General features: G+C 42.3%; 4 protein-coding genes across 18 annotated transcripts; 3 read left to right on the forward strand and 1 right to left on the reverse strand.

Moving 5' to 3' along the window:
- Positions 1–22,885: 22,885 nt before the first annotated feature.
- Positions 22,886–34,153, forward strand: gramd1c (GRAM domain containing 1c). 7 transcript variants are annotated; one of them, XM_081720704.1, is made up of 18 exons: positions 22,886–23,041; positions 23,471–23,697; positions 24,126–24,246; positions 24,654–24,754; positions 24,892–24,987; positions 25,167–25,247; positions 27,295–27,419; positions 27,766–27,922; positions 28,318–28,477; positions 28,633–28,776; positions 29,017–29,135; positions 29,245–29,387; positions 29,487–29,590; positions 30,320–30,373; positions 31,192–31,258; positions 32,159–32,278; positions 32,648–32,753; positions 33,031–34,153. In XM_081720704.1, the coding sequence occupies exons 2-18, from the start codon at positions 23,482–23,484 to the stop codon at positions 33,097–33,099; spliced, it is 1,983 nt and encodes a 660-aa protein (XP_081576830.1). In that variant the 5' UTR covers positions 22,886–23,041; positions 23,471–23,481; the 3' UTR covers positions 33,100–34,153. The 7 variants fall into 7 exon arrangements, 6 of the variants coding, with proteins under 6 accessions (XP_081576830.1, XP_081576833.1, XP_081576835.1 ...); XM_027016239.3 differs by having other exon boundaries at positions 22,887–23,041; positions 30,320–30,487; XM_081720700.1 differs by having other exon boundaries at positions 22,887–23,041; positions 23,471–23,676; positions 30,320–30,487.
- A 359-nt stretch (positions 34,154–34,512) lies between these two features.
- Positions 34,513–41,841, forward strand: zdhhc23b (zDHHC palmitoyltransferase 23b). The gene is made up of 5 exons (XM_027016180.3): positions 34,513–35,303; positions 36,889–37,076; positions 37,509–38,216; positions 40,214–40,381; positions 40,593–41,841. Exons 1-5 carry the CDS (start codon positions 35,274–35,276, stop codon positions 40,861–40,863), a joined length of 1,365 nt encoding a protein of 454 aa, XP_026871981.2. The 5' UTR covers positions 34,513–35,273; the 3' UTR covers positions 40,864–41,841.
- Positions 41,842–41,974: 133 nt separating this feature from the next.
- On the reverse strand, positions 41,975–51,246 carry ccdc191 (coiled-coil domain containing 191). Its single transcript, XM_027016179.3, has 16 exons — positions 50,818–51,246; positions 50,473–50,511; positions 50,249–50,384; positions 49,887–50,042; positions 49,388–49,790; positions 49,158–49,290; positions 48,863–49,053; positions 48,334–48,583; positions 47,399–47,832; positions 47,020–47,111; positions 44,993–45,075; positions 44,785–44,886; positions 43,706–43,849; positions 42,702–42,854; positions 42,364–42,518; positions 41,975–42,153 (listed from the first exon to the last, which is right to left on the reverse strand). The coding sequence occupies exons 1-16, from the start codon at positions 50,893–50,895 to the stop codon at positions 41,982–41,984; spliced, it is 2,721 nt and encodes a 906-aa protein (XP_026871980.3). The 5' UTR covers positions 50,896–51,246; the 3' UTR covers positions 41,975–41,981.
- On the forward strand, positions 47,576–60,739 carry qtrt2 (queuine tRNA-ribosyltransferase accessory subunit 2). Of its 9 annotated transcripts, none has more exons than XM_081720754.1 (12): positions 47,576–47,714; positions 48,365–48,441; positions 49,675–49,776; positions 51,439–51,535; positions 51,953–52,161; positions 52,258–52,313; positions 54,797–54,873; positions 55,019–55,228; positions 56,045–56,244; positions 58,165–58,334; positions 59,163–59,268; positions 60,032–60,739. In XM_081720754.1, the coding sequence occupies exons 5-12, from the start codon at positions 51,962–51,964 to the stop codon at positions 60,282–60,284; spliced, it is 1,272 nt and encodes a 423-aa protein (XP_081576880.1). In that variant the 5' UTR covers positions 47,576–47,714; positions 48,365–48,441; positions 49,675–49,776; positions 51,439–51,535; positions 51,953–51,961; the 3' UTR covers positions 60,285–60,739. The 9 variants fall into 9 exon arrangements, 7 of the variants coding, with proteins under 7 accessions (XP_081576880.1, XP_026871982.2, XP_081576875.1 ...); XR_014125288.1 differs by lacking the exons at positions 47,576–47,714; positions 48,365–48,441 and adding exons at positions 48,872–49,038; positions 59,643–59,764 and having other exon boundaries at positions 51,439–51,503; positions 60,032–60,170; XM_027016181.3 differs by lacking the exon at positions 47,576–47,714 and having other exon boundaries at positions 47,920–48,441.
- The last annotated feature ends 1,209 nt before the right edge of the window (positions 60,740–61,948 follow it).

Genomic DNA, 61,948 nt, shown 5'->3' on the forward strand with positions numbered 1-61,948 from the left:
ACCTCTGTGGGCAAAGCTACTGATCTGAGCACAAACACACACACCGTTAACTGATCATTGATCACCATAGATATACCGATAAAATAGAAAATTCATGGCTTAAATATGAATACATCACCAGCGATAAAAGGAATGATAGACAGCAGGGGGGATGTGTTGCAGCAGCACAGGTCAGACCGGCATGTGCATCTCTGTGTACTCATCTTGTCCCTCCTTCTCATCAAAGGTGGGCTCTGTGTCATCGGCATCCAGCTGCGGCACAGTAAACAACGTGAGGCCAAACATGCAACAACAGTACCCTGCTCACAAACGAACAAACAAAACACACCTTTTCAGTGAAAGTTAGCTTGGACGTGGATGACCACCAGTTCCTGTTGGTATTTTTGTATGACTGATTACACGGATTATAAGTACCAAATAAGTCTTGCTTCAACCTGCAGTTTTCCAGTGACACCCACATTACCCACACTACAGAAAACAATGGATATTAAGATGATGGAAGTTTGTCATGTAAGTAACCTGATTCCTGGCTGGTTTGGAAGTGAATGGAAACAAAAAGACTGACATTAAAAGTATCTGTGAAGTATGTAAACGCGTTTGATTGTTCTTTGGTGGTAAGAACTTCAGCATGCTTACACACTGCATCTCGCGTGTGGTAAAGATGCGCGGGAGGAGGAACATCTTCAGCGGCACAGTAAGGATGAGGACGAAGGGAAAGGCTAGTGAGGCTGCTGTGGACATGACAGCCCACAGGGTGGCCAGACACACCACCTGCACGGCCGTGAACAGGTGCATGCGCAGGGTCCGCACCTGGGCCACACACAAGAGATCAAAGGTCAATTCAAGGGGCACTTTGGACTTTGGCATAAAAAAAGAATAAAACATGAATAGGCTTCTCATGGAAAAGGTACTGCATTTAAATATGATTTTAATGCAGCGATTCAACTTCACTTTTGGAATGTAAGAATAAATAATTATTGCATTGGCTTGCATTGTGTTTACATTTGATATTACATGATGCATCGAATTGTTTCCTAAAGAGCAACAGAATCAAATTGTTACACTCCTACAAGAAGTTTACTCACTAAAGACAAAACTCACAAGACACCAGGAACCAAACCCAGTGTCTACAGAACCAAACCCAATGTCTGTAGATGTCCATAGATTGCAGACAGGCACTGATTGCCTGATCAAAGGACTGAATGCTTGCAACCAAGTACAAAGCAATTTTTTAGCTATTTAATTAAACTTTTACATTTTTTTTCCCTTGAAGTGGGAAAATTGTGTATAAAAATAGATATACAATTTATATTACAGAGCGGATCAGTTTTATTACTAACAAAATGTTCAGTGTATTACTGAGCAAAGAGCAAGGTCAATTACAAACATGGCAAACCCCTTAGAAAACATGTGGCCATCATTCTCTGTAGAGAGCATGTGAAGGGGTGTGATGCACTTTGCAGGACGTGCGAGTGCTGACCTTGCGTATGTAAATGTGGTCTGGGTGGTATTTTGGAGGCATGAGGAGCAGCTGGATGCGTTCGGTTAACTGGATCCCATTCAGGGACATCACACCCATGTAGAGGAAGATCCCAAAGAGCACTGCAATAGGGATCTGTTGCAGGAGATCTCCGATCACTATGGAAAGACCTGGACAGAGACGGCACACTCAGCAACTACACTGACCGAGCTACACAGCCTACTCGGTTATGTAACGTTAACCCTTATTAGTCCATGTCATTTAAATGTATTGAACTTAAATGCTGAATCCCAAATGGCACTCAATCATATAACATTGCTAAAATAGGGAAAGTAGTTAATACTATACAGTTAATATTAGTTAACAGTAGTTACAGTCCGAGGCTTTCAGAGGAGAAAGTATACCATGATAATGACTTCCAGAACAATCAAAGCTATGCATTATAACTAGTTGTGAAGGTGATAAAAGTCACATTTCTTAGATGATGTAGACAGATGTCACTTGACATCCTAAACCACATCACCTATAAAGGCCATAATTAGTTAATTTTTTTTTAGTCAGTACATGCCATTTTACCATCTGGACAGTCATTTACTGCCATAGAACCAGGAGACAGAACTTAAATGATGAGAGACGCACAGAGCATTGGCAGAACATTAAATGGCCTTTTGATATTTTAAAGAAGAACAGTGAATGTTCAAATGTAAACTTTCTGATTCAGCTTTATGAATGCTTAAAGTGACCCATAAAAAAATAAATAAAATGTGGGTCCCGTGCAGTTATGGAAGGAGAGATGAACAAAAGTTGTCCTGGTAACAGCTAAGACAAAAAGAAAAACCTTACTGTGCACAAAAGGAAGTAGCCATTATTCTTCCCACAGGCCATTCGGGCCCTGAATCAGGGAAACTGATAAACTGTGGGGACCACCACCACCACCATGTAACATGACTGTATATCTGTACATCTGTATATATAGATTTAGATTTATACTCAATTACCCTGTTACACAACAACTGTAGATATGGTATTATACAAAATGGATCTGTACATTCTGTAGATTGTGTACATATATACCCAACCATATACATTGTACATTGTGTATATAATCATAATATACATATATTGTACATACATTGTTAATATATTTTTGTACATACATAGAATATATATATTTATCTGCATATATATATACTTTTTTTCTCTCTATGCACCCCTGGTTCTCTTCCTCAGTTTGGACAGAGCACTCTCCACCATTTCACTGCGTGTTATACTGTGTATGACTATGTATGTGACGAATAAACCGAACTTGAACTTGAACTTCATACAGTATGTGGAGTTTTACAAATCTTTACTTGTTGATGACTAATCAGGAGTCCCAAATAAATTCATTTTGAAGGGGGTTAATGTAATGTGTTCATTTATTCAAGTGAAATACAATGTTTTAACTACAAAATATATATTCATTCACATTCATTCAAGTGTTTTCAGTTGCCAGTCAGCTTTGGCCATAATGATTGTTATGTAGTAAACATAGAGTTGGTTATTTAGACCTTATTTAATTAAAAATGTTAAATATCATACTTGACACTACATCAATGCATACATTCTAAATGTTTTTATTATAACAATCAATTACTTTTTTCTGATTTAAGATATTTTTCTGTTCCATAGAACTGCATATGTAGGTATTTGTTTGTGATTTCCTGTAAATGTTTTTCAAATATCACAACTACCCCTCTGGTCCACAGCCCTCGATGTGTGACTTTCATCCAATTACATTTCCTTTCCAAGTCAAGTGTTGCTGTCCAAGGTTATTCAAATGGCCTGTGTGTTGTGAACCTCCATGTCCTGTCATAGAAGGTCAGGATACTGATAAACTTGGTGGCAAGGAGACTACTGCACAGAACAAGAAGATGCCCTGGGCAATTGCCCATAAGAACATAGTAGACATTCTCTAACTAAGCAGGTCCTTTAAGGTACATGCTGTGAAATGTTCAAATGCTTTCTGTGTAAACTTGCGATTATTGATTTCCAGATCATAAAAGTCAAACATCTGAATAAAAGGCAAAGTCACAAACATCATCATATTCTTGCATTTGAAATCTCTCATATTCTTGTTTTCCCTGTATAATAAAATAAATAAGGAAAAAAACATTGTGAGGTTTTTATTGTAATTTTTTTTATTATGAAATCTTCTGTGGTATAGCCTATATTGACAAACATCACAAATTCACAAAACTTCACTTGGTATTCCAGTGTTTCTCATTTAGTTTTTTTGTTACATCCCCCTGAACAGAAGGGCAGCAAACAGCGGATCCTGTAACAGAGAGAAGAACAAATGGTGTTTGTAAAGGCAAGTGACAGCACAGCACATCTTAATGAGTAAAAACACACAGCTGGTTTCATCACTGATATTCCTGTCACTAAAAGTCTTGCTTTTCAACCCTTATATGAGTTTTTGAAATGGAGAATTGCTGTGTGTGACAGTTCGTGTCTAAACCTCACCTCATCCACGACTTGCTCTTTTTTCCACATTTCTTTGCCTGAACCTCACTCTTGCTTTTCTCTTCTCCAGCCCTCTGCTCAATTTTCTCCTCTGTCTCTTTTTTATCACCACTTTCCACAATGTCCTCAGTCTCGCTTGCCAAATCAGTTCTGGGACGAGGGATGTCTTGGATGGAGGTGGTGTAGCTGTGTTCCCCCATCAAAGGGGTAACACGTCTTGCTCTGATCTTGTGGATGTTCACTTTATACCAAGGGGTAGCTGCTCTACCAGCTCCTCTGGAGGCAGGTTCAGGTTGCGTGGTCACAGCAGAACCAGCAGGAGCGACAAGGCCATTCTTCATCCTGCATGAATCTTCCCCTTTTCTCTCCACCGTGAGCTTCTTGCTGGTTCCTTGGGCCTCCCTTACCACTTTGCTCACATCAAGACTTTCCTGAGTGACCTTTTCATTCTCCAAGTCAGGTATAACCGGAGAAGCCTAGGAAACAAACAAAACGTTTAACACGGCTGCTAAACTGAGTCTTTACTAACGTTTTAAAATGAGCAGAAGAGAGCCGTGTCCCCATCCCACCTGCGTACCTGTTTACGAGGACTCCGCTGGAGGAGCTCACTCATTCTCAGTACATATGGAAACATATTAAAGGCATATATTGGGTTAACGTGACTTCTTCTTGAGGTCTCAGACAATTATCGTTTTTGGAGTGACAATCACAACTGCGCTACCTGCTTATACATGCAGCTGCCGTTCTCTCCTTCCGTCATTGTGACGTCACACTGCCGCCCCAACAAAAGAAGCGGCGGCTGGCGCGTTTTAAGCCCACAGGCGGCGTTGACTCGTTAATGCTTTCAGAGAACTAAGCGACACACGGAGGGACTGTTTCAACTGACCATGACGAAAGAACTGATGAAAACTAAATAAGGTTTAAAAAAAAAAAAAAAAAAAAAAAAAAAGACAAGTTGCTTCATTACGGTTTGCACAATTTGCGAATGAGAACCTGTAAATGATTTATCCAAAATTATTATGTGTAAGCCTTCACATGCGACACTCTGTAGTGTCCGTCCTGTTCTCTCTTACTTTATTTTACGGACGCTCGTCATATTTCAGATGTGTAACCAATAACACAGATCGCGAGTAGAAGGATGTGAGCTCTTTAGGTTCGAGATCCACAAACGCTGAGATTCGTTTGCACTGTCAGTGGTCACCGACATTAAAAACGGGCGACGGTAAAAAAAAAAAAAAAAAAAAAAAAAAATTAAAAAGTGAACAATGAGCCTAAATAACAAATGTTGACAAATATAGGCCTAATATTGAATAACACAACAATATCACTAAAAGGGTTTTAGCGTTAGGGATATTTGTTAACAGAAAGCAAACCTAAGCAGGCGTGTCAAAGATAGCGTTGTTAGATGCCATATGTACTTGCTAGTTCCCTCTAGTTTGCTAAAGCGCTTATATTCCCCCTGTCCTGTCGGTCAGGTGTCCAGTCTCCGTATATCTATATTATCATCACGGAAAAGATTAGCCTACTACCATGACCTAGTTGTGATAGGTTTTTTTTTGTCTTAGCTGATGCCAGGACAACTTTTGTTCATCTCTCCTTCCATAACTGCACGGGACCCACATTTTATTTATTTTTTATGTGTCACTTTAAGCATTCATAAAGCTGAATCAGAAAGTTTACATTTGAACATTCACTGTTCTTCTTTAAAATATCAAAAAGCCATTTAATGTTCTGCCAATGCTCTGTGCGTCTCTCATCATTTAAGTTCTGTCTCCTGGTTCTATGGTAGTAAATGACTGTCCAGATGGTAAAATGGCATGTACTGACTGTAAAATATGTCTCTGACTAGCTTTTCAAAGCACTTCATCACGACTGATGTGAGGGCGACAGGGCGGTAGTCATTGAGGTCGGAGGGTCGAGGTTTCTTCGGGACGGGGACGATGGTGGACCGCTTGAAGCTGGACGGGACGATACCGAGCGTCAGGGAGAGATTGAAGATGTCGGTGAATACCGGGGCTAGCTGATCTGCGCAGGCTTTGAGGACCCTCCCGCAGATGCCGTCTGGTCCCATCGCCTTCCTGGTATTCACTCTTTTAAACACTCTCCTCACGTCACTCTCCGTGATGATGAGAGGGCGCTGTTCTATGGTGGGCCCCGTGCATGTGCCATTGGCTGCGCCGATAGTACCATTTGGACTAGCGCTGTTAGCACTAGCGCCGTTAGCATTGGCGCTGTTAGCACTAGCGCCGTTAGCATTGGCGCTGTTAGCACTAGCGCCGTTAGCATTGGCGCTGTTAGCATTTGCGCTGCTAGCATTAGCGCTGCTAGATGTAGCCTCGAAGCGAGCAAAGAATGTATTCAGCTCGTTCGCCAGAGACTCATGCGCACTCATCAGTCCAGAGGCTGGAACCAGGAACCAAACCCAGTGTCTACAGAACCAAACCCAATGTCTGTAGATGTCCATAGATTGCAGACAGGCACTGATTGCCTGATCAAAGGACTGAATGCTTGCAACCAAGTACAAAGCAATTTTTTAGCTATTTAATTAAACTTTTACATTTTTTTTCCCTTGAAGTGGGAAAATTGTGTATAAAAATAGATATACAATTTATATTACAGAGCGGATCAGTTTTATTACTAACAAAATGTTCAGTGTATTACTGAGCAAAGAGCAAGGTCAATTACAAACATGGCAAACCCCTTAGAAAACATGTGGCCATCATTCTCTGTAGAGAGCATGTGAAGGGGTGTGATGCACTTTGCAGGACGTGCGAGTGCTGACCTTGCGTATGTAAATGTGGTCTGGGTGGTATTTTGGAGGCATGAGGAGCAGCTGGATGCGTTCGGTTAACTGGATCCCATTCAGGGACATCACACCCATGTAGAGGAAGATCCCAAAGAGCACTGCAATAGGGATCTGTTGCAGGAGATCTCCGATCACTATGGAAAGACCTGGACAGAGACGGCACACTCAGCAACTACACTGACCGAGCTACACAGCCTACTCGGTTATGTAACGTTAACCCTTATTAGTCCATGTCATTTAAATGTATTGAACTTAAATGCTGAATCCCAAATGGCACTCAATCATATAACATTGCTAAAATAGGGAAAGTAGTTAATACTATACAGTTAATATTAGTTAACAGTAGTTACAGTCCGAGGCTTTCAGAGGAGAAAGTATACCATGATAATGACTTCCAGAACAATCAAAGCTATGCATTATAACTAGTTGTGAAGGTGATAAAAGTCACATTTCTTAGATGATGTAGACAGATGTCACTTGACATCCTAAACCACATCACCTATAAAGGCCATAATTAGTTAATTTTTTTTTAGTCAGTACATGCCATTTTACCATCTGGACAGTCATTTACTGCCATAGAACCAGGAGACAGAACTTAAATGATGAGAGACGCACAGAGCATTGGCAGAACATTAAATGGCCTTTTGATATTTTAAAGAAGAACAGTGAATGTTCAAATGTAAACTTTCTGATTCAGCTTTATGAATGCTTAAAGTGACCCATAAAAAAATAAATAAAATGTGGGTCCCGTGCAGTTATGGAAGGAGAGATGAACAAAAGTTGTCCTGGTAACAGCTAAGACAAAAAGAAAAACCTTACTGTGCACAAAAGGAAGTAGCCATTATTCTTCCCACAGGCCATTCGGGCCCTGAATCAGGGAAACTGATAAACTGTGGGGACCACCACCACCACCATGTAACATGACTGTATATCTGTACATCTGTATATATAGATTTAGATTTATACTCAATTACCCTGTTACACAACAACTGTAGATATGGTATTATACAAAATGGATCTGTACATTCTGTAGATTGTGTACATATATACCCAACCATATACATTGTACATTGTGTATATAATCATAATATACATATATTGTACATACATTGTTAATATATTTTTGTACATACATAGAATATATATATTTATCTGCATATATATATACTTTTTTTCTCTCTATGCACCCCTGGTTCTCTTCCTCAGTTTGGACAGAGCACTCTCCACCATTTCACTGCGTGTTATACTGTGTATGACTATGTATGTGACGAATAAACCGAACTTGAACTTGAACTTCATACAGTATGTGGAGTTTTACAAATCTTTACTTGTTGATGACTAATCAGGAGTCCCAAATAAATTCATTTTGAAGGGGGTTAATGTAATGTGTTCATTTATTCAAGTGAAATACAATGTTTTAACTACAAAATATATATTCATTCACATTCATTCAAGTGTTTTCAGTTGCCAGTCAGCTTTGGCCATAATGATTGTTATGTAGTAAACATAGAGTTGGTTATTTAGACCTTATTTAATTAAAAATGTTAAATATCATACTTGACACTACATCAATGCATACATTCTAAATGTTTTTATTATAACAATCAATTACTTTTTTCTGATTTAAGATATTTTTCTGTTCCATAGAACTGCATATGTAGGTATTTGTTTGTGATTTCCTGTAAATGTTTTTCAAATATCACAACTACCCCTCTGGTCCACAGCCCTCGATGTGTGACTTTCATCCAATTACATTTCCTTTCCAAGTCAAGTGTTGCTGTCCAAGGTTATTCAAATGGCCTGTGTGTTGTGAACCTCCATGTCCTGTCATAGAAGGTCAGGATACTGATAAACTTGGTGGCAAGGAGACTACTGCACAGAACAAGAAGATGCCCTGGGCAATTGCCCATAAGAACATAGTAGACATTCTCTAACTAAGCAGGTCCTTTAAGGTACATGCTGTGAAATGTTCAAATGCTTTCTGTGTAAACTTGCGATTATTGATTTCCAGATCATAAAAGTCAAACATCTGAATAAAAGGCAAAGTCACAAACATCATCATATTCTTGCATTTGAAATCTCTCATATTCTTGTTTTCCCTGTATAATAAAATAAATAAGGAAAAAAACATTGTGAGGTTTTTATTGTAATTTTTTTTATTATGAAATCTTCTGTGGTATAGCCTATATTGACAAACATCACAAATTCACAAAACTTCACTTGGTATTCCAGTGTTTCTCATTTAGTTTTTTTGTTACATCCCCCTGAACAGAAGGGCAGCAAACAGCGGATCCTGTAACAGAGAGAAGAACAAATGGTGTTTGTAAAGGCAAGTGACAGCACAGCACATCTTAATGAGTAAAAACACACAGCTGGTTTCATCACTGATATTCCTGTCACTAAAAGTCTTGCTTTTCAACCCTTATATGAGTTTTTGAAATGGAGAATTGCTGTGTGTGACAGTTCGTGTCTAAACCTCACCTCATCCACGACTTGCTCTTTTTTCCACATTTCTTTGCCTGAACCTCACTCTTGCTTTTCTCTTCTCCAGCCCTCTGCTCAATTTTCTCCTCTGTCTCTTTTTTATCACCACTTTCCACAATGTCCTCAGTCTCGCTTGCCAAATCAGTTCTGGGACGAGGGATGTCTTGGATGGAGGTGGTGTAGCTGTGTTCCCCCATCAAAGGGGTAACACGTCTTGCTCTGATCTTGTGGATGTTCACTTTATACCAAGGGGTAGCTGCTCTACCAGCTCCTCTGGAGGCAGGTTCAGGTTGCGTGGTCACAGCAGAACCAGCAGGAGCGACAAGGCCATTCTTCATCCTGCATGAATCTTCCCCTTTTCTCTCCACCGTGAGCTTCTTGCTGGTTCCTTGGGCCTCCCTTACCACTTTGCTCACATCAAGACTTTCCTGAGTGACCTTTTCATTCTCCAAGTCAGGTATAACCGGAGAAGCCTAGGAAACAAACAAAACGTTTAACACGGCTGCTAAACTGAGTCTTTACTAACGTTTTAAAATGAGCAGAAGAGAGCCGTGTCCCCATCCCACCTGCGTACCTGTTTACGAGGACTCCGCTGGAGGAGCTCACTCATTCTCAGTACATATGGAAACATATTAAAGGCATATATTGGGTTAACGTGACTTCTTCTTGAGGTCTCAGACAATTATCGTTTTTGGAGTGACAATCACAACTGCGCTACCTGCTTATACATGCAGCTGCCGTTCTCTCCTTCCGTCATTGTGACGTCACACTGCCGCCCCAACAAAAGAAGCGGCGGCTGGCGCGTTTTAAGCCCACAGGCGGCGTTGACTCGTTAATGCTTTCAGAGAACTAAGCGACACACGGAGGGACTGTTTCAACTGACCATGACGAAAGAACTGATGAAAACTAAATAAGGTTTAAAAAAAAAAAAAAAAAAAAAAAAAAAGACAAGTTGCTTCATTACGGTTTGCACAATTTGCGAATGAGAACCTGTAAATGATTTATCCAAAATTATTATGTGTAAGCCTTCACATGCGACACTCTGTAGTGTCCGTCCTGTTCTCTCTTACTTTATTTTACGGACGCTCGTCATATTTCAGATGTGTAACCAATAACACAGATCGCGAGTAGAAGGATGTGAGCTCTTTAGGTTCGAGATCCACAAACGCTGAGATTCGTTTGCACTGTCAGTGGTCACCGACATTAAAAACGGGCGACGGTAAAAAAAAAAAAAAAAAAAAAAAAAATTAAAAAGTGAACAATGAGCCTAAATAACAAATGTTGACAAATATAGGCCTAATATTGAATGACACAACAATATCACTAAAAGGGTTTTAGCGTTAGGGATATTTGTTAACAGAAAGCAAACCTAAGCAGGCGTGTCAAAGATAGCGTTGTTAGATGCCATATGTACTTGCTAGTTCCCTCTAGTTTGCTAAAGCGCTTATATTCCCCCTGTCCTGTCGGTCAGGTGTCCAGTCTCCGTATATCTATATTATCATCACGGAAAAGATTAGCCTACTACCATGAGTTTTACGCATAACGTAGCCCACTTCTGCATTTCTTAACATAGATGAGAAAGGACATTATAATATGCATGGTTTTAATTAGAAATCAATATTAAACAGTTCGATATAGGTCTAATTCATAAACATTGCTAATTATGTCAATGGTGGCGGATTATCTTAACTGTAAACATAACAAGTTGTAGCCTACAGGTGATTATATTTGTCCTAGAGCTACCAAATGTATTAAATAATTGCAGTTAATTCATGCGATGATGTATCACAAAGGTAAACAATGTAGTTAATAATTTCCTCAAGTTAGGTTATATGTCAGGATTGAGTCCTGTATACTAAACTATGAAGTTATCAGAGAAAGACAGACTAGTTTATGCAGTACATAAACCTATATGAGAAAATCAACCTCTTACTATCAAACAAGGACACACAGTCACTGATGTGAAGCTTCACCAGTTTCCTCCTTTTAGTATGGAGAAGAGACAAGATCGGAGCAGACACGTGTGTCCGGAGGGGAACGGAGACCGGAGGTACAAGGCAGAGTAGCAGCAGCAGCAGCAAGCACCAGGGTTCAGAGGTGCGCACAGCTGAGCTAGACCAGAAGGAGCCAAAATGGGTGTCCTGCAGCGCAGAGGAAGGGAGAGAAATTGCAGACAATATCAAGGGCCCATCGCCTTAGCACCTAAAGTCATTAGAGGAGGGCATTTGGTTTGTGTGATGGGTAGAGGTATTCTGTGTAATTAAAAACAACTTTCCCTAGTTTCTTTGTAGAATGCAGTTGCTCACCAAGCTCTGTTCTTTCTTTTCAGGTGTGATGTGTGAGTGTTTGCAATTCCCCACCATGTGTCTCCTGTCCTGTCATTGACCAAGTCTGGTTGCCACTGAGACGCATGCCTGTAACAGCTCTGCGTCCTGCACTGCGTTCACATGTAGTCTCCCAGGTGGAAAAGGTGTCTGTTGTCCCACTTAATATCCAGTAGGTCTAACAAGAGGCAATCCATGTTGACCGTTGTTCCTACACCACGCCACAATGCTACTTCTACTGTCCATGTGCATCCTATATTTGGTTCCTATGCCCCTCCATATCGCTTGCTGGTAAAATTGGGATACCCGAGTTCATGCATGAGATTGTAAAAATTCTAGGGAGTAACTGTTCCCTTCTGTTAAGACTTTACTAGTTACCGACTTTGCAAATGCAGTCTGTCCAAGATTAGTTTGCTCTAGTAAATGTAAAATGTGTATTGACTGTGGTCCTTCGGACATGGGGCGGGGCAACTGGGTGGGTTTGGGGTTTTGTTTTTTGTTTTGTTTTGCTTGTTTGTTTGTTTGTTTGTATGTTTGTTTCTTTTGAGTGTGTTCTTCCACAGGCCCAGTCCAAGTTTCTCATGAGCTGTAGTACCTAAGGGATCCCCAGCTGTAGTGTGGACCCAGTAGGTTCAGACTGTGAACAACAAAGCAAAACGTCTTGGCATAACATAATTTATAGCTAATTGATTAATCAGTTGCCTGCTGTATTCTTCATTTTCTCTACTACAGGTTAATGATGTTTGCCCAGCAGATCAGCTTCCTGCTGAGATCCCTGCTATGTCTGCCCCCAACATGAAAAGCAAGCAGACAAAAAAAAGCAAAAATAAAATGGTTTTCAGTTATGCTTTAGTGTGGTAATATTTTACCAAATATATGATGTGTTACACAGTTATTTATTGATAATAGTATAATTTTGTAGAATTGAGTTTTTTTTTATAGTGGCATTTGTTTATGTGCCTCAGGACTTTCTGTCTCTGTCTTTCAATACAGCTGTTTGCTGTGCTGGAGTGGAGGAGGCAGTGAGACAGGATCTCAACGTGCCTCCCTGTGGGAGAGAAGGTGGAGCAACATTAACCTCTGGGACTGATTCTGCAGTGCTAACTGAAGAGTAAGTACTCACTCTTCACATATTTACCTATTTTCAGTTTTCACATCTGTGTTTTTGGATATTAAACTTTGTAGTGTACAATTTTACTCATTTTCAGACAATGGCAAGAGCCAAGGAACAAACTGGAGGTGGTTGTTCCAGCTCTTGAGTCAGGCCTGTTAGGTTTGAGGTCCTCAGGAAGCATCTTGATCTCCAGCAGCCCTTGTAGGGTGGCGCCCATCAACATTCACAAAGAACTGGAAGAGATGCTCCCTTCTATCGCAACCACTGCAGTGGGAGTTACTGAAAATATGCTGAGTGTCTGCAGTGAGGCAACATAAAATGATTTTAATGAATATGGCTCACATGAATATGTGCCACTTCCCACAAGCTGTGTCTGACAATATCAGCTCTGCCGCACCGAGGCAGTCCACTCGTGGAATGTGTCCCGGCATAGAAAAAGATCAACTTTCCACTGTACAGCAAGCTAATTTTGCCATGAAGGAAAATCACACCGTGGATGTCACCTCATATGACCCAATGAAACTGCTTAGGTTCTTGCCAACTTATTTGTCAGGTGAGGGCTCATCCAATGAAAGTTTAATCTGGCTGTGCACTGCATATGAAGCCATTGATGCTTTGGAGACACCAAGCCAAGTAACTCCCCAGTTCTCTCAGATCAGCTGGTCTGCAAAATCAGGTGTGGCATCTTTTGGCAGAATGGTGAAAATGCTCAGGCCCTTCTCACCCATCGGATTTCTTATATTGATACCAAGTACCCTGGAATGACATCATCTCTGATTTACCAGTCTCTGCAGCTGCAGAAGTATGTGAAGCTAAAACCTCGTTGTAAAAGGGTCTTGGAGTCAATCATTTTGACTGCAAATGCCGACAGGCGTTTTAGCCTGACTACAAGGTCATGTTAATGCAGAATTCATGTATTTGCAAAATTTTCTAAAGCTGTTCATCAACTCAGGTTCGCTGTTGTACTTCCAGAGATTGTAGTCCATTTGTTTCATTGCACACTTTTTAGCTCCCTTTGACTCTGTTCTTCAATGGTCATGGCACACACAGTCCCACCACAGAAGTGACGATGACATGGTGGCCTGCTAGTGTGTGTCATTAGTTTCCAGTACGCCTTTAGTTTTTAAATATTTTGATGACACTGCTGGACTGACAACACCATCGTGTCACTATCACTGCAGTGCTGAGAATGAACCACCATGCAAATAGATTTTGCTCTGTGTGTAACGGTGAGCGGTAAGGACATGTGCGGAGAAGAGCGAGATTTATTAGGAGCAATTCCAGAGTCGTAGTCCAGAGTCGTAGAGCCAATACGGAGATTACGGGGATACATTATAAACAAACAAACACTTGAGGGCAAACAAAGGAAGCAGACTATAACATAGGCTAGGAAGCACGAAGGCTTTGATACACAGACGAGCTTTCAGACATCCACCAAACACACTGAACAGCAAAAACAGAGGGCATCAGACAGGGTTTAAATGCATGAACTTAACAAGGTAGAAACGAGGGTAGAGGTGTGAGCAATCAAACGAGGGGCAGAGAAAACGAAACTACGGCATGTAACTAAAATACACAAGACGGAAAACAAGAAACATGGAAGCTGGGAGGACTAATCGTGACACTGTGCTGGACCTGATGATAGAAAATGGTGCTAACAAATTATTAGAAACATACAAAGTGCATTTACATGGTTACTGGACCTGATAGAATATACAAAAAAAAAACAACTAATGAAGTGACCAGTCAGCATGTGTGTATGTGTGTGTGTGTGTGTGTGTGTGTGTGTAAGTATGTATGTGTGCATATGCCCAGATACAATATGTGTATATATTGACATAGTTTATATATTGTTTATATATTGTTCAGACTGATAAGGAAATATAGATGGCCAAAAAGAGTAATCATATTAGTATGCAGTGTATGGCAAACAGGTCATGTACCTCTGACAAAGGCCATTCACAGCAAACTTTTACTCTGTCATTCCCCGGTCATTCAGGTTTAGTGATCACCCTGGGAGGTTATCCTGTATTGTTCGAGAGGAATTTGAGTTAAATCTGCTGTAATCTCAGTACATATTCATTCATTAATTATAGAACTGTCAGCTGCCATGTTGCTCTTTCAACATATATTTTAATCACTTTTTTCTCTTCACAGATTTTGAAACCTTTCCACCTTACCTCAGTTCTTATTCTAGACAAAAACCCAACGGCACATTTAAGAGCCACTCTTCTAATCTACCTGTCTGTATGTCTGTTGGGCTATCTCTATATATTTGTCTGTCTGTCTGTCTGTCTGTCTGTCTGTCTGTCTGTCTGTCTGTCTGTCTCTTTTTGTCTGTCTGTCTGTACATTTTGGGTTTTTTTTGGCTATCCATCTGTCAAAGTCTTCTAACTACTGTCTGCCTCTCTCCCTGTCTGAATGTCATTTCAGAATCAACCAAAAAGATGTGCCAGTCATGCAATGTGCAAATAAATGTTGGTTGTAAAAAGTGCAAGCTCAATTCAGCCAGTCTTCTGGTAAGTTAAATGATAATGTATAATCACATGGAATATTTAGTAGATGATTTTTTAATAGTAGTAATGTGTATGTATTGTTGATTTACAGCTCCACAAGTTTTACACATTTGGATATTTCCACCTTCTTCAACTTGGGAGGAGCTTTCTTCAGAAATGGAGATTTTCTGCTTTGGTTGCTCTGTGAAGGTGTTTTAAAAGTCATGTTAAAATTAAGTACACTTTGGACTCTCTTCTCGTATTTTTTTATTGCCATAAATTTCTATCTTGCATGATTCATTCAAAATTGAATACAAAGCACATTTTATTTTGATTCACTCAATCCATAAATAATACTCATTTTTGTGTTTGTCATGCCTGTGCATAAATTCAGAATTAATGAATGTTAGTATGTCAGTTACACGGCAGTAATCACTACAATATTTTGTTTCACTTATTGACCCTTAATCTGGAAACTTAATCCCAGCTCTTCAGATGATCCTGACACCAACCCCAGCTCTTCAGATGATACTGACATCAACGCTAGCTCTTCAGATGATTCTGACACCAACCCCAGCTCTTCAGATGATCCTGACACCAACCCCAGCTCTTCAGATTATCCTGACACCAACCCCAGCTCTTCAGATGATCCTGACTCCCACACTAGCTCTTCATATAATCCTGACACAAACCCCAGCTCTTCAGATGATACTGACATCAACTCTAGCTCTTCAGATGATTCTGACACCAACTCCAGCTCTTCAGATGATTCTGACACCAACCCCAGCTCTTCAGATGATCCTGACACCAACCCCAGCTCTTCAGATGATCCTGACACCAACGCTAGCTCTTCAGATGATCCTGACACCAACCCCAGCTCTTCAGATGATCCTGACACCAACACTAGCTCTTCAGATGATCCTGACACCAACCCCAGCTCTTCAGATGATCCTGACACCAAGCCCAGCTCTTCAGATGATCCTGACACCCACACTAGCTCTTCAGATGATTCTGACACCAACCCCAGCTCTTCAGATGATCCTGACACCAATGCTAGCTCTTCAGATGATTCTGACACCAACGCTAGCTCTTCAGATGATTCTCATCCTCCTGATCCTACATGCGCCTTATTTTCTTTCCCCTGTTACATCTGAAAATGAACATTACATAGGTAAGCCCCCCTGCAAAAATAGAATACTAATGATCCTGTAAAATGGGGAAAATATTAACTATTTTCACGCTTTTGATTTATTGCATTAAACTCTAATGGGCTTGCTACTTTATATTTTATATTTTTGTACTTGCACAATCATTTACAAATACATACATATGGGTGGCAAATTAAAGTAAAAAATAATATAAGGTGCATTGTTGTCCTAATAATTAAGTAGAAAGAAGTAGTTTTAAAAATGGGTTGCATGCAAGAATTATTTTTTCTAACATGAAACACATTGTTAAAGTTTATTAGTTTATTCTATGCGATTTGTGTTCATGTGTGCACATTTGTGTAGTTTGTATGTATAAGTTGGTATTTGTATTTGATGTGGACTAACCTGTAGATATGAGTGTTTACTAAAATGAGAAAATATGTGGATATATTTATGGATGATCATTTTATAACCGTCACATCGCCCTACTCGCTGCTCCTTCTAATCACCACTAGAGGTCCTCGTCTTTCTTCCCACGGTAGCAGAGATGGTTGTCGACGGTCACTGTATAATACTCTTGTTGGCGGGGAGCGTTCGTGAATCTGGGCTGGCACTGCACTGGTGAGAGCGCTGTAGTTTAGAATAATAATAATAATAATAATAATAATAATAATAATAATAATAATAATAATCACAATAATAATAATAATAATAATAATATTAATCACCATAATAATAATAATCACCACAATAATAATAATAATAATAATAATAATAATAATAATAATAATAATAATAATAATAATCGGTCACCCTTCTGTTTAAATAAACGGAAAACGTTCCTGTATTTAATTTGAAATCGTCCACTATTCAAGAGCTCGTCCACACTTATATGATCATTTGGTCTAGATGATTAATTTTCTATATTAAATGAGGCTGTGAAATTTGGTAACACAGTGTAACGTTTATTGTAACGTAGTATTATAGTGTTTATTTTCTTTTTACTGTACCGCTAAAAGCCTCCTAGAAAAAACCTTTTCGCCTCCAGCTAGGCTTGCCCTCCTTATTCTAGCCGAATAAGGGAGAAGAGTAGCCTAACATTAGTTAGTGACACACTAACCATAGTTCATGTGAACGCTGCAGACAGCAGTAGGCAACAATGTAGTCAACACCTTGATGCCTATAAACAACAGTTATTCTCCTAATAATAGAAAGTAGTTATAAAATAATTTGAGTTATATTAATTATTTTTCTCTAACATTAAACACATTGCTAAGAGTTTAATAGATTATTGTATGCAATTTGTATTTATGTGTGTGCATATGTGTGTACTTTATATGTGTCAGTATTTGTATCAAATGTGAACTAACCCATAAATATTTGAGTGTTTACTAAAATTAGGAGATTGGTTAACAGTCTTAGATAGTGATGGATAGTTTAAAATAATAAAGATCAATATATTTCAATAAAAAGCTCCCATGAAATATTAAATATTGCCATTTGAGTCATTTCTATAGCAGTGGATCTTTCCAGTGAAATATGCATTAAGAGCATTTTTTCCCCCCAATGCGTAACATTTATGGAGTTCCTGGTCTTGCAGTATATAATGACCTTGGATATAACAAGAGCAGTAAATAAGGGAGTAGTGTAGTGGATGTGGGAGTCCGTAATAGTTTGGTCAAACAGCAAACAAAACAAGGGGCATGGTGGAATGCTGTACCCCAAAGTGAGGGATAATAACGTCAGTACCAAAACTGACAGAATGGACATGTACACAGAGTGTGAAAATGGGTCTCAGGAGTGTCTAAAATGCAATGAGAGCATATGTCTCTGTTCATTTGTCCAATTTAATAAAGTTGTGTGAGTTGACACTTGGGTTTCCTCATTCCCTGCAAGACAAATGTACATGAGTCCATGGCATTTACAGTTTTGAACCTGCAGATTTGAGCACCAGCTGTACTTGAATATGCATGTTTTTTGAATGAAATAATGGAACTTAGTGGAAGCTTGTCGGCAAGTCTATTTATATAGCATCTTTAATACACTGCGGTCACTGAAAATGCTTTACAAATGAGAAAGTACAAAGAAAACAGGTGTAGGAGAATTTAAAAAGATAAAACAAATATGATTAAAACAAATGGAAATAAAAAATGATTTAAACGTAAAGATGAAAAAAACATAAGCAGTGTTAGTACAGTGTTTAAAATAATTGACTTGTAATTGGAAGATTGCTAGTTCAAGCCTCACTGTTGGACTCCTGAACAAAGGCCCTTAACCTTCAATTGCTCAAGTTGTACTCAGTCATGACTGTCAGTTGCTTTTAATAAAAGCAGCATCTTATTCAGTCCCATCAACAGTCTTTGCTCAATCTGTGATAGGATAACAGTGATCCCACAGTCACAAACAGCTACAAACCACTATAGCAACACGATCTTCTCTCAGCTCCTGAGAGCGTATCAGTCATCTCTCAGCTCCTGAGAGCGTATCAGTCTTCTCTCAGCTCCTGAGAGCGTATCTTTGCATAAGAGTACAAGAGTATAATTGAAAGAAAGTATAAAAATCTAACAGAATTAAGGCAAAAACATAAAGTTATACAACATAAAAGAGAAAACTTTTTAAGATGGATTTAAAAATGTTTACACTTGGGGCACATCTAAAATCTTCTGGCAGTTTGTTCCAGTTATATGCAGCAAAAGAGTTTATTGCTGCTTCACCATATTTAGTTTGGACTCTGGGCTCGACTAACTGACCTGAGTCCATGGAGAGAGAGAGATCTACTTGGTTTATATTCTTTAAACATATCCAAAGATGTATTCTGGGCTGAAACCATTCAGTGATTTACAAAGTAGTAGCAGCACTTTAAACTCTATTCTGTAACTAACTGCAAGCCAGTGTAAAGATTTTAGGATTAGGGTGATATGATCTGTTCTTTTAGGGAGATATCTATCTGTTACAGTACCTAGATTTTGGTTTTTGTTTTTTAGATCCAGAGAATTTAAGTGTTTTCTAATGCAAATTCTCTTTTTCTTGTTGAGAAGAGGACTGAGAAACACCAGTACAGAAAACAAACAGGATAATGCATTCCGTGAATTCCTGTCTGTATAGCAAGTGTTCCATTCTGCTTTGGAATTTCATCAGTTCTTGCCTCTGATGGCTATTGTCTGTTTTCAGGTCTGGACGTCATGCTCCAGCTCATATCTGACATCATGTTCCTTGCAATGCCTCCTCAACTGCACATGTGCTGTGTTTATGAACTCCTCAGCTGCACTTGTGCTGTGTTTATCAACTCCTCAGCTGCACCTGTGTTGTGTTTATGTGTGTAGTCATCGATAATAACAATGTTGAATTTTGCACCATCATGGTTAATGCAACACTTCTAGTGAACATTTCTGCTAGTTCCACATAATGCAAGACAGTTAAATTGATTGAATAAGCCATGTTAAATTCATTACTCCATTGGAAATAAGTGTTCTTGTGTTTCATTTGTTCCTTTAGGAAGTGGGAGGAGCCAGGCCAGGCTCCAGTGCACCTGCCTGAAACAGAGAGACTAATGATCATCTCAGACTTCAACAGTATGCTCCAAAACTACACGACATAAACATTTAATATTAAATGTTCTTGTCTCATTAATATATACCTTTGGGGAAGGCTTTAGGGCTGTTTTAGCAGGTCTTTAATGAACTTTATAAGATGACATTATGCTCAACTGGTATTTGCGCTGCAAATAATAATAGAATGAATTTTAAAAGTTGTCCTCAGACCCAATTAATTAATTAATTAATTAATTATTTAATTAATTGAGCTCTGTGGCTGTCTGTCCTTCTCCACCTGTATGCCATGCGGTGCAGTGTACTCCTCTGTCACAGGACACCTCCACGGGATAGAATCTCATGCTGGCCAGGGTGTGTGGGTGTGCACACTTCTCATCCCATACATGAATCGTAATTTTTGCATGTTAGCTTTTTTCATGGGGGACATATTAGTCCAAGCTATGTTGACCCAAAATATAAGCTGTTCACTATCTGCTGTTTTGTCTATGGCTGAAAAACAGGAATGTGGATTTGGCATAAATGAAAGGACCTTCTTAATTTCATACATTAATATATTTTCCCCATGTGCATGTGTCTCACACTCCTGCCTCTTGTGTACAGGCTGTCCTTCTGCTGTGCTTGTATAGGTTTAGTGCAGATAGAAGCTGAAGTAACAGTGTACTGTTATTATAAGTTTTCTATTCAAACTATAGCTTAGTTTGAAAATATGCACATGTATGCAGATGGCAGCCAAGTTTTGTTATGTGTGGGTAAATGAGCTTGTCTCTGTGAGTGCTGTTATCTGGTTGAAATGTATGTAAAATATGTATTTTATGCAAATCGTGAAATATACCTTTGATAAATCAAAATGAATGAAAATGATTTTCGATGTGTCTGACGGTTCATTACATAAAGGTCTCATAAGATGATTTTGCCATATAAAAAACCCCCACAAAAAAACAAAACAACAAAACAACAACAACAACAACAACAACACCTGGGTGTGATATTCAGAAGAGGACACAGGTTTAGAGTGTGGAGATTAAATCCGATATTTATTAATAGTTGTAATCACTGATAGTTCACTGAACATTGAATGTATCTTAACTGTTCAGCCATCACACTTTGTCATCATACCTGAAGCCCTGGGAAAAAGATGAAACCTCTGTAGTGTACTAGTGTACATAGTACTTTGTAAAAGGTTGGGTAATTACTCAAATGCCATGTTTTTGGCTGACCAAAATGTATATTAAAGTTTTGCTTTATTTTTAATTTTTTTTACAATGTTATAAATCTTGTTTTTTGTTTTGTGACAGCTCATATAACGTTGAAATAACTTTCTTTTTAGATTAATATCTCCCTTAAAATAGAGTTTAAGTTTTTTTTTAAAAAAAGATCAATTTCTCTGTGTTAGTAAGAGTTTGATTCTTATTTTAAAACATTGCCAATCAAATTTTAAAAAATCAAATCAAAATTTATTTATATAGCGCTTTTAACAGCAAATGTCACAAAACAGCTTTACAAATGTCCAAGTGCAAGCCCTCAGTGAGCAAAGGCCAAGGGTGAAAGTGGCAAGGAAAAACACCCTAGAGCACGAGGAAGAAACCTTAAGATAAACCCAAACGCACTATTATTCTTGTACAGTGTATAAGGATCTGTTCTTCATTTTTAATCAAATGCATGAGGTAAGATCTTTTTGCTGTCTGGCTCCCTCTGGTGGAGCTTTTTCTTAAAAAAAGGGGGGAAAAGACATTGCTACTGCATGTCAGCGGTGAGAGTGGATGTATATTTTTTAAATTCCAAAATTACACTTCTCTCGCGTGTTCCTTCTTTCTCTCAGGATCTCCGAAGTATAAACACTGGTTCATAGCATTTCATGTCAGTTAACTGGCTGTAAGACAGTTACAGAGAACATGCAAATTATACGATAAATACTTTTCTGTGTTTGAGCACCAAAGCTGAGGAGATGAGGCAGATTGAGATCAGGTCGAATCGCTTGTCAGGATTTGTGTGTAGCCTACGTGACTTTAATAGCATAGACTATAATAGAATATACTTTAATAGAAACACACATGTAGACAATTTAAATAATATAAGATACAGTAAAGAAAAGAACACCCAGCTTCTGTAGATTCTCAAATCATGCCAAATGTAAAATTCTTTAAATCTTAGTTTATCTGTCAGAGAAGCATCGAATTTAGTAGGCTACGAAATGTAAAACGGAAGATGGCTGTTTTTAAAATTACATTATTACATTAAAGTATTCCTCACTAACGTATCCAGTCAACATTTGACGGAGCAGTGTCTATGTGTAAAACATTTTACACAAATTGACACGGCGATAATATTTTAGTGATTGTGTGAATCAGGTACTAAAATGCATGTATTCCCTTTACTTGTCGGATGGAAGTGAGGTCCTAACGCTAGTCATTGCACGCGCTCTCACACGCGCGCTCAGCGTTAGGTTCCGCGCACCCGCGCGCTCTTCCCAGGTCTTTTTGCGCTGCGCAGTCGCGTAAATACGGGCTCGAGCGAGGCGCTTGTGCTCCGCGGGTGACGCATGCACTAACGATGTCCCTGGCGGAGCAGACTGGACTGGCCCAGTCGCATTTTGTTTGCTGGAATCCTGTTGATCCAGTCCAGTGTCCCAAGGCATTCTCGCTGACCTTACACGTCTCCTTTTTGCTATGGCCCATTTGTGCGGAAGGGTGACGGATTATCTCGATTGTTAAAGAGCATGGCAGCTATTCCAACAGCTGACGCCAAATACCAACCCTTTTCATGTATGCGTTCTTCTAGTGTTTACACCACAATAAAATTGTGTCACCACCAAAACTAGAGCAGCTCAATCTTTGCAAAGAATGCCTAGCCGCCAGATTCTCTGAAGTATGTAAATTCAGCATCACCTGGTTCCATTCTTTTCAGTGGCGCAAGTCACGCTCCCTCATAAATGGGTTTGGTCCAGTAATTCACCTGTTGCCAGGTGTAGATACATCACAGAAACTGCAGCACATGTCTTACGTGAGGATTGGTCTTAAAGACTAGAAAAGTTGCATTTTAAAAGCCCATATTGCATGACTGACTCGTTTCCACCTGTGTGCGAATTAGTCTATATGTGACTTGGAATCCCTTACACTTGGGCACAACGTTTACAGGTAGGACCTTATTCCCTTGACGTTTAACGTATAACCGTTTGGTCTGTTTCGTGAGATGGACAACACTACTCCCACTGTGCACATAATTAGAAAAGGTACGATTATCTACTGAACATTCAGACAACTGTTTGCGTTTCATGTGCGATAACCTCAGATTTTCGTCCACAAATGGGTGAAGCTTGGTCCTGTTGACTTTCCCACGGTTTTTTCGATCGCGCAGTTTTGGTTTTGTAGGCAGGTCACCGGGCAATACGAGATAGTTATCGGGTGTTCCCTGTGTTAATATCTTATCTTAATTAGATTGGAACAATCCTGATTTGCATAGTTCAAGGAAGTGTCACGTTGAATTTGAAAGTGAGCGAAGACCGGTTGTTAGAGTGTTGCTGATGGTTACTGATACCGGTATTGTTTTGGTTCTGGTTTACCTAGGCGGGAGAAAGATGACCCACAGAGCAAAACCAGTGATGGGTGGTGATGCACCGTTTTCCACCGTGACAACTGAGGGAAGACTGAATTCGGAGGAGCACGAGGTGAATAACATAAAGCACGAGATGAATGACACAAAGCAAGAAGTGAATAACACAAGGCAAGAAGTGAATAACACAAGGCAAGAAGTGAATAACACAAGGCAAGAAGTGAATAACACAAGGCAAGAGGTGAGTAACATCCACGTTGTCAATGGCGTTCGCTTTTATTTGTGCAAGTAATAAATAAGCATACATTAAACCCAATTTTTGCTATGTAGCGTCTGAAATGGAAAAATAAGCGTTTACTGCCCTCTTGTGGAAGTTAACCAAAAAACAAAAAAAACCTATGCTTCGCCATGACCATATCAAAACTAATAGAATATAGATTCCTGAATGGAGTCTATTGCCCAGCGTTTAGTAACCCTTTTAACATTAGAGCGATCCCGCAAATATCTTAAATTATAACCTGTTAGTCAAGGGAAAATGTATTTGCAGTAAAAGATATGAAATAATATTTACACTTCTGGTTTCTCAGGTAACGTTAAAACTGTGAATGCTTTATATAAATTTTCCCTTCTGTCATTTCTTGTATCTTTTATCATTATTTACCATAACAGGGAGACATTACTGGACAATATATAGGACCACTTCAAGCACCCCCAACCAGCTACAAACAGCGGCGTGAGGAGTTTAGAAAGACATTCAAAGAACTGGTTGAGTCAGAAAGACTGATAGTGGGTAAGAGAGAGAGAGAGAGAGAGAGAGAGAGAGAGAGAGAGAGAGAGAGTGTGTGAGTGAGCGAGAGAGAGAGCGAGAGAGAGAGAGAGAGAGAGAGAGAGAGAGTGTGAGTGAGCGAGAGAGAGAGCGAGAGAGAGAGAGAGAGAGAGTGTGAGTGAGCGAGAGAGAGAGAGAGAGAGAGAGAGAGAGAGAGTGTGAGTGAGCGAGAGAGCGAGAGAGAGAGAGAGCGAGAGAGCGAGAGAGAGAGCGAGAGAGAGAGAGAGAGAGAGAGAGAGAGAGAGAGAGAGAGAAAATGAATTAATTTGACACCTGCTTCTCCAAATAACTAGTTGTTGACCAGGGCTGGGAATTGTATGGGGGCTGTATGTGATCTATCAGTATTCTCTGAATGCTCTGCTGTCCCACAGATTACGCATGTGCGCTACAGAAGGACATTCTTTTGCACGGACGTCTCTACCTCACAGAGAGCTATCTCTGTTTCTACAGTAATATTTTTTGGGTAACAAAGGTGAGTGCTGATGATTGTTTGTGCACGCACACATATGTGTTCTGTGAAGTAGAATACAACACTCAGACTCAAACAAGCTACATAAATACGGATATATGTGATAAATTACACCGACTGAAGGATTTTTGACATTTTAGATTATGGTGAAGCTGAGAGATATTGCATCCATGTCAAGAGAGAAAACAGCACGATGGATACCAAATGCCATTCAGATCTACACAAACACAGAGAAGGTACCTGTTGCAAATATTGTGTGTCCGATGTACTCAGAGATTATTAAGACAAAAGATGATAAAGATGATAAAATGCAAAAGCTAATGTCCCATGAAGTGTGTTATAGCTTCTGCTGCACCCACTGAAATGCGGAGCGTATTTTGTGATTGTGGATTAATCCAGTCACCCACTGCTCTAGATGTTCTTCACATCATTTTCTGCAAGAGAGAGAAGTTTCCAGAGCATCTTTCGCTTATGGCAGAACTTACTGATGGAGAAGGTAGGAATGAAAAATTTACCACTATTCTGTTACTCCTTCCACTATATACAATGTGCCAACAGATCACCACACAGCGTCACCACACCAACAGATCACCAGTGTAACCACACAGGGTCACCACACCAACAGATCCCCAGAGTGTCACCACACCAACAGAGCTCCACACCAACAGATCACCAGTGTAACCACACAGGGTCACCACACCAACAGATCCCCAGAGTGTCACCACACCAACAGATCTCCACACCAACAGATCACCAGTGTCACCACACAGATTCACCACACCAACAGATCCCCACAGTGTCACCACACTAACAGATCTCCACACCAACAGATCACCAGTGTAACCACACAGAGTCACCACACCAACAGATCCCCACAGTGTCACCACACCAACAGATCTCCACACCAACAGATCCCCACAGTGTCACCACACCAACAGATCTCCACACCAACAGATCACCAGTGTAACCACACAGGGTCACCACACCAACAGATCCCCACAGTGTACCACACCAACAGATCTCCACACCAACAGATCACCAGTGTAACCACACAGGGTCACCACACCAACAGATCAACACACAGTGTCACCACACCAAAGGGATCACCACAAAGAGTCTACCTACATATGACTTATTTATTTAGTTTCACCTAACCTATGCAGTTAATACTTCTACCAACGCTTTTAAAAGCAAAACAGAATGCAATCCAGGCTGCAAAAAAATCTACACTAGAAACTATTTTTACATAATATACAAATAACGCCGAATTTGCATAAATGAACAACCTTGTCGAGCACAGTAACTGAGAGTGAGAGAGCAGCGCAATGCCCAACAGGCCTCAGGGCATGGCAATACTGCAGTGAAAACAACTTATGTCGCGTCAGCCGGGAGTGTGACGGCAAATAAAAATAAAGTTCAGTGACCTCTCTAGGTGTGGCTTTGCAGTGTGCATGAAAAAAGAGCAGCCCCTAAGAAAACACCACTGCCATCTCGCGTTGGCCGAACCAGAGGAAAGTAAACCTCGCCGGCGTTGACATGGAAATGAGGGCGCGATGTTGTCCGTAGGATCCAAGTGAAAGGGCGGAGCCGTTTCTCCTCCGTGCGCTGGGCTCTGAGCGCAACTTCCTGCACTGCGCCAGTACGGGCGCCTACCGCTGTAGTGACAGCTCAGGGGTTACTCTCGTTCACTGAGGCCCTTCGGCAATTTGCGAAAGATTTTTTTTTCAAAGTAGCGGCTCTCTTTGTAAGTATGCCGAATCATTCGCTGTTATTTTATGTAAATAAAACGGCAGTTGGCGAGGGGTTTTGGTCGTCTTCAACGGTCACACATGTTTTGCTCTTTGATTGTCGGGCTTTGCTGTTCAATCTGTTTGCCATATGCTCTGTTCATTCGTGTTTGGATGATCCGCCAGTACCTATCGCTAGGTAGTTAACCGTTCATTTTTAGATTTTCGACAGAAGTTTGTCTCCATTAATTCCGGATATCTTCGTTCATCAGACGCTTTAAATCTAATTCTGGTAACCAAACTATGCAGTCGATGCCACTTGATTTCGCACTCTTACAAAGTTTTTCTCTTTTTAAAACTTGCGAATCGGGTCGTTCTTTTAGTGTATTGCACAAGCACACGTAGCAGTGTTTCGGAGACGGACGCGCACACACACCGACGTTTGCTTTCGGGCTGGGGAGTTCATGGTCCATAAGTCTACAGCATGTTCGTCTCAGAATACCGATTAAGGGCCATGTCCACCTGCTCATGTAACTCCCTTCTTCCCGGTGTCAAAACAAAAGATCATAGATTAGGACTTTTACTCTAAAGCTTTTATCTGATTGCTTTTCTAGGAATAATCGCAAAGCAGGTTTGGGCTGCTTTCCATGTATGTGGGAAACGATTTGTCCTAGAAGGTCGTCAGCGTTAAAAATTAAGAATGAACCGTGCCTGTGTTGGGCCAGACAGACGCGTTCTTCTTTCAAGTAACAAGGAGGTGTGTAGTGTTACATAGTTCATTCAGTGTGTTTGTTATACTTTTATTTTCTCTAATAGCAACTGACCAGACACGAGTTGTTGCAGATGGTCAAACAGCATTATGGCAATGACTTAGGTCTAAGCCATGAGGAGATGGAGAGTTTACAGGGTTCGGCAGATACAGTTGTACATTCCCAGCCCAGGTAAGACAACTGCACCACACACACACACACACACACAAAAACAACACAACACACACCCAACCAGAGTCACATGCCACTCACCAACAAAAACACACCGCACACACAACCATAGACACACATAGCATCCACACACAGCCATACACACCATACATGCAACATAAACACCCACAACCATGCACCGCGCACACACACCACGCATTCACACCACACATGCACCAGAAGCGCACAACCACCGTACTCACACAACCATACACCACATACACACAACCATCTACACCACACACATATTGAAATGTGCTACATGAGAGCAGAGACCCCATGCTTGGATTGGCTCTGTCTGTTTCAGTTTAAATATGAAGGGAGAGGATCACAGCAGACGACTGGAGAGGCCTTCCTCTCTGCGTCTTCCTCACACTGAACAGGCTTCGCAGGAGATGTCTACGCCACAAGGGGATGACACCCAGTCGTCCATTGTTCAGCAGAGCACTCCCTCTGCAAATGGGGTACAGTACTTTTATGGATTTGTGAAAAGTCTCATATGTCTTACAGTCATCTTACATGTAAATAAGCTAACAGGGAAAACCTCACAACGTGTTTGCTTTTTTGGTTATCAAGTTTCTGAAATGTTTCAACTTTCTCAAGGGTGTCTGTTTGCTTTGGTGTTTTTTTTTGTTTTTTTTTAAAGGAGTTTGTGTGTAATTACCCTTATGTAAAGTTATTGTATTAATTGTGCATGGGAGTTTTAACCAAATTGGATCTCTGTGCCAAGGACTGTTTGGGTCAGTCTATCAAGCGTAGTAACCTGTGTTCATACAAGAGTGTATTTAAATGGATTTTGATGCAATTGCAGAGACGTTGCAGAGGTATATAAGTGCATGTTTCACTGCATGTCCCACAGGAAGATTCTCGGAGCACGCCGTCATGCCATCGCAGTCCTGCCCTGCCTCTGCACCGCTTTGCCCCTGAGCGAACGTCCAAGTGCTCGTCTCTGTCCTTAGATCTCAATGCCAACGAAAGCCGCCTCTCAGACAGTAGCCTCTCTGGTAGCATGGAGGAGGGTGAGGGGTGTGCGTGCGTGCCTGCGTGTGTGTGCGTGCACGCGCACATACTCGCACGTGAATGTTTATGGGTTTGGATGCGTGGGTGCTAATGAGGGGCCCACTGTTGCTGTGCATCCATGCAAATATGTGTTATTTGTTTTCCTCTGAATCAGTGGAACGGGAATGTGCATCCCGGGGGTCCCAGGGAAGGCTCTATGTAAACAGAGTCTTCCGTATCAGGGCTGAGAAAATGTTCGAGCTGCTGTTCACCGACTCTTATTTTTTCCGGCGGTTTATGGATGTCAGGAAGATCACAGGTAAATGTTACCTTTTATCTCCATTCCAGTTGCTAACATTTCAATAGGAACTTTGTCTTGCGGTTGCTTATGAACATGGATCATATTCCATCTCATGGTTACACTAACAAGAACTACAGCTGATTTCTCAACACTCAAATGTGAATTTGTGTATTTTTATTTATGTGGTTTTATGGTTTTATATGTAACTACATTCATATTCCTCATGGTTTTTAACCATGGCATACACTCATTCTGCAGGATGCACCTCTACTTCTTGGCAGAGAGAGACCTCTGGCTCTATGAAAAGGAGTCGAAATTATACCATCACTATCAATAACCCACTAGTGGGCAAATTTTCCACCGCTACAGAAAATCAGGTCAGCCTGCTGGCTATTTCTTTCTCTCTCTCTGTGTGTGTGTGTGTGTGTGTGTGTGTGTAATAAATACTATTTTAACTGATGGCACACACCACATTATTTTATTCAGACCCTGTATAAGGAGTCGAGGGAGGGTCACTACTACATAGTGGATGCTGAGGTGTACACACATGACGTGCCGTACCACGACTACTTCTACACTGTGAACCGCTACTGCATCATCCGCACATCCAAGCACAAGTGTAGGCTTCGGTGAGCAGTGTGCCTCTCACTAATCCTTGTATTCCTCACCCTTGGTGTCACTGCAAACAAATTGTTCTTGAACAATTAAGAAAACTAATTTCTGTACAGGATTTACACTGATGTGAAGTACAATAAGCAGCCATGGGGCTTTGTGAAGTCTTTTATCACCAAGAACTCCTGGAGTGGCCTAGAGGACTACTTCAGACATCTTGGTTAGTACCAGACCTTAATATTAGATATTTATCTGCTTGGGTGTATTGCTTGTAGTTCTTTCCCTCCCCCAGTGTGATGTGTCCCAGAGCTCCGGTGTTTCCTGCGTGGCCTGTAGACCACACGCCTGCTCCAGGGCTGTGGGCAGGAGCGACGGCACCGAGCTCTAGTGTAGACAGCTTTGTGTGCTTTAAGGAACTAGATTACAAGTTCAATGTAGATGACTGAGACACACAGAGCGATGTCTGTGGGAGTGGATACGGAGTGAGTGTATAAGAGGGTGGAAACACGGAGTGAGTGTGTGAGTGAAGAGTTTAATGTCTTCCTGACTGGCCAGTGCAGGTTTTCTGCTGCAGATGAGGTTGGGGGGGGTGGGGTAGAGGGTAATTAACAGAAATGATCAGATCAGAGTGCTGTTTAAGGGCTGGGAGTGGAACATGTCTGCTCCATTTCAGTGGTATATCGATTTGACTCATATATCCATTTCCAATGAAGCTATTGCTCATCCTTTTTTAACAAACTACCACTAACATTCAGACCCCTGACCTTCAAATGGTCCATATGATTTGTTTGGTTAAGCTAAGAGCCAGATCCACACAGTCTCTCTCTCTCTTTCTATCTATCTATCTATCTATCTATCTATCTATCTATCTATCTATCTATCTATCTATCTATCTATCTATCTATCTATCTATCTATCTATCTATCTATCTATCTATCTATCTATCTAGAGGCGGAGCTTCTTGAAGAGGAGGTGGAGCTGACTCAGGGTTCTGGAGATGGCGGTAAGGGGGGTTTACGCAGACGACGACGGACCTTCAGTCGCACACTGCAAGACCATGCAAGACCCAGTAGGCAGTACAGTGCAGATCTGGAGCAGCGCAGGGACAGCACCATGGGTAATGACCTGTGGCCTATTCGCGTTAAAATACTCGCACTTCGTTCACTTCTGTCCAGGTGCTTGTATTCGAGTCCTGGTGTTCATGGCAAGGGTGTCCAGTCTTATTCAGAAAGGCCTGGTCTGGTTTGATATGTCCTGTATGCAGGTTTTCATTCTAACCAAGCAGAAGTCCCATAATCTGTTTAATCAGTTGGTCTCCACCTTCAAACAGATGAATAAATAGACTCCTGTTTAGTTGGAATCAAAACGTGCCTCTACACATCGGACACTTTTCTTTCAATATGGGCTCCTCTAACCCTAACCCTCGTTCAGTATGGGCCCCTCTAGCCCCAACCTTGGTTCAGTATGGACTCTTCTAACCTTAACCCTGATTCAGTATGGGCATCTTTAACAATAACCCTGGTTCCGTATGGCTCCCTATCCATAACCCTGGTCCAGTATGTTTACTAACTGGGTCTTGGGGACCACACAATGCCCATTTTTCTGCCCTGTCCTGCTCCCATGCACCTGCACCAGGTATCGAGTGTCCTTGACTGCTTGGTTCAGTGTTTATAGCGGCAGCTCCCAGTACTGCACTGGAAAACACTAGTGTGTGCCAGATTCATTCACTTTGGTGTATTATTCACTAAGCGCACACACATTCTCATCACATGCGTCCTGTCTACAGGACTAACTATTAGCTGCCTTCATTTTACTTTTCAGGTGCAGTAAATATAAAGAGTGCACAAAGTTGGAACATCACATCCATTATCGCTGGAATGAGTTTAATGTAAGTCAGTGTATTCAAATGCATATGTGTAGTGGTAGTGATCTTGTTAATAATATTATTATTATTATTATTATTAAGGGTTTTTGTAGCGAAGTTTAAAAGTTGCATTACGTGATAAAGAGCAAATATAAAATAAAAGACAGAAGAGTAGAACACTATAAATACAGAAATACTAAAAGAGTAAAGCAAAACTGAGGGAGAGTGTGATTTACAGTAAAAAATGAAAAATGTTGGAAAAGCAGTTCTAAATGAGGGAGAGTATAGTCATGTTCTGAGGTTGTAAGCCTTAAATGATTGACTCACCTCGCATGCTGGCACTGGAGCATGTGTGTGATCAAAGGACACAGGGCGTGGTGACATACAGACAGATGATCACATGGAAACGTCTGTATCTGTGAGAACAGTGAAAGTGGGAAGTTGTTTGCCTGTTGATGGGATACTGAGCTGCTGGTGAAGCTTTAGCTGATAGCAGAGGTGATTAAAGTTCATTTCTGAGTTGCCTGCTCAGAGCCTAACCTCAGTGTGAAGTCCTACCAATGGGGTGTGTGTTTTGTTTGTTTTCTTCTTTGTGTATGTGTGTGTGTCTCTGTTGTGTATGTGCTTGTTTGTTTGTTTGTTTGTTTGTTTTTTTAATAAGAAATGGAACATAACTGAACAACGAAGTGTGTGATATAGAGAGAGCAGACAAGGCACATTAATCCAGTTCTTTTACCTGTGTGTGTATGTACACGTGCGCACGTATGCATGCCTGTGTGCTTATGCACAACTTTAATATCCATTCATTTCTGCAACCCATTAGGAGTCTGGACTGTTGTAAATTAGCTATGGAAAACAGCAGCTCTAGAGAATTGGACAGTTCCCATGTCATAATTTAATGTGTGGCTGCTGTTTTTGCTTCAGCCTTCTGATTCTGACTGTACTGAACCTGGGGCTGTTCTTTAAGCTCTGGGCCATGGAAGACGTGGCCCACCGCATGTACCTCAGCACCAAGCAGCGCATGCGGGAGAGAGCTGAGGCCAGGTAAAGGCGTGAAGACCTGCCGTCTGCTTTAACTTCTGTTGAATGTGTGTAGCTCATAGAGTATTAAGTTTTGGATTTCTACATAAAATATTTTAAGGACAGTTAAAACTGTATTGTTTTGAAAAATGGAGAAAATACTGCTTTTGAAATGCTTTCAGTTGGGTACTGCAGTCCAGAGTGTAGAGGTGTCAGAGTTGCACATTTGGTTTCTTTATGGTACCAGGATTTTGGAAGAGGCTGTTTGGAGTGTAGATGGAATATAAAGCAACAGAAACTTGGCTTATTCTATTAATGCAACCCTTTTTTAAATGTGTGAAATCCTTTAATTAGATCTTAAATGGTAACGGAGGTGATCTTTTGTTCTTCCAGTTTGGCACCTGACCTGGGCCCCAGACAGTCTGTGCTCCACCAGAGTCATGACGAAGCACGCTTATTGAGGGCAGTGCTGCAAGACTCCATCAACCTGCTAGAACAGGTGTGTGTGTGTGTGTGTGTGTGTGGGGTTGGGGGCTGGCTGGCTGGCTGTAACACCTCTCTAGTAGTAAGGGAATGCCTAGCTCCAAAGTAGATTCAAGCTTCAAACACAGTACAGTTACTATTTTTGTTGTAGCAGCTGTCTCCATAAAAGGGGATGATTCCATTTCCTCCAGACAGTAATGAGAGGCACGTTGTAGGGCAGCCTCACTCCCTGAAGGCTCTGTGGTGCATGCTGCTTTTGTCTGTACTGATGGCTCCTCCCCTCCCCCACGCAGCTTCGCAGCTCTCTGCTGGAACTACAACGCAGCTTCCTGGGACGGAACAAGACCTCCAGCCACCTGTGAGTGCCATGCTGCCGGGCGACAAGAGGATGGGGAGGCTGCCCCACAGGGCCTGCCCACGTCAAAGAGCGTTGCCATAGCCATGGTTGCTCCAGTAACACCCGTTTGCCATTGGCTGTTGCCTCTTCAGGCTTGTTGTGGTGTCAGGTGGCTGAATGTTTTGAACCTTTGTGCTGGGATGTCTGGTGTAGGGTATTACGCAGACCCTAAGAGTCCTCAGCTCAGGGTACACTTACACGGGTTGCCTTTTTTCCACTTTTGATTATGGTGTGAATTATTTTTACAGTTGCCTGCCTTAATTATACAGCATCCCGTTTCAGCCTGTTGGTGTGCATAGTTGTTGAGTGATTTTTGTTCAACACTACAGACTCTCCCTGCCACCTTGCGTAAGGTACGAGTGTGCGCAAGAAACAGTAATTAATGTTGGAATATCCCGTTATAGCACTGCTAACCAGTGCATGACGAAGAACTTGAAAGGCCTTTTTTTTTACCATGTTGGTAAATTTGTCACTCGCTAAAAATTCACTTAGTTTCCAAATGTTTTGTTAATCATTGCACCATTGAATACTTGTCTGGGAAATTATTGCTACTGAGAGAATATGTATTTTGGATGGTTGTGAATTATTCTTCGGATATATGCATTTTAGTTTCTGCACCCTTCTGTGGTATTTTTTAAATAAAGGTTTTAATGTTATTTTATGTTCACCTGATGGGCTTTTTGAGGTATGGTGAATATCGTGGAGGGTGGGCATTTTTAAAATCTGTAGAACGTTTACACTGGCATAATGTGTGGTTGTTGGCGAGACAATTGTGATGAGGTCCTTGTAATTTGGAGCACATTTAAAAGGGTGATTGCCATTTTAACCCTTCTGAGGAACTGATGTCCATTCTTTGTCGTAATTTCCTTTACCACTTATTCCATACGGATGTTTTCACTGACATTTTTATTGGCTGTTTATGACTTCAATATAAGCCCTTTTCATGGCCATTCCTCAATTTTGTGAAACTAATCCTTTGCTTGTGCACACAGTAACCTAAATAAACAGGTATCTCTAAAGTAACAGGTAGTTAGCAATGCTGTACAGCTTCTGAATTGCAGTCTTAACCTATGAAATGTCTCCCTTGGTGCGTCCCGCACACCTTCCGTTCCAAGCACACCTGCCTCAGCCCTCATTTTTATGGCCCTAGGTGTGGATGAGAGAGTCGAAGCGCTGGTGGTGCTATATGAAAAGCTTTTAGCAGTTATAAGAAAACTGGTAAGGTCCATTTATGCTTCCTGCAGTAAGTATACAGAGAAAAGTGCTGCGAAGTTGTGTGCCGCTGAAGGCAAGACTCTGGAAACGAAAGCTCTCGTCTGTATTGACGTCAGGAGACTGACGACAGGCAGTTCCGCTATTCGCGTTGCCATATTGGAGGAAACTCCATGTTAGGAGGGCTGGGTTTTACTTTTAAAGGATTAACGGTAAACAGCATGTGACTATGATAAAGAAAACCAAGTTTACCTACCGATAACAGTAATGGCTTTGTTCAGTAACGGGTACTTATGCTATACGTCTGCCTAGATTCATTCATTTACTTGCTTGCTTATGCTACTCACCGACGTCGTAGAAGTTTAGCCGTTTAAAGATCTGCAAGATAATCATATCTTTAATGCGTGATTAAACCTCACTCTGGATGCCAAATAAACTAACGTGTAAAATATGTGAAACAAGTACAGCAAGAGTGCGATTATAATACAATGTGTGCCCCAGGCTACTGGATATAAACTTCTGTAATTTTCTACAATATCCTAGACGTACGTTTGTTTTGGGTTTTTTTTTTTTGTGACACGAGGTGAAATTTAGGACAAAACCGGTTGGGTTTGTTAAAAGTTGAAGAAGAGGAAACGGAATATTAGGCAACCCCAGTTCCTGCGTTTAGCAGGCGACATAGTGCAAGCAAGAGACCTGGGCGGCTGGTCGTGCGTAAGCTCCGAGGCGATGTTGGAGGAATTTAGTATTTCTGCTCCTTTCTAAGCATGTTTCCTTTTGCTAAAGAAGGACAGGCACGTCGCCTTTTGTAGACCATGTCGGATTGGACGTACGCTGCCATGTCGTGTAGTCTGTCAACTCGGCACACCACAAAGACTCCAGTGTTTCGGGCTGGGAATGTGGAACAGTGTGTGGAAGAGTTTCTGAATGAAACGTCACATCACGCCCATCAGACAGGTAGGTGAAGCTTTAAACACCTGGTCACGTTGTAACGTGCTTGTAAAGAACTCTAACTAGGCCAGATAACCAGCTTCAGGAAACTGCGCAGGAGCCCAGTCTCTCAAATATGGCATTAGTCACCAAGTTCTGAGCTTTACAGGTGAAGGCGTGTGGGATGTAGAGCTAGCTTAGCACACACACTTCTGCCTGCATGATGGACTAGCTTATTAGATTATTCACATGACTGAAAAAACTAGATAACGTAAATGATTTAGCTAGGACATAATTTGCGGAAATAATTTAACCGATCACGCGTAAACTTGAGAATTAATTTTTCACCTGTTCTGAACATATAGTGACACAATCGCACCATATATATGAGGTGGGGTCCGCGGTTTAAGGCGGTGTACTGTGTACACTGCACCAGATGAAAGAAATCATCCTTCTTGTTCGTGCAGTTTACTGCCAAGGTAGGTCATCCTGGTGGTTCATATGAAGTTATTCCTCTTCCCCGGGGTGCTCTCGCTCTTGACTTTTAAGATGGAAGACATACTGTAGGAGATGTTATTAGCCAAAAGGTAATCGCAGTGTTATGCTAATTATCCTACACATGAGCAATTTAACTTTGTCATTTAATGTCAGTTAAGTATGGTTACACCGAGCAGGGTTGTTTTCAACAACACTCCTGCTCAAAGAACACACACTTTATTAAAGTGCGTAGTCTTTAGAAAAGACTACGAACTGACCTAAGGCGGAAAAGGGCGGCGAGTAACCAAGAGACATGCGTTACACGATAAAGTTACATGCACTTCTACACACTAAATAAACTACAAAGTAAGACTACTAGCTTTGGTCTAAATTTTTATAATTCTTAACTAAATAGAGTCTTCTTCGTGCTCCTGTCGGTTCTCCCAACCCTGAGTCCGTGGCGGATCGTACTTATTTAGCTATCGCGTTTTCTTCAAAGGGATGAACACGTGCAATGACGGTTTGTATTTATGCTCAGGTGAGCATGGCTGTAGCTGGACGTTATCATCTGTGATCAAACCATCCAGGCTTATTATTAATTGGTTTGTTTATTTTTATTTTTTTAAAGATGTAAAGCACCTCAAGGGGCTGGCTTGTAACTCACTCACTTTTAGAGTTAAAATCAACGTTCTCCACAAGGGGCACTGATGGTGCTGCAATACCTTTGATGCGCCATCAGTGACACAATAGCCTCTTTTCCACTGAAGGTCCTGAGTATGGGCACTAACTGTTCCATCCCGGTTTCCAGCACAAAACTTGTGGAAAAAGAAACCGTAACCAGGCTCCGTAGTCTGGAATAGCGCAAAACCGCCTGACACGATTTTAATAACTTTTGCCCTACAAATGTAACAGAAGCTAGTGGGTCCCTGTTTATGGAACACGGTCAAGTTCTCTGCTGACTGCTGTCACATGATATTTCAGCTGCATAATTTATCAGTTAATCAAAGTACTCCAGACTGCAACTTGAACTGTTAAATCGATAGTTATAATACAATAAAAGGGTGTATAATTGATCAGGCTGTGGGCAAGCATCCTGCCAACCTCAGTTTATTTTTTCCTTGTTGTACACCTCCAGGTGAAAGTTGTTCTTCTGATCTCATGTTTACTGGATGATCCAACATCCATCATGACTAAGAAGGCCAGCAAGGCTCTGGAGCCCGATGATGCTTTGTGCTGCTGTGAGTATGTGGACCGGCGTGGTGGACGCAGTCATGTGGCAGCGTGTTGCTGTGACTGTGAGGATCTGGACGAGGCTTGCGACAGGTGAGGGAGGATGGATGCTTCGTGGTGGGCCACTTGTGCATTAGAGAAGATTCTGAGGGGTGTGTTTATTGTTGGAATGTTCTGGATTTCCAAGCATTGTGGGGACCAGTACAAGCACGGTTTACATCAGGAAGCGGGATGTGTAACACAGATTTAGTGCAGAGGCAGTTCCCTATAAACATGGCAGCGCTCTGAACGCATATCGATGGTGTATTTGGTGACTAGTCTGGTCATGGATATGGAGCGGAAGAATCACTACTGCCCATCTGGGGTGCCAGTGACCCATTTTAGCACATGCAGACAGTACTGCCTCACCTTGAAGATCGCAAATAATTTATTTTATTCTTTGTTTTGGTTTTCTTTGCAAGTTTCTGTAAGCACAGTGAGAAGTGATTCAGTCCTGTGTTAACAATGTCCTCTTATGTTTCACAGGTGGCTCAAGAGAGAACCCCAGAAGCCGGATACTCTGTCTCGATTGGTGGACACGGTGACTGATCGCCTGCGAGTGCCCTGGATTTCAGGGGCCAAACAAGTTGACCTGTCTTTGGTCCCACCTGTTATCTTACTGCCGGTCCTGTTGCACATAGCTGCTCTGCATTACCTGCTGGGTATTGTAGTTCTAACAGCATTACCTGGCGTGGTGCTTTGGTATTACCATTTCACCCACCGTAAGAAAGGCCGCACTCTGTTCTTCCTCAGTTTAGCACTTTTCTCCCTCTTCTACACCTACTACGTCTTTCTCACTGAGATCGTCTCAAGAGGAGACATTAGTCATTTACAGCTGGGCATTGTGACTATGGGCATGCTCTTTACTGTCATTACCCTGGTGCACACCAAGAGAGGGCCAGGCTATGTCATGCCCCACCCTTCTGATGCTCACAGCACAGTGACTTACTGTAGCCCTCAGCCGGAAATGGATGCCACTTACCAGTATGGGACATGCTACCAGGTGGTGATAGCCAATCGTGCGAGTCCTTCAGAGCAGAGTGGTGAGCCCAGGGGCGTGCCAGACAGTCTGCTGCAGAAGAGCACTAGGAGGGGGAACTGGTGTCCCTACTGCAAGGTGGTCCGTCCCCCAAGAGCAGGACATTGCCGGATCTGCGGGGTCTGTGTCTTGCGACTGGACCACCACTGTGTTTGGTGAGTCAAGTCAAATTTATTTATATACCGCTTTTGACAACGACTGTTGTAACAAAGTAGCTTTACAAATATACAAGTCCAAGTAAACAGTGAGCAAGCCAAGGGCGACAGTGGCAAGGAAAAACTCCACAGAGCACGAGGAAGAAAGCTTGAGAGGAACCAAGACTCAAAGGAGGGGCCCATCCTCCTCTGGCCAACAGACAGCGGACACTACAATAGTAACAATAAACAGTAAGGAACAGAAAGAGTAGTGAATGAAAAAGGGAAAATAAATAAATAAATAGAATTGGGGGGCGGAAGCAATCGATGTCTAGTCTGGTTTTCTAGATGTCCTAGTCTGGTCCCGACAGTGTGCGTGTGTTCAAAACCCATCTTGCACGAGAACATCCATCAAGGGTAACGGAGAAGTAGTTGGCTCGGATGGAGGTGTGGTGAGCATCAGGCGGTGGTGGGAGGAGCTGTGGCAGCTGAGATGTGTTGAGGCTCAGTAACGACCTGGCATCAGGGGCAGGTGTACCTCGGTAGGAAGGGAGAATAGATCATTAAGCATGGGCAGGTGCAGGTATGAGGGTGTGTAAATTGGGGATGTATAAACAGCTGAAAGGACAGAGCCAGAAGGAAACGCGGGCATGAGGGAAGTGAAGTGAAGTGAAGTGACAGCATCATAACATCCCAGTTTACCAGAACTCTCAATGCCCACGGACCCCCAGATCGACACCTTTACCTAAGATGGGAAGTAGTTAATAAAATGCCTGACTGTACAGATAGGATTTCAGCCTAGCTTTAAATATTGAGACTGTGAGTGCTATTCCAGGGCTGTGGTTTTCCTACAGGGTCATTAATTGTGCCATTATGAGGTCAAGTGAGATTAAAAGCCATTTAAAAGCACTTGAGCTCCCAACACATTACATTTTATATGTAATGACATTGAAGGATTTATTTCCTCAGGCTCACTTTTCTTGCAGATGTGAGAAAATTAGCAGTCTGTTCATGAAGAATGCATTGTGTAATGTTCGTCTGAACCATCATCAATAGGGTTAGCGTATGCATGTATGTCCATACTTTTCCTGGTCATTTTGTTTTATATCGTGCAATTGCTTCACAGCATTTTCCTTGGTCGGCTGGGCTATATAATTGGGCTCTGTGAAACTCCTACATGCTGTAAGATTACATGAATGAAATATATATGTGAATTTTTTTAGAGTTCAGAAAAGTCGATTCCATTGTCTCAGCTATGCCCTTCTTTGTTGTTCTAAACTGGGGTATCACTCGCTTTTATTATTGTCTAGCTGAAAATGCAGAGCACAATGTTGCGCATTTTTAAATGCATCTGCTGCTGTTGGGCTTGCAGGCTTTGTGGTAACAATTATCAGTGGCATCTGCACATATCTCTGATTGGACCTTCAGTTTTAGCTGCCTTACAACCCCCGTCACCCAGGAGATGAGCGCCACACCATAGAGAGGGGCTTTCATTGCCAGAACACCTTTTCAGTTTTTCACAATGGGGTTTTGGGAGCAAAAATGTCACCCACAACGTAAGTGGAATTATGAGAGCAGCCGCTAGGATTGGGGAATGGGGTGGAGGAGGACACTGTGATTGGGGCAGGGGCATCAGGGGGTGCTGGGTTTGGGGAATGCGGTGGTGGAGGAAGCTGGGATTGGGCAGTGGCATCGGGGGTGCTGGGATTGGGGCAGGGATGGTGGACATTGTGCTGCTGCTGGGGGAAAATGTCAAAATCTTTCAACATGTTTTTTTTGTACTGAAGTGCTAAATATAAAACTTTGGCAAGAGTTCTGTGTTACGTCCCTGTTTAACAGATTACAAGGTCATGAATTATAAACTGCATTCTTTCATACAATGCCATCAAATCAGTGTTTAATCATGCAGAATATTAGCTAATTGTTGCCTCTTAGTAGCAGTTCAAATATCGGTCAAGGCCCAACACTCAGCAGTTTTTTTTCTCTCCTATTTGTTGGCCTGCTCTGTATGTACCCAGGATTAACAGCTGTGTGGGACAGGCCAATCATCGCAGCTTCCTCCTTATGCTTGTCTTCTTCCTGTTGACGTCGCTGTATGGGATCAGCCTGGTGCTGCATCGCGTGTGTCCTGGACAGGGCCTGTTCAGTGCCCTTCTCTACTGCCCTGATGTCTACAGCCAGTACAGGTCTGCTAAAAACTCTCCAGGTCACACAGCTAAATATTTAATCAGAAGCAAATGTCTTTCCCTGGGGAGCTGATATTAAAAGCATAATCACTACAACATCTTATTACTGCTCTTAAAGATGTAATCGGCGTAATGCGATAGTGGCTCAGTGTACAGGAAAGGAGATGGATGTGCCTCGTAATCCTTAGCAGAAGCCTGTCTCTTTCCTCAGCACGGCCTTGTGTTTCACGTGTGCCTGGTACTGCAGCATTGTCACTGGAGGACTGCTCCACCTGCTGTTCCTCCAGCTGATCAACATTAGCTACAACGTGACGGAGCGCGAGGCCCACGCAGCTCTGAGGGACAGAACCGGCCGCAGTCTTATCTGGGGCCTTGTCATCGACACGGGTGTCTACTCCCGTGGCTTCTGGGCCAACTGGACTGAGTTCCTAACCATGGGCGAGAGTCTGGAGAGGTCTGCCCTCAAACCAGATCTGGTGTAGTGTTGGGTCAGGATTTGTGCCAGTGGAGAGCTTTAAGGGGACATGCTAGAGGGTGGTGAAAAGCCATCACGTGGAAGGATTGCACACTGCTTAATTGCTGTCCCAAGGTCCATTATTCCCAGGTTTTATTTTTGTAATAATTGTGGTCAAGGTCTACTGTGAGGTCAAAGGTATTGTCAATTTATAGTGGAAGAAAGGTGGTAACTATCTTTCTTTATCCACTAGATGGCATTATTTGATATTTCTCACTATTCAAATCACAATGCATTTACAATACAAGTAAATGGTGGGGATGGTGGAATGTTGCCCAGATACATCTAATGTTCCCCTGGCTCGTCCTCTGTGTGAATCATAAGCCATATAATATATGTATAATATATATATAATATATGGGCTCCAAATGCACTGCAACATAACTTCAGAGCTGCTCTATGATGTTGCTGTTTTTTGTTTCTTTGTCTCTTTCCTTGCAGAGTTTCACAGGGTTTTCTCAAGTGTTGCATACACATTGTTTTAAAATCCACCTGGATTTAGTGCCTTGCTGTGACATGAGAATAGGCGCCAGCGCAATGCGCGCGGAGTACCAGAGTCCTCTTCACAACACGGACGGCAGCACCCTGAAAGTGCTGCGGCCGGGCAGCAAGTGCTGGCAGAGAACACTGAATGTGATTTGTGTCTTTGTGTACTGCAAATGGGGATGAGTCTTTGACATTTATCAAACAGCGAGTGAAACTGCAATGGTTAGGAGATCAGGTCATGATGACTAGAGATTTATTCCCCTTTAAAGCCTCCTAAAAAACAGATGCTTAAAAAACGGACTTTATACACGAGCGCAGAATGTGACTGTTGCAACCATGGTGTTTTTTCTTAATTTGAAGGGTTTATTCTTTTCTGTGTGGCAGAATGCACCCGTGACCAAAATCTCAATCTGACTGTAACAATGAAAAATAAGTGTTTAAACAGTACAGCTAAAATGCTCGTCAGTGAATGTTTCACCTAAAGCGTCACACATGAGCAGGACTTTCATACTTTTGCAGTGGTGTCCAGATTTAAATCAAGTTCCATGCCATGGGAGTCTGTCTGACTCCTGTGTGTGTGACTGCATCTGTAAGTGTTGGTTAAAGACGTGGCGCTGAGCTCCACAAGCCGTCCACACGCGAGGAGCGAAAGTCAGGCAGAACCTCAGCCACCATGCGTCGGAGACGTTGTCTGCGTGCCTCCCGCTCCCTCTCCTCCCGTAGGACCATCGGCAGGTGCCTCCAGCCACCGAAACACCTGCGCAGCAGCTGCCTGCAACACACACACAGCACTGAGTCAGCTCTTCCTCTCAGCTCTGCTGCGACAGACACCAGTGCCGTCGTTTGTGGCAGGGCTGACTATAGCAACTGCTGTGTTCTGTAGCTTTTCTTAACTACACCCATGGGGAAGGAACTGGCTTTGTGCACAGTTTCTGATGCACTCTCCTCGTAGCAGAGATGCTGACAGTAGTGCCCTACTCACCTGGCACTGTGCTCTGCAGCCTGCTGGGTGTTCTCCCAAGCTACTAGTCTCTCGTGTGTGGCATGATCCAGCAGGGCATTGAAAGCCTTCCTCTGAACGCGAGCTCGGAAGAAGTGCTCGGCCTGCTCTCCCAGGAGAGTCTGCTGGCGCTTCATCTGCAGCAACATAGTGCCGTCGGTCAGCAGCACAGAAGACAAGATGGGCCATGGCAGAAAGTGTTTAGCTCCAAACTCTGTTTGTTTTTTTGGACAGAGTGGAATAAGTAGCTTGTTAAAAGCTGAGTTGAACTAATTCATGAAGACCGAAACCTGAGTGTGTGGAGGTGTGTGTATTTTTACTCTTTTCCAAGCCCAGACTGCTCTCCGGAGCAGAATGTGCTTGTACAACTGGTCTGCATGGGCCTCTTTATCAGCCAAGGCCTCGCCTGCTACCTGAAGCCAGGACAGGAGGCAGCGTCTCTGGAGACCCCATTGGTAATGGTCCACAGCTTTCTAGAGAAGGCAAAAGGCGAATAACTCACATAACCATAATTCAGTACTCTTTCCCATGTGGATGCTGTGGGTAAGTCACCGCCCAGCAGGTTCAAATCCCAGCTGCGCCATTTGCCAACTATGGTAGAGGACGCCTGTGAACACTACAGCCCTGACGGGGATGGAAGCTTGGTTCTGTTCCCCTTAGCACTGGTGCAGGCATGCTGATCAATGCTGTATGGCTGTGAAATTAAGACACAGGCTTCACACACAGCACAGCAAGCACAACTAGTGCGTAGGGAACTTGCACGGCTCAGCAGACAACTCTGCTCCCTAACTCCAACAGGACCGGAGGACATCGTTAAGGCAGATGCAGCATCTGTGCTGCAAGGCTTGCTGATTTTATTTCTAATTGGAATTGGAGTACATCTCTGCCAAGTGTAAGTCAATGCAAAGACCAATTGGCTGTCTGACTGATTGAAAAGATCATTTGGAGGATTAACTGCCATTGGTTTCACACTGCATTGTGTAAGAGAACTGCAGCTAACTCAAGAGTAATTTTATTTCTCTCTTTCACCTTCTTTACACTATCCCTCAACCCCCCCCCAAAAATGCTCAGTATCCAGCATAACAGGTTTTGTTAGGTGTAAATGCAACAATATACTGTCAACACCAGCATGTCCAAGGACTGAACCCAGTGCTGTGCGAGACATCTTCCGGTGTGCATTATTGACGTTCTTGCTGGCTCTGAGCGTGTGTGTCCAGAAAGGAGCTGGGCCTAATTTCTAGCTTGTCAAACATGGGAGACGCATGTATGTGTGTGTGTATACATGTTCCAGTATTTTTGTTTAGACGTGTGGTAGTGCGCTGACCTGCATACGGGTCTGGCTGCCTGCCACTAGTCGTTTCCATGGTGCCAGGCCTCTGTGCAGTAGCAGTGATCTGTGGTAGTGTTCTACTGCTCGCTTCAGTAACTGCTGTTCTGTCTCTGCTCTCTTCTGCTTCTCTAGCTCTCGCTGAACACACACACAGTCATCCCATTTCCACAGAATACATTTCAACTTTTGAAAGGTTTATTTATTTATTTTTAAGTTCCAGTAAGAACATTGGAGCTCTGGAATAAAATAGGCCCGCTGGCAGGTTTTCACTGTTTGAAAATACAAGCTGGGCTCCAAAGCCTTACTGTAGTCTAATCCATAAAGATCTGTGTTGACTGAACTGTACCAGAACGGACCATTGATTGAACTGCAGCACTTTCAGGACATTGACCCAGTGCCGGAGAATGTGTGCTATATGTGTCTACTTTGTCATGTCTCTGCTAGAGGAGGCTCACTAAGATTCTGGAGCAGAACCTGGGCCATTAAGGATGTGGCAGCTTCTTGTCTTTCTGTCTGGAAATGAGAAACCTGCTACAGGTCCATTTAGAGGAAGCTTATAAGGCATATATGTTTTAGCCAGGATATGGCATGATTTTATCTACAATATGGTAATGTTTTAGCTATAATAAGTCACTGGTTTAACTATGAAATGGCATTGTTTTTAGCTATAAATAAGTGCATTTTAAAAACACTGCCTTATAAGAGCTAGTTATGATATGGCAGTTTTTAGTTTTGATAATGCAGTGCTTTAGCTATCTACAGTGTGAGGTACAAATGAACAAAGTGATCTGCAAGTTCATGTATATAACATCCACTATGAACAATATAAACACGATAAACAACTCCCTACTGCAAAACACTTTGGAATGTGAAATGCAATTGATTATTGAGAATGACCGTTCAAACGAATTGTTTGAACGATCAAATCTTAATAGCCTTTTAATGTCTTACACATTATTCCTCTTCGTCATCCATTCTGAACCTCTATCCTCAAAAATATCAGCGTGAGCCGTCTGCAGCTGCACACACGTGGCGGGTGGGACAAACTGCAGATAAACGTGGCCAACACAAACCTCCCTCTGCTGTCGTCTCTCGTCCTTTCTCCTTTCTGCTGCTAATCGCTTCTCCTTTTCCTCCTGCCTCTGTCGCTCCTCTTCTGCAGCCTTCATTTGAGCCTGAGGGGGAAATATTAGTCAACCACGACTATCCAGCAGTCCCCTCCTCACTCCTCTCCTCCTCCTCCTCCTCCTCCTCCACAGGCCCCACTCTCTCAGAGCTCACCTGCCTCTCCTCCTCTCGCCTCCTCTTCATGTCCTCAACCTCCCGCCTTCGCTCTGCACGTAGCAAAGCTCGCTCCTCCATGGCTGAGAGAGGGAGACAGAGAATGAAGGAGTGTGTTGCTTTTTGAACCTGAACTTAAGCATCTCTGCTTAAAACATGTTCTCCTTTCAAGTATGCCTTAATATTTGGCCAATCTGGACAAAGAGGGTAGAGATCTGTATCTGAGCAGGGCTTCATTCCTGCCTTAGGGCCCAAACCCCTGAATCCACCCCATCTGGTTGAATGTCTGAACTGTGTGTATATTAATATTAAATATTTAACCAGAATCAGCCAGTATTTATACTGCAAACCATACGATCTTAAAGTTTTTGAACTCAAAATTCATCGTTTGTCAGCATATCTTTTTTTTTTTTTTTTTTTTTTTTTAAATTGCTGTCATAAAAAAATACTGCCATAATCATTCAGCCCCTTCAGAATAGTAGAACCATCTTTTGGTGGTTGGGTTTCTACCAGCTTTGCACACTGTAGTGATGTTCACCCATTCTTTATGGCATGTTTGATCCAGGTTGGTGGGTTGATGCTTGAGAAGATCTGGACTATGACTGAGATCTGGAATATGACCTGGCCATGGTACAACCTTCTCCTTTTTAATGTTCAGCTACTCATGTGTTGCTTTGGGCTTGTGCTGGGGAAAGGTCAAATTTAGTGCTTTATCAGACTCAAGAAGATTGCCATGCATCATTTCACTGGATTTCTGGCTTTTCCAGCCCCACTCCCATACAGGCCTGGTGTATGCAGAGCTCTTGATATTCTTGACTAGTGCACCTTCACTCCAGTCTCAGCAACTGAACTCTAGAGTCCTCCTTCAGAAGGATTGTTGGCATTCCTGAGTCCTGAGGGACGGCCTTTTCTGTGATGCAGTTCCGTTTTCTCTCGGTTTATCCAGCAGTGCTCACTGGAATATCCAAACTTTTGGATATTAGTTTTTATGCTTTTCCTATCTTGTGCATGTCTGTAACTTTGTCTAACTTGCCTTAAATGCAATTTGGTTTTCATTTTCATAGGTTTCCTTTAGATTTACAGTCTGACTAAGGGAAAGGTGAACTTTTAGAAAGGTGAATGATTGGCAGGTGGAGGACAAATATGTCCTCATTAGGGCAAGATCTGAGTAATATGAGATGGAATATTTATGCAAACAGAACATTTTCTTACATAAAGCCTATATTACTTTAAATTAACTAAATTTTGTCTTTTAAAATATGATACCACAAAGTTTAATTTTTTATATGAAAGTTATATAATTTTTTAATCCAGATGAATCTGATGCCCATTTGCACACTGCACTTGAATTCTGAGACCCCCTACATATATGGACATAACAGTAGTCACTGTAAACTTAACACCATATGCAGATTTAATTACACACTCTTGTACTTAGTATGTATTTTCACACCAGCATTCGTGTTGTATTGACACATTTGCACACATTGTATATCTGTCCACGCATAGAAGTAGCCTGACAGCATTTTTTTTTACACTGTACACCATGTATACATACATATAATGACAGTAAAATTGAGCAGACTTGAATTTTAAGGAGGATGAACACCTGTGCCAGGAGCAGTATGTGCTATGGTGTTTGACAGAATGCTGGTCTGAGATTTCTGTGTATATACTAGGGAGTGAAAGGGAGTGTGGGTGGTAAACCCTCTGTTTAAGTAAGGAGTGTTTAGGCTTTTGTGCCATATGAGCAGAGATGGGTGTTAAACTGGGCAGCTTCACAGCCAGGAGACCTTCTGTGGCCCTGCATGGCTGGTCTGCTCCTGTTCTCAGATAAACCTCCCACATGTACTAAATTCAGCCTGAGTGCAACTGGCTGCATGGACTATTGCAGCAGAGCCACACAAGAATGCACAAGACACTCCGTCAGCTCTGCAGCACAGCAGGTTGAGGTAACTTAGAGTTTGTTTCTATATATACACACACACATGTACGTACGTGTGTGTGTGTGTGTGTGTAAAACTGACCTCGCACTGCTGGGTGAAGGGCAACTGGGTGAATTACTGTTGTCTTGGGGCCTACAAGAGCTGAACTCTCTTCGCTTGAGACTCCTTTTGATCTACGATAGTGAAATATATAAACTTCTCAGTGACCTCATCAGTCTAGCTTTCTCTTGGTTTCTCTTCCTGACTTTGTCTGTCCCTGCACAAAGCAGTGAGGCACAAGACTTAAAGAAGTCAAGGGAACTACAAGGGCTTCTCTTTCATGGAATGCCTTTCCTTTAGAAACCAGTCATCTCAAGTCATCTCAAGGCTTGACTTCTTTAGGAAGTCAAATGAAAGACACAAAACACATGAAGACACATGAACACCCACTTCATCTAGTGTAACCTGTTCATGACAGTACCTTGTGTTGGCATCTCTGCCCTTCGCGTTGGCCTGCGTACCGCTCCGAGATGCTGCGTGTTTCACGTGCACTGGTGACAACGCTGCTGCAGCCTCTGCAGATCTCTCTGCCTCCTGTCTGAGTTCCAGAAAGTTCTGTGTCTCCTGCAGGTGCGAGATCAGCTCCTGCTGCTCTCTGAGAAGATGCCTCTGTTCAGCTATAGTCTGCTTCTGGACCGCATGGCGGTGTTCAAAGCGGCCACCTCGGACCTCTGCACTCCAACAGCGGGGGACGGCATTCAGGTGCGGCCCATGGCGGGCCTGATGGAGATCCTCTGGTGAGAGAGCGGCGTGACGACGAGTCACCTGCCAGGCCTGAGTGGGAGGGGCAGCTTTCCTGTCAGTCAAAGTGGAGGTGGTGTGAGCCAAGCTGGCTCTCTGTACTGGACCCTGAGCCTGGGGACAGGAACATCTTGTAATTGGACCGTGTGCTGTCGGAGAGGTTATGCAGATAAATGGTTTTATATTTATCACTATCATATTGCTTCACTCTAGAGACCTTGGGGAATGCATAATTACATAGTCAGGGAGCTGACAAAGTAAAACTCACATGTCTGCACTATCCAATGTTCCTTTGACTCTTATTTTCAGTTTAATTAACTCTACTTTGAGTGTTAGATTTATCTCTCCCACACACAACTGTTTTTCTCAGGTTAACTAGTAAAAGCCTGCAGGGACAAATTATACTGCGTTTGAATATTGAACAAGAGAAATATATACTGTGTGTGTATGTGTGTGGAAAACAGTTATGAAACCGTTATGAACAGTTATGAAATCACAGCTAAACTCATTATCTGCATAAGAATGTATGTGCTGCATGCAGCTATATGTCTGTGGACATCTGAGGGGCAGAATGGTTTTGCACAAGGTAAGAAATGTACTATGTATTTCACACACCAGACGAGTGATCTCATCTGATTGGTTGCAGGCATTATGCAGGGCTGTGATTGGTGGCTCGGTGCAGCTCTCTGCAGCCAGTTTCCCAGAGGCCGCTGCACTGATCAGGTCAGCCATTTTGCGTTTAGTTTCCTCTTGTTGGCTAAGAAGCTCTCGGCGCTCCTTCTCCATTCGGCACCACAGACGCCAATCATTCAGGCAACGCCTCATAAGGCGTCTCCAGTCACTCTCCACTGCTACCTGACAGCGCCTATGGAGGAGGGGACCACTGTTATTGGCCTGCAAGGTGGACTCTGTTCTGGCTTGTTTGTCAGCAGATCCTTCAATTAAGAATGCTCCGCAGGCTGAATAGAACAATAATACTATCAATAATACTATCACTTCCATTTTTGCTGTAATGGTGCAAATCCTAACTTTTTGTGTTTATGCGTGTGTGTGTGTGTGTGTGTGTGTGTGTATGTATATATGCATATCTATGCATGCGTGTATGCATGTGTATGCATGCGTGTATGCATGTGTGCGCTCCTGCCTGGTCTCCATCCTCAGTTCCTCCTCTGTCCGCTCAGCCTCTCTCTCCATTCTCTTCGCCCACACTAGTGCCCTCCAAGCACGCCACACCCTCAGCTGCCTCCTCCAATCACAGAGCGCGGCTGCCTTACCCAGACGCACCCTCTTCTCCAGCACCACAGAGTACCAGCCTGAAAAGTGCTTTTGCATGCACTGGAACACACACACACATAGCAGTGATATTATGATCACAGCAATAATCTCTATAGCTACTTCAGCACATTGAATGCCCTGTCACACATTAGCATTCTCCCAACCTGCAGATGAAGAATGTGGACCTTTGCCTCCACCTGCTGCTCCCTGCAGCACAGCCGTCTCTGTGCGCCACAGCCAGTCAGGGACGTTACAGGCTGCTGACTGCAATGCAGTTCCTCCAGCCTCTCCCTCTCCCTGTTTTGACAGACATGCAAGCAAAATGTTGCCTGCTGGTGGCATTACATTGTTGCCTGTTTGTGTCATGGTTTAGAGGTGTAGAGATGGGCCATACATTTTTCGTGCAAGCTGCTCCGTGCGTCTCTTCCCCTGCATCTCTCTGCGCAGGCGTATCACCTCCTGCTGCAGTAGCTCCTCTTGTTTGCGAGCCTCCTGCTGCTTTCTCCTCTGCTTTGCCCACTCCAGACGCCTCGCCTGCTCCCTGGCTTCCCTCCGCACCTCTGCCTCCCTCCGCTGCCTCTCTTGCGCCGCCTCCCTCCTTACGCGGTTCTCCTTCACCTGCCTGTGACGCAGCTCCATGGTGACGCCAGGGTCCCTGCCTCTCTTCTTCTCCTTTTCCAGGTCTAGACAGAGGTCCTCTGATATCCCAGAGTCCAACACTTCTGTCTCCATCAAATCCTGGAGGAAGTTGTGGACCACAAAACTCTCATCTTCCTGTGCGAGGTGAGAATACATATCTGAAGAGGTAAGGTGAGCAAGGGAGAGGAGAAATGAGTAATACTGAAAATTACAATATAGTAGTATTTCTTTTTGTTACATAATATGAACAGCACCATCAAAGTTTTTGTAGTTCAGGTTTGCAGACTGATTTAATGCAATCAACTCTGGAGTCTGCATCTCATTGGAACAAATCAGCTCTTCCCCCTCCTCATCCATTTCGAGCTCATGGAGCAACTTCCTGTTCATCCAGTCACTAAGAACAGCCTGGGCTATGGGATACAAAACAGAAAAGTGAAAAACAAACATGAATTTGTCCAAAAAAACACCATTTCTTTCAGAAATGACAATGCCAAATGACTAATAGGGATTTGTCATTAGAACAGGTCTTCTAAAAGTAACCGTGTGAGTATAAGAAGTTAAGTTTGTAGTGTTTTTGTGTGGAGGGGCATGGTGTTGGGCATGGGGTTGGGCATACCCTCTGAGTATGCGTCATCATGGTCCTGTAGCTGCTCTGCGTTTTGTAGCGGTACAACACGGCGTGTTTTACCAGTGTGAGTTTTCTGAGGTGAAAACACTTCAGATATGGCAAACTCTGATGCCATCTCGACCCGCTGAGAAGAATAAAAATGAACAGATTTTAAGCACATTTTCCTCATTATTTCTCTCATACTCTGGATCAACATCAATGCTCACACTAACCTTCATCCATTGGTTTATGTCGCCATCAGTCAGTTGCACCTGCAGAAGGAAGAAATTGGTGCTACAGCTTTAAACAGTTTAGGACCACAGATCATAAAACGAGAGACTATGTAATGGCTAAATGAGGGATTGATGGGGGTGAATCTGGGGTGGTCACAGATCTGCTCCTATAATTTTCCTATAATAAGTAATCTCAGAGAGTTCATGACTTTCACCTTCATTGGATTCACGCATCCGCCGAGTTTTGGAGGTTCCAGTGATTAGGGAGTCAGTAAAAGTTCAGAAACACGACCAAATGAAAATTCACTTAAGAAGCTAGCTAAATATTTGTGAGACTTTACTTACCTTACTCTTTGATGGAATTCCCCTCTTTGTAAATCTTTTCCACCGAAAAATGTCCGGTGTATTTACGGAATGTGACATTCTTAAATCAGGTTGGGCTTAAACGATGTAATATCAGGAATTGAACTAAGTCTATAAATTATCCTCGCTACGCTAGACAATACACAGGGGTAGAGAAACTGCATATTAAACAAATAAAAACCTTAAACTATTTCTCAGCTGTCTAGATAAATAAATGGTAAAACCTCTAAATATATCGCATAAGTTAAAACTTTTAGAAAGTTATTCCCGAATGAAAGTGGCTACAAAACCTCTCAACACCCAACACAACAAACAGCAGGCTGATGTGGGTATATTGTCCGAGTGGATTGTGGGAAGTGTAGTAATAGCACTAAAGTGGGACTTGGTTACTCAACCGTCCTGCTTCCCCTACAACTACAACTCCCGCCGTTCATTTGGTATCCTTGGTAACACATCCCCTCGCTTCACCTGTTGTTTTGTTAGTGCTTTTTAAAACTAATCCGCTGTCAGCTTTATTTAAAATAAATTGTACTCACCTGACTGCACTGAATATTTGTAATACTTTATTTATTTATTTGATTTATTTCCTTATGCTCAACGAAGGAGGTGATGACGTAGAAGATGAGAGACACTGGTTCGAGCATTCTGTAATAATTCTGCGACTTGAGGTACTTGTATTCACGTGCCCAAAACAATTTTGGTAAGCGGGTGACAGATTGTTTTCAATAGCTGTTATTTATATGATACTCGAATATATATATGTATGTATGTATGTATGTGTGTATGTGTAATATTGTCATTGTAAAATAGGTTTGATGGTTGGAATCGCTATAGGTTTAAGTTACTTGGCTAGTCGAAGCTAGATAATAGCCGTAGTTAGCTAGCCTAGCAAGCGCTCTAGCCTCACAATCTCTTTTATTATAACAGTGGCTGACTTCCCCACTTATTTTGGATATTTTTGAAGGTTTGCATTTAGATAACATGGATAGCTATTCAACTGAAATTGAAAGGGTATGACGGGTGAAAAGCTGTACAAGGATATTGTTATAATTCCCAAAGTGCGTGGTAACCGTTCATGAGCTGTCGCTGCGTTTCACGTTTCCTTAATTATTTCCAGCGTGGCGGGATGAAACTGGAACTTTCTAAAGTGGTGCAAGGATGTCGGCTGGGCGTTCTGATTGGGATTGGGAAAACGGGGCAGCACTCGCTGGAACTGCCGGGCTGCCTGCTGTACACTCGCTGCGCAACCGTGCCTCACCTTACCCAGGACACCCTGCACACTCTGACCTATCTGCCCGCAGGGGCGCAGGTGGCGCTGGATGGCCTGTAAGAACCACGCTCAATCTCCGCGCTCTTTACTCGTGCAAGCCTTTCTCTTGCTTACTGTGTAATGTGCCTTCATGTTTCATGGTTCTTTTGCAGAGCAGAGCACCATGAGGTGCTGGAGGAGTTTAAAGAGGGTGTAAGAAAGTTTGCAGGTCAGTAAAACTGAAGCGCTTTGTTCTAAACATCTTAGACTGGTTAGATTAGGAGTGTGTGTGTGAGAGAGAGAGTACAGAGTTTCCAGAGAATTGGGACATTTTGGACAGATGTCCTTCATCAGCTGTGCAAGCAAAGGGCTTCTGAATTAGTAATGGGAGGAGCCAGTTTATATATAAAAAGGTAGATGTTTAAATCATTCATTACATGGGGTTTTGAAGTACCAAGAGCACAGAAGAATAATTTTTCTTTGTTTCCTAATTTCATTGCTGCTATAGCAACAACTGGCAAAGCAAACACATTATCATTAGTGCAGTGTCCATTAGTATTAAAATGCCTTACCGCTGGAAATGACAAATGAATGTGTTCAATAAACCAATCAGCAAGTCTTCTCTTGGTTTCACCAATATAAAGATGATTACATCTCTTACAGTAATATAGTAGAGAACTCCTGCAGTGATGCTTGAGGAGGAATGGGGGATGACAATTGATCCTTTAGTGGCTGTGCTAATAGGTTTATATGTAGCACATCTAGAGCTAGAGGCTACAGTACCACAGCCATTATCTGAATAGTCATTTATCTCACTCTCGACAAGCATGACTTTGTTGTTTTTGTCTCATCTGTAGAGGATTAGTGGTCTGTTAGTAATTTATTATCTATACATAAATGAGGCATTGGCAGTATTTCAAAAGCTGCCAACCAGTGTTGAGAATTATAACTTTTAGAAAGTTACTCCCGAATGATACTAGCTACAGAACCTCTTGTAACACCCAACACAACAAACAGCAGGATGATGTAGTGTTTATTAGACAAGAGGATTGTGGGAACTATAGCAATGGCATGTAGGGTATAGTTTATTACACTGATGTTGTTTAACAAACTCTAGTACTTATTGTTTATTACATACATACATTGTATAATCCCGGCATTTCTATGGTATTCTAGTTCATTGGAACTGGCTTGGATGTATTCTATGAGTAAATGACAAAGCACTTTTGTAAATTGCTTTGGATAATGGTGCCTGCTAAATGCAATAAATGTAAATATTGAGGATTGTGTGATCAAGCAAAACATCCAGAGGAAGAGGATCCTGTGGGCATAAACAACTTGAAGATGAAACGGGTCAGAGGACGATGTCAGGAATTGTTCTGACAAACAAGTTCTGCACAATCAGGCAAATGGCAGCTGAATATAAAACTGGTGCTCCAACTAATGTGTCTGAATGCACAATTGTTTATATTTACCGTATTTGGCAGATGCTGTTGTCTAGAGTGATTTACAATTTTCAGTTATGTTACAGAGGTAGGCAAATGTAGTGTTGGGAATGTTGCCCAAGGACTGGTGTATATATTGGTATAGCATAGAGCACTTGCCCAAAATGATGCTTTTCCATCTTTTGCGGTTAAAGAAAATATGTGCACAGCCCAAAGCTTGATCACAGCTCTGTAATCTAGGCTGTGCTATAGAGGACTCTTACTGAAAAATGGGTAATTGAACCTAATTTAGCATTCTCCATCCTCTACATGTATGGAATGGGTGGACATGTATGATGCAACTTAAATTTAAAATGCATTTCTACATCTGCTGCTGCAAAATGGATGGAGGTTTTGTGTAAGGGTTAGTGACCTTTACTTGCCCTTTAATTTGTAATTAGTTACCTTGTGTTGTTTCTCAGTCGAGGAAACACTTGTGAATGTAGCAGGAAAGGGTAACAGGCGATCTGACTGTGTGATTGAAGGAAATGGCATGCATTTGTATTTGGAGTTACAGACCTTTGGCTACCACCACAATTAATTTTATTTGAGCATGGTCATCTATACTTTGCTCTGCCCAGAAGTGTGTTTTCGATTCCGGTAAGCATCAGCCTTCATCTTTGTGACGTGTTGATTTCCAGCCCCGAGGCCCACTCATGGAGATGTCATCACTGTCACTCTCATCAGTTCAGTAATTGGTTCCCTTCTATCCATGAATTCATTTGTCAAGATTTTGAACTAGTTACGCAAGGCCTTAGTCCTGCATGTTGCCAGTGTGGTCATAATGAGGTAGTGTTCTGGCTGGTTGCCTTCGGCTTCTGCCATGCACTCATTTGCTGTTTAGTTTCACCCACAGTATGTGCCCATAGTCCTCACACGGCACATTATGACTGCATATGCTTGGTTTTCTCCAGCCATTGCAGTTTCTCTTATTGATTGGCCCCTTTGGGTTGGTCTAGTTAGGCTCTCGCAAGGTTGCCAGAGACTTTGTTTAAATGCCTTTCTTTCTTTCTTTCTTTCTTTCTTTCTTTCTTTCTTTCTTTCTTTCTTTCTTTCTTTCTTTGTCTTGTTTACTTAATCAATCTGCATATTTAACAGTGTTTTTGGTGTGTGAACACTTGCTGAAATTGCTGGTTCCTCTAAAGCACCAATAAATTTTTGCTAATGACATCACTGCGATGCTTTAGAAAGGGGAAGATGCAGACTGTGTAATCATGTCCCCTTACAGGTCTGCATGACACGGCTCTCTTCTGCTCCCTCCACGATCCTGCCACCAACTGTCCCACCGGCCATGTCACTAACAAGGTCAGAGTTCACTAAAGATCCCATGAAATGGAAGTGTAAGCTACACTGCTCAGTTGTCAGAGGCCTATGGCTTAAAGCACTTTGTTTACGATTGTCCCAGAATGTTGCATGTGCGCTAGCCATGACTGTGATTGTGGTACCGCAGACTGTGTCCGTGTGGGGTAGTGGAGGAAGGATAGAGATGACGGCGGCCAGGTTCATTGCCATGCAAGCAGTCATCCAGCCAGACTGCTATCAGAGCATGGCAGACGGTGAGACCTGGCAGACCAACACCTCGCGCAAGAGAGTCCACAAAGCAGTGAACCGCACCCTGGCTCATCTGGACGAATGTCTGACGTTGCATCACAAAACACCGGTACCGCCAGCTGCACTTACCCATAGACTCATGGTTCCTTTTCAACAAGTTGCGCCCCACTTACAGTGTAGAAATCAGTATTTGACACCATATGTAGTGCACATAAATACGGAATACCTTGGCACTTGGACTTAATTTCACACTGCTCTTGTGAATGTATTATATTTTCACATATATTATGCATATTGTGTATATTGTTTCATAGTTATGCATTAACATAGCAAATTAATAAGTGATGTAAAGACATTTTAATTGGTTCCAGCTCAAATATTGGCTGAAGTTGTCAAATTCCTGGGATTGAGAATTGCTTTGAAATTGAGCTGTGTCATTATTCCTCCACAGCGCTTGGATCCTTTAGTGCTGACTTTGGCAACATTTACTTTTATTAATTACTACTAATTGTGCTATTATACATGTCACATATTTCAGAAGGCGTTTTATATGCTCTGAGTGTAGGTTTTCTGTGACAACTTGTATTTTGTACAAAATATTTTTGTATTTTGTATGGCCTTTCAATCAACTGTCAGAAAAATACGTCTTTAATCCATATTGTTGCCACTTGCATTTGACACATGGATTCGTTTAAGTGGTCAGAAAATGGTAAATTGATTGGAAGGAGAGTTTGTCACTCTAAAAGACATTTGGATGTCTTATATACACTGTGGTCTTGGGTAACTTTACTGATGAGGATTTCTGCCCGTAATGTGGTTTCCTTTAATCGGTGCCATGCTTCTGGTTAACCGTCATGTTGCGTGTTCTGTTGGAGGAGCTCAGCAGGGCCATAGCTCACTGCAACGCCTGCTCTCTCACCCACAGCAGCTGAAGCACACTGAGGTGTTTGGGGTGGTGGAAGGAGGTGATATCCTGGAGGAAAGAGTCAGGTCGGCGCGGGAGACGGCCAAGCGCCCCGTTGCTGGATTCGTCTTGGATGGGTTCCAGTCTGCTGCTATGGAACAGGAACTGAGAGGTCAGCTGATCACAGCGGTGACCGCAGAGCTGCCAGTAGAAAAGCCAAGGTGAGCGTTAGCCTACAGTCTGCCTGTAGTATCAGCTATGCATGCACACACACGTACAAACACACCTTTCTTTCTCCTGGTTGAAGGTAGAGTAGGTATTGTGCCTTCTACCTCGCTTCTCATCACTTTACCCTGATTGCATACCCTCAGACAATCTGCTGCCTCTGAAACACTCCACCTGGCCGGCTGCTGTGGCAACTGCGTCAGAGGGGCTGGGGTGAACTTGATCTGAGCTCAAGTTCTGGGTCGTGGTCCAGGCTCCAGCCCTTTGCTAGTCTTGCTCTAACAAAGACCAGCTTGGGTGAGGTGGGGGCTGGCTAAGGGAGAGGGAGCAGACTGATCTCTAGATTTTGAGGGTTGATGCATAGTCTTGTTAGACATGCCTGTGGAAGTCTCAGTAGGTTGTAGGAAACTGGAGCATGCCAGCATGTGCGCTGCAGGAGGTTGGTAGGGTGGTGTACTGCAGTCTGCATAGCTAACTTAAAGCTTATATGGTGTGTACATGCCATTTCAGGCCACATGCGACTTGTTTTCGCTCTTGGACATCTTTTCACGAAGCAGAAGCCAGTGAGAGACTGTTGCTATGTGATTTCCAGCCTTGTGGCAGGATTTTCTTTCTGGGCATTAATATTTGGTCAGTTAAAAAGCTGAGAGTGAGAACTTGGGTTCCAGTTATTTTTTTGTTCATTCAACCTGTGTGTTTGCTCAGAGAATCTCAGGTAATCTAATGTTGGCATTTCATTCGTGATTTGAAAGCATACATACCGTTTGGAATTTTTAAAATCTGCTTTGTGCACTACTCTCCTGCATAGACTTATTCATGCATTATATATGTTTCTTTTAGAACCCTAAAGGAAGTCCGGATCTTTTGAAAACCTTTTTGGAGTTCCCCTAAATGTGGACATAACCTTTTATGGATAAAGACAGCGCAGTATCTTCCCCAGCCAGAGCTACTAGATTGTCGTTCTATCCTGATATCCAAAATATCCCTAGAAATGTCTAGGTGAATATCCTATGCTCTGTAATGTAATATAAATATTTCTACACTGCTCACTTATATTAACCAATCAAGAAAGACCCTGTGTCAAGTTATTTGCGTGCACATGTCTTTGGAGGAAGGTTTGGGTGGAGGGAGTGGCCTCCTTCATCAGTTAAGTCCGGTAGAAGTCAGCAAGAACAGTGAAATCGATTCCAGCAGCTATGATTGCATCCATATTCTTTGTGTTCTGCTGTAATGGAGCCGTATCGTCACCTAGTAATTGCTGCTCTGTACACCTCGTGAACTGCATATAAAAGTTCCAAGTGTTGCTCAACATCAGTGCATGCTTACTATATATATCTTCACAATGAGAGTAGCATTATAACCAGAGTCCTTGGTGGTCAATGCTCCAGGTGAATTGGCAATTACTGTAGAATTCCTTGGAGGATTTATTACAGGTGTGATGAGAGAGGCATTTGTGTCTCCATTGCAGTGTGCTGATGAACAACCTATGCCAGACAATCAGATTCCCTCAGATAGGACTTTGGGCTATCAGTTGCAAAGTTATGGGTTTGAATCCTGGCTGTGCCATGCAGTCACTGTTGGGCCTTGGAACTAGGCCCTCTGACCCCAGTTCAGAAAAGTTGGGATATGTGAAATGAAACTGAAGAGAAACTCTTTGTGCTGTACACATGTGTACATGTATATATGACCAGATAAAGGCATTCCATCTTAGATCTTAATCTTAACAATAACCCAGTAAGCTAAATTTGGGGTTTAATTAGTATATCTATATGGGTTGATCTCTTGCTTGCTCAAGTTTTGTAAGCAGGCCACTGAAAAGGCACTCAGGCTAGCTGAGCCCCAGTGGCATTTACAACTGCAGACTTTAAAGCGGCTTCTGTAATCTCTCTTGTTTGATTTCTGTGGATGCATGACAGGATGCTGCAGGGCGTGGGCCGTCCAGATGAGGTGATCGCGTGTGTGGAAGCCGGAGTGGACCTGTTCGAGGGCTTCTTCCCTTTCCAGGTGACTGAGAGAGGATGTGCCCTCTGCTTTGACTACAATGTCACACCTGACCCAGAGGCTGCAGCTTTATCGCCCCCTACAGGTTTGCCAGTGTCTTACTACATGTGTTTAATACAGGAGGAGTTGTGTGCATACAAAGCACACACGCTTCTCCCTCTCTCCATTTTGCTTCTCCCTGTCTCCCTGCCGCTTCCTCCATGTCTCTCTTAATGTGTGCAAGATCAGAGTGAAAGCTGCAGCAGAAAGAATTTAATGACTTCATTAGCAATTGTGGAAGAAACTCTTCATTTTATCAAAATTAAATAACTGAGGTTACTGACTACCTTGGCGAGAATCAAAACTGGACTCGGTCATTCTGTTTTCTGGCCATCACTGATCTCTGTTAGTTGCTTGTTTTATTGCATTTCTGCAAGTCCAAATAATACAGTTCTCCATTATGGGGAGGAAATCTCAAACCCTGACTATAGGAATCGATTGAGTCAGTGATGTTGAGGTGTTGCATCAGGCAGAGCCAATCAATTTTGTGTGAAGGGTTCAGGGCAGGTCTCCTCTCAGCCAGTTGCAGAGCACCGCAGGGAGACAAGCCATACTCTGATCAGCCACCCTCAGACCCTGCAGAATGCATTCCGTCTGCATGCACTCTTCACTAGTTTCTTCTCTCTTCCCTCAACTTGGCCCTTTTATTTATGCCTCATGATTGTTTTGTACCTCTCATCTTGTCTCCTTTTTTGGTGTAAAGGAGCACATCTGTCTGTGTGTGATGCATCCTTCTGCTGACTAGTGTTCCCGCCCTGGGATTGCATATGACTTTATTTTCATGAAACGAGTGTCATGCGAGGGCTACCATGATGAAATTAAAAAGATTGTGTTCTGCATATATTGAGAAGTTACTCGAATGTGTCTGAGACAGTGTTGGAGTTAAATGGAGAGAGGCCTGCTGTAGAGGATCCCAAACAGAATGACGTTGGCAACACTGGAACTATGACGCAGTTTGAGATTAATCTGAAGGACATAAGGTAAATGAGGAGCAGTGTTAGCTTTCTTTTTTATTACTTTCTATAATTATCTGATTATGGCCCCTAACTCTCTCATTCTTTTATCACTCTCCCTCTCATCTGTTCATCTTGATAAAATCACTGGATGGAAGGAACCAATATTTCTGGTGACCTTTTGTGTTTTCACAGTATTGCTTTCAATTGTGGAGTCGTGAGATTAGTGGTTTGAGGGGTAAATAAAGAACGAGGCTTTGGCTGTGTCTGTAATTCTGAATCTTGATAGTCCAACCTGGCTTTATATAGCACAGCCCAGTATTGCTTTATATAACAGTGGCTGTGCAAAGCATTAAGGACAGCATCTTGATATTCAGAGAGTGCTTTTGTCCACACTGTAGATTAACTGTGGACCAGCTGATCTGCACCCTCAGCCTCCTTGCACGCCTCTGATTGGTTGGCAGTTTTGGGCAACTGGCATGAATGACCTTTGGGTTGTTCGCCATTTCAGGTGCATTTTCTGGTGAGCTTGGAAAACCTGGCCATGATGTCATTCAAAGGCACTTCAATTGTTTTTATTTTAGCTTCTGTTTTGTTCTAGCCCTACGCAATTCAGTCGCTTCAATACTTAACCTTTTGGAGTCTGGACATCTATACTGACCGCCAAAATCAGATAGGACCCATAGCTTTCACCCGGCTGGTGTGTCTTGAGGTTAAAATGAGTCATATATGCGCACTTTGTGTGTGCGTGTTTCCCATCCTGAAAGTCAGGGTTGCTTTTTGCCTTCAGGTACCGTGAAGACTTCCGGCCGCTGGTGGAGGGGTGTGGCTGCTACTGCTGCAAGAACCATCACAGGGCATATGTCCATCATTTGCTGGTGACTAGTGAGCTGCTGGCAGGGGTGTTGCTAATGCTGCATAACACCGCCCACTACCTGGGATTCTTCAGGGCACTAAGGGAAGCCATATCCCATGAGCGACTACAGGACTTCAAGACTACAGTGACTAAAGTGGACTTTGGAGGGAGAAAACAATTACATTGACTAAGGGCTTTGGGTGAACATGAAGGATGCTGACGAGAAGATTGAAAATTTCAGCCTTTATTGGCTGGTTACTCCATTCCTCCTAGTCCAGTGATCTTGCTGACACGCGAGCCACGGTATCTGCCCGTGCCCCATCCCTGGGGTTTTAGCAGCAGTGTGGCAGTTCTGAGCAAGCAGGCTTTAGCGTTCCAAGGTGACAGCAATATTGGAAAACACTTTATAGATTTGTTTATGCAAATAAGCAAAAATGTGGTTTACAGCACTTCTGTTCACCTTCTATGGAACGAAATGGTTAAACATTTGAGTTAATTTGCCGTAGCACCTTTGTTATTGCTGAAGCTCTAGCTATCTCCAGGAATTCTCACCCTTTGTGTTTGTCAGACTGTGGTGGCCATGTTGGTCATGTTGCTCACCCATTTCTCTTTTTATTACTGAATAAACAGTGTTTCACAGGAGAGCCACTATATACTTTGTACTATATCCCTATACATGGGGGGGAAAACATCTGTTCATATTGTCATGTATTGGAAATTCTTTGTAACACAAAATTCTTATAGAAATCATTGTATGGATGCTGGGGGCTATCTTGTGGAGTGGAGAAAGTGCTAATGAATTTTATGATGTAATACGCCAGAGCTTTAGCTTGAGATGAGTTTATTGGTAATACTATATGAAATTATTATGAAATACTATGAGCATGAGTGCATGGTTGGTTGTGTGTATGTGTGTGCAAGCAAGTGTGTGCAAGAGTATATGTATGCACGCGTGTGAAAGAGTGGATGCATGGGCGGGTTAGTGTGTCTGTCATTTTCTTGTGCAATGTGGCCAGCGGGAGTGATCTCGGGCAACGTTTCCAATTAAAAGTTCCTGATTGATACTTGCCGGCAGGTGGTACCCACTGCTTGTTTTAGCCAATTAGTGTCATAGAGGGAGCCCAAGCAGATCATTAAAATTTTTCCCTCACTTAACAGCTTTCCACAGCAACCCTCCTCATCCCAAACTTTACACACGGTCGCAATGATTAGTCTACTCAAGCAGTCAGTGCAGTCTGAAAGAGCTTGTTGATGCTTAGACTGACATGGACTTTTAAAGTAGGAACACCTTCAGAATGGAAGTGCAGTTAAAGACCTCTGCTAGGGTGAATGTTCAGCATGCCAGAACCACTTATACGAGCATATCCATCCCTAAAGTACGAACGATTTAAGAGAACTTGCAGTATTCACAAATGTTCTCATAATTAGATTTTTCTCTCAAGCACAAAAAAAGTGTCAGTGGATCAGACATCTCATACAAGTTATGTATAGCTTTTTTCCCAAAGATTATATCTGTTATGTATTTCATTAGTTTGAAGAAGTCTGAATTTGAGTATAAAATATGTAAACATGTTGAAAACCCACATTGTGATTATCCTGTTATCCTACTCCCTAACTTTTTACCCCCTGGCAGTTTTTAATTATTCATCTGCTTGGCTTAAGTTTGACATGCTATGATGTTGCTTATTGATTTCACATTGAGTGACAAATTAAGTTTTAATTAAGATTAACTCGAGCATTTAACAGTTCATGATGTTGATATTGACAGTTGCTGTCCAGGGGGAAAATCATCCACTGGAGCACCTGACTGTGACAAATCATAGATGTAAATTGGTGTAATCCCTCCAGCAT

Source organism: Electrophorus electricus, chromosome 1 (genome assembly GCF_041902795.1).
Source record: "Electrophorus electricus isolate QZ-2024a chromosome 1, ASM4190279v1, whole genome shotgun sequence".
Lineage (NCBI taxonomy): Eukaryota > Metazoa > Chordata > Actinopteri > Gymnotiformes > Gymnotidae > Electrophorus > Electrophorus electricus.

What these genes read in the sequence shown, in the direction of transcription:
- gramd1c (XM_027016239.3), top strand. Translation starts at nt 23,482, where the DNA reads ATGACCCACAGAGCAAAACCAGTGATGGGTGGTGATGCACCGTTTTCC. An exon ending in GTCAGAAAGACTGATAGTGG is followed by an intron (nt 24,247 to 24,653) that starts GTAAGAGAGAGA and finishes GCTGTCCCACAG; the next exon opens with ATTACGCATGTGCGCTACAG. An exon ending in AAGCACAAGTGTAGGCTTCG is followed by an intron (nt 29,388 to 29,486) that starts GTGAGCAGTGTG and finishes ATTTCTGTACAG; the next exon opens with GATTTACACTGATGTGAAGT.
- zdhhc23b (XM_027016180.3), top strand. Translation starts at nt 35,274, where the DNA reads ATGAAACGTCACATCACGCCCATCAGACAG. An exon ending in CTGGACGAGGCTTGCGACAG is followed by an intron (nt 37,077 to 37,508) that starts GTGAGGGAGGAT and finishes TATGTTTCACAG; the next exon opens with GTGGCTCAAGAGAGAACCCC. An exon ending in CTGGACCACCACTGTGTTTG is followed by an intron (nt 38,217 to 40,213) that starts GTGAGTCAAGTC and finishes GTATGTACCCAG; the next exon opens with GATTAACAGCTGTGTGGGAC.
- ccdc191 (XM_027016179.3), bottom strand. Translation starts at nt 50,895, where the DNA reads ATGTCACATTCCGTAAATACACCGGACATTTTTCGGTGGAAAAGATTT. An exon ending in ACATAAACCAATGGATGAAG is followed by an intron (nt 50,385 to 50,472) that starts GTTAGTGTGAGC and finishes TATTCTTCTCAG; the next exon opens with CGGGTCGAGATGGCATCAGA. An exon ending in GAGCAGCTTGCACGAAAAAT is followed by an intron (nt 49,291 to 49,387) that starts GTATGGCCCATC and finishes CTGTCAAAACAG; the next exon opens with GGAGAGGGAGAGGCTGGAGG.
- qtrt2 (XM_081720754.1), top strand. Translation starts at nt 51,962, where the DNA reads ATGAAACTGGAACTTTCTAAAGTGGTGCAAGGATGTCGGCTGGGCGTT. An exon ending in GGGTGTAAGAAAGTTTGCAG is followed by an intron (nt 52,314 to 54,796) that starts GTCAGTAAAACT and finishes GTCCCCTTACAG; the next exon opens with GTCTGCATGACACGGCTCTC. An exon ending in AGCTTTATCGCCCCCTACAG is followed by an intron (nt 58,335 to 59,162) that starts GTTTGCCAGTGT and finishes TGTCTGAGACAG; the next exon opens with TGTTGGAGTTAAATGGAGAG.